Source organism: Schistocerca serialis, chromosome 9 (assembly GCF_023864345.2).
Source record: "Schistocerca serialis cubense isolate TAMUIC-IGC-003099 chromosome 9, iqSchSeri2.2, whole genome shotgun sequence".
NCBI classification, from domain to species: Eukaryota; Metazoa; Arthropoda; class Insecta; order Orthoptera; family Acrididae; genus Schistocerca; species Schistocerca serialis.
In genome coordinates, this window is record NC_064646.1 from 352798439 (window position 1) to 352859386 (window position 60948).

The following is a 60948-nucleotide window of genomic DNA, read 5'->3' on the forward strand; positions in this document are numbered from 1 at the left end:
ACATACACAACCTTTTCAATAACTTTAGCAAACATTTATGGAATAGAAACAGGTCTGTAAGTGTCTACATTATCCCTTTCTCCCTTTTCATAAAGCGACTATACTATTGAGTACTTTAATCCTTCAGGTAACTGACCATTCTCAAAGGAAAAATTACAAATATGGCAAAATACAGTGCTAACATGTCCATCACAGTACTTTAATATTCTGCTAGGCACTCCATCATATCTATGAGAGTCCTTAGTCTTCAGTGATCTAATTATTGACTCAATCACCCACTTGTCAGTATCACAGAGGAGTATTTCAGACAGCAATCTCAGAAAGAAATTTGCCAAGAGAATTTTCTGTTTTTCATTTTAGTTTCTGTGATATGTGTTTTTTGGTGATGTGGGTTATCAGCCCACATCCCCCGAGTGTCTTGGTGGGGCTGCCACCTCATGGCCTGCACACCTAGCGAAGTTTTATTTCAGAAATCTTTATGGAAATATTTGTAAGACAAGAGGGCAGAAGAGCGAAGCGCATACAGAGTACACATAAGCGAACAAAAAAGTGAAAATATGGTTACATCGAGATAAAAGGAAATGAATAGGTGAGCAAGCAAAGTTAGCAGAAGATGCAACAAGACAAGGAAATGTGAAAGAGCTCTACAATATAACCAAACGGTTGTCAATGAAGAACTTCAGACGTGAAGTTAAGAACAAGGATGAGGTGATGCTTACAACTCAACAGACACAGCTACAGAGATGGGAGGAGCACTTCAAGGAACTGTTAAATTGTGAAGACAGCCAAGAGGAACAGGTAAGAGGTGTTTCAGGGGAAGTTGAAGAAGATCAAGATATAAATCTACATTGCCCCACTGTGGACGAAGTTAGAACTGCTTTGAAAATGCTAAAGAATGCAAAGGCTCCAGGCCCAGATAACATAGAACCAGAGCTCATAAAAGCTGATACTGAAAGTACTGTTAAAATGCTCCATCCCTTCCTGAAGCATGGGCTTGAAGAGAAATTTCCAAAGGAGTGAGGAGTGGAAAAATGGTTTGGTGGTAAAGCTCGCAAAAAAGGGATATTTGTCAGACTGTAACAACTGGCGTGATATTACATTGTCGTCAGTGACTATTAAGGTCCTCACCAGTATTATTTTAAACAGAATTAAAAAGTCTCTTGAGAATCTGCCGGTTTTAGGGCACAGCGGGGTTGTGTTTATCTTATTAACACTCTTAAGATCATTTTAGAGCAAAGCAAAGAATTCCAAGCAACCCTGTACCTGACATTCATTGATTTTCAAAAGGCCTTCGATTCTGCGAAACAAAAACTGATCTGGCAGGTGTTGCAGAAGTATGGTAAACCACAGCAAATCTTAAACATCATAAAAGATCTATATGATGACTACAAATGTTGCGTACTCCACAAGGGAAATATGACAGAGCCCATAAAACTAACAACTGAAGTCTGGCAGGGTTGCATTTATCACCAACACTTTTTCTACTTGTTCTACACTCAGTTATGAGAATAGTCACAGTAGGCAGGAGACAAGGAATTCAATGGGGGATCCATGAACGTCTGGAGGATTTAGATTTCGCAGATGACATAGTTTTATTAGCTCAAAAGCTGACTGATATGCAAGCTAAATTAAACTTGTTGAAAGAAGAAGCAGAGACTGTTGGCCTCAAGATAAATATAGGCAAAACAAAGGAAATGAGAGTAAATTCGGGGAACATGGAGGTGCCACTATTACACTATTAATAGGGGAGCAGCAGGTGGAGACTGTCAACTCATTCCTGCATCTGGGTAGTATAGTGACGAAAGATGTTGGAGCTGGAGATGACGTGAAAAACCGCATTAAAAAGGCAAACGCTGTCTTCATACAATTGTATCGAGTATCGTAAAATTGAAATATCAAGTACAAAACAAAAATTCGTATTTTTAATAAAAATGTGAAGGCTGTCCTTCTGTATGTCAGTGAAAGCTGGAAAACGGATAAAAAGATAACATCCCAGTAATAAAGCTTCATAAATAGATGTCATTGATGCATGATGAATATTTTGTGGCCAGAAAAAATATGTAATGAGGAGCTCTGGCAAATAACGAACCAGGTACCTATAGAAGACCAGATACGAGAGAGAAAGTGGCGGTGGTTGGGCACACATTGAGAAACCCAGAGGGAGCCATCGAGAAAAAAAGCATTGTAATGTAATCCCCAGGGAACAAGGAAGAGAGAAGGACCCAGGGGCATATGAAAGAGGACAGTGCAAGGGGAAGCAAAAAGTGTTGGAAAGACCTGGGCAGAATTGAGGCAAATGACCAAAGACAAAGGCGGATGGTGTGTTCTCCTGGATGCCCTATGCCCCCATAGGGGCCAAAGGAATTAAGTGAAGTAAATGATATATGAGATTCTGATTTTCACAGAGGAAGGGAGAAAGATTGGGTTTAACGTCCCGTCGACATCGAGGTAATTAGGGACAAAGCACAATCACGGATTGTGTCAAGGATGGGCAAGGAAATATGCTGTGCCCTTTCAAAGGAACCATCCCAGCATATGTGTAGAATGATACAGGGAAATTATGGAAAAACTAAATCTGGATGGGTGGACATGAATTTGAAACATTGTCTTCCAGAACGCGACGTGCAATGTGCTAATGACTACGCCACCTCACTTGGCACAAATTTTTGAGGGCAACTGCTTATCTGCATCAGTAGGAGACTGGACATAGGGCAGTGACGTTATATATTTACAGACTAAAACTGTAAAAGGAACTCCGCACTATATGGGTATGAAATTTATAAATATAACCTGGAAGGACAAGTGCGATCCAAATCTAAAAAGTACTGAAGAAGACATAGAAAAATGTTTGAAAAATAATTGCCATTATAGTGTAGAAAATTTCTTGAATTGAAGAGTATGTAACATGGCATTATCTTTAAAAAAAGTAGTAGTACTGTAATCATGGATTCTTTTTTAAATGATAACAATGTAAAATAATACCTACTTATCTGAAGAGGCAACAACATATATATTGTGTAGCCTTAGACTGATGACCTCAACTGTTAAGCCCCATAGTGCTCAGAGCCGTTTTTTTTTCTTGTAGCCTTAGATCAAGTTTATTAGTCTGTATTAAGTTTTAGGATTTGCAAGTCGCCTGTTTCATGATCTTTTATTGTAGGAGCCATGTTATGTGATAATAACAGTTTGATTTGATTTGAATCACCTAGTGCTCCGCACAGGCATCAAAACCGCTCCTCTCCTGAAGATATCTTCCGTAGATACGGCTGTAACATTGTGTTACATAGCAGATCGCAAAAGACCATAGCATAATAGCCCGAAGTATTTTCGTAACTTTAACCTTTCCGTCTGTTAAAGTACGCAGTTATTCAAATAGTCTATGATATTTCCTGCTTCTTATGTTAATATGTATCTTAACTGTCACAAACGCTTGAACGTTCACCTTCAAGATATGATCTATAGAAAATTTTAAAAATTTTAGACTGAATGAACGAGGTACGATAAAAAAAATGAAGTTGAATGGCGCCAGCATCAACTACAGGCGTGTCAAATGACAAAAGGGTCTGATAATCGATTATGGAACAAAATATCGATTGTTTGTGCCGGTTTGTTTATATTCGTATGTAGCAGAAGAGCAGTAGCATATGTTGATGTTTACGTTAAATCTAGGGTTCGTCTTCTGAGGAAAAAAATCACAGTTTTCTTCACACTGTGGTTGAATTTACGCTGTGAGTTCTCGCGAGATTGTGTTGTTTCGATTTTATTGGGGTTTTTGATTTTCATGAGCATCTATTCATTGTTTAATCCGTACAATAACGTGCAGCTGGTGGGAAGATTACGATTAAATATCTTTGGAAATCATACACAATTAAAATTTACGAAAAGATTTCAGAGTACAAATACACGTGTAATTCTTCACAATTCTTTTTATTAAGACTGTGTATTCTCAGAATTAATTTGGCAAATTTCTCACAAGTTATTATATTTTGTACATAGTTTCATGTTAATATATTTAAAAAAATTTGTGGCATATATCCAGTGTGCTGTATCGCATATCTAAGTGGTCGTACTTTCATAGTAATGAGCAGTTCACATGCACATTGTATCTGTGCTCTAATTTTCTTTCACTAAAAGTAGAAAGAGTTAATACTTTAACTCATCACCTCTTTGCTTTGAGGCTGACATTGTTCTATGCCGGTGTAGCTTGTATATGTCCAGCTGATTTCTTCTGCTACATAGACAATGTTTGTGCATTGAATGAGTTCACACATAAGATAATTCTTTTTTAGAGTATGCAAGCTGTTGTTTAGCTGCAAAGAATATTACTGATAGAGCAGAGATATAAATGTAGATATTCTATTATGTGTTTGTTGTTCCAGTATTTCCTTATTCATTCATATTTGTCGTATCATCATGGCTTTGATTACCTACCACCATGCCCTGAAAGTAGGGGCAGCCTACCAAGATCCTTCCTGCCCCTACTACAATGTCCTAAACATCCTAGTCCATCCCTATGCCACTCTCAGTCCCGAGCACTTGCCACAGGGATCATATCCCTGTGGAAGATCCAGGTGCTTTGTCAAATCCACCCAACCGACACTTGCTATTCCAGTTCTCTCACAGGTTGGTTCTACCCCAACAGAGGCCAGGCCATCTGTGAAAGCAGCCATGTCATATACTAGATCTGCAGTAGTCATTACACAATTTTCTATATTGGTATGATCACCAACCAGCTGTCCACCAGAATGGACAGCCACTGTCAAATTGTGGACAAGAGCAAAGTAGATCATACTGTGCCACAACACGCAGCTGAACGTAACATGCTTTATTTCAATGGCTGCTTCACTACCCAATCAATCTGGATTATCCCCCTCCACCATCAGCTTTTCTGAACTGCTTCTGAAATTGTCCCAGCCTCAACCTACAGTAACCTACTGTCTGCATGCTGTCTACCCAACAGTTTCCATCTCCTGTGTCCTGTCACCTCCTGCCCATTTTGATTTCCCTCCCTCTTTGTGTACTGTCTTTAGCCAACACACTCACCCATCTCTCTAGCCTTTGTTGCTCCTCTCCTTTCTCACAAAATGTCTCTGTTAACCCACCAGTTATACATGTAAACAATACTCTGGTGGATCACCAGAGCTACTTAGCCTATATTCTATGTAATTAATTCAATGCTTCTCTCATTTAAAGAAATGATTTGGTGAAAAGATAATATATATTGAGTAACAAAACCTTAATGAAATAGTCGCTGCAGTAGCAAGTATGCTTAAAATTTTAGTGTTTGTAGTAGCATTATGTAATTTCCGGCAATCTCAATATGTTGCAGTGTCGGGAGACCCTTTTTTTCATGAAAAGATTGAATTATTTTATTATATCTTCTCAGGAAACTAGAACAACATGATACCTCAAGAATTTCAAGTAGTCTTGCTTGCTGGGGGCAAAGGTTCTCGGATGACTGAGCTCACAGCCAGCAAACCTAAATGCCTTTTACCAATTGGCAATCGACCTATGATATATTACCCACTGCGCATGCTAGAGAAAGCTGGTTTCAAAGGTAATGTATGTTTTCATACTTTCACGTTGCATGCACACTGTCAAATAACCATGAGGTTGAGGAAAAATCAACATCAGTTATCCATATGTTATCATTAATCATTAGTTGCAGCAGACACATTTTACTTTGGTTCACCAAGGTGAAGCTAATCGTCTTTCACGTAATATGTACACCATGCAGACAGTGTTACTTTTTTTAAGCTGCAGACCACAGTTGATTAAAATTAGTAAACATGCAGCAGATGCATTATTTCATGCTCATCAAACAAGTCTTGGAAATTACCTTTGAAAGGCAAAATTAATAGTAAAGAAAAAATTGTTACTGCTTTTGGAACGATTAGTTTTTTTTTTCTCAATGAGGTAACAGGGAAAGGTTGGGGAATGTTAAAAAGGAGGGCCAGGTCACGAAGGCCCCAAGAAAAGAGTCACAACTGTTGTGAACACGAGGCGACATAAGAGTCAAAGATTGTGTATTGGTAAGCACTGTACCAGCTTCAGTCTGGAGATGATAGAAAATTGAAGAATAAAGATGGATAGAGGAAGAGAAATAAATACTGTCACAGGGGGGAAAGTAGATAAGACAGGAATTACAAAAACAACTGATTAAATAAATATAAAATAGTAATAATAACAAAAGGAATGAGAGGACTGCATATTGACGGAGGTTTAACTCCAGGAGTGAAGTAGGCTGTGAGGATATGTTGGAAAGCTCGTTTCCATCATTGGAGTTGAGGGAAACTAGTATTGGGAGGAAGCATCCAAACAGTCCATGCAGTATAGGAGGCATAGAGGTGTTTTGTGTCATACTGCATAGAATTAATTGGGTACTGGGTGTCTATAAAACCAACATATTTCTATGTCCATTCATATGCTTAATCAGTTTGTAGGTGGTCATTCTTGTAAATTACTGTGCAGTGAGCACATTTTAATTGTCAAACAATGTGAGTAGTTTCACAGTTTGCTATACTTTTTATATTGTAGTATTTACCAATGGTCGGACTGAAGTAAGTGTTTGTGGGTGGGTCCATGAGGCGGGTTACGCACTGGAAAAAATTGCAAAATTGAGAACCTAGGGGTAGGGATAATAGACTGGGAATTTCATATGGTTTGAAGAGAATGATATAGAGGATAGGAAGGCAACAGAAGGCTACAGTGAATGGTGTGGGGAGAATATCGAAGAGAGAGGATCTTATTTCAGGGCATTATAATTCATTGTCACAGCAGAGTAATATATTGAGACGTTTAAGGTCTGGGTGGTTCTGTGTGACCAGTGGGGGATGGTGCTTCTGCCTTTTTTGAAAGTGGAACTAGAGAGAATGAGATGAGGTTGCTGCCCTGGAGATCTGGATATAGACAAGATGTGTGGGCCAGCTTTATGAAAAGAAAACATGGCAAATGTAGATGGTGTAGATGCTAAGTGGCTTGGTGGAGGAGCAGTTGTGTTTGCCTTGGTGCATATGCTTAGGAAAGGAAGTGTTTGATGTGAAAGGAGTCATAGCTGTCAGAGTGGAGAGTTGTTTATTGGTCGGCTATATATAAAATGACTGGAAGTGGACATAGAAATGGAGCTGATGATAAGAGGGGTTTTAACAAAAGTCAGATTCCTCATCATTTCTCTCACCTGAAGATTGGTATGAACCGTAAAACAACACCCATCTACATACTTCATATGTATAAAACATTATGAAACACAAATGTTCACTGCACATTTAATGTCCTAATAAGTGGTTATGTAGAGTTTTGGTGAAGTGGTAGGTTCTGCCAATGTTCAATATCATTGTTATTTATTTTTCATTCTTGACTTAACATTGTATTGTAGCTGATCTGTGGGAATTTTTCAGAGGTTATTATTGTGGTACTAGAAACTGTGCGCCAGGAAGTTCAGACAGCAGTAGATCAGTGCGGTTTGAAGATCCACCTTGATTGGGTGGGAATACCAGCTAATGAAGACTGGGGCACTGCTGAATCTTTGCGACATGTTAGTGAGAAGGTGAAGGTAAGCCACATAGCAGTAAAGTAAAAATTAACATTTGCTATAATTCTGTTTCTCCAGTTTCAGTGCCATGAAGCTGGTGGCACAGTGATGAGACATTTGACTTTCCAGGGTAGCACTTCAGATCCCCATCCAACCATACGAATTTTCCGTACTTTCCCAAAATCGCTTAATGCAAATGTCAGCATGATCCCAGCTGATTTCCATCCCCACCATTCCCCAATCTGAACTAGTGCTCCATCTCTAATGATCTCATCATTGGCAGGTTATTAAATTGTAATCATCCTTTTTTTTCCAGCCAGGAACTGCATTATTTTTGCTCATTGCAGTTGTGGCGTATCAAACATATATTGATCAACCAAAATGTTATCATCACTGCCCACCATGAGATTGAATGCCACAGGGTGGTGTTGCAGTCACATGACACATTAAGGTCATATCAAGATACGCCCTCATCCTAGCGAATGGCTGCTCAAAACATGCATTGTGCTTCACATTCAGGCCAGTGGGAGCAGTATTGTGCTGTGGCGGCATCTTCTTGCAGGATAACTGTTCATGCTGCAATACCAGAACCATGCTACAATGATTTGAGGACCATTCTTGTGAACTGAAGTTGATGTCTTTGCTTGCCAAATCTGCATGGTCTAAACCCAGTGGAACACACCAGAATGCCAATTGTGTGACCTGAGTGTTAACATCTGGTATCACATACCGCAGGAAACCTACCAAGGATTGGTTGAAGCCATGCCAGGCAGATTCTCTGCTGTATTGCTTTCCAAAATGTCAATCAACATGCCATTACACAAGTAGTTTTATTTGGCTGATCTGTATATGTAATTATGCCAATGTAATGTTTCTTGAGAAAGAATGACCAGGCATGATCACAAACCTTGTGACAGCAAAAAGGAAAATGCCAACAATGTAGAGATGAAGATGGAAAAGAAAATAAAGCCATTTGTGATAGGAAAGTAGGGAACGCATAAAAGATCCAATTTGAACACTTGTCTTAGTAACCCAGTTACCACCATTACACCAGTCCTGTCATTTGCCATGCTTGTCCAGAGGGAAGGCAACTTGTGAAAAAATGCATCTCATTTATCAACTGCTATGCATCTACATCTACATGGTTACTCTGTAATTCACACTTATGTGCCTGGCAGAGGGTTCATTGAACCATTTCACACTACTTCTCCACCATTCCACTCTTGTATGGCGCGTTGGAAAAAGGAACACCTAAATCTTTCTGTTCGAGCTCTGATTTCTCTCATTTTATTTTGATGATCATTTCTCCCTAAGTAGGTGGGTGTCAACAAAATATTTTCGCATTCGGAAGGGAAAGTTGGTGATTGAAATTTTGTAAACAGATATCACCACAATGAAAATTGCCTTTGTTTCAATGACTGCCAGCCCAACTTGAGTATCATATCAGTGACACTCTCACCCCTATTGCATGATAACATGAAACGAGCTGCTCTTCTTTGCACTTTTTTGATGTACTCCATCAATCCTACATCTACATCTACATGACTACTCTGCAATTCACATTTAAGTGCTTGGCAGAGGGTTCATCGAACCACAATCATACTATCTCTCTACCATTCCACTCCCGAACAGCGCGCAGGAAAAACGAACACCTAAACCTTTCTGTTCGAGCTCTGATTTATCTTATTTTATTTTGATGATCATTCCTACTTATGTAGGTTGGGCTCAACAAAATATTTTTGCATTCGGAAGAGAAAGTTGGTGACTGAAATTTCGTAAATAGATCTCGCCGCGATGAAAAACGTCTTTGCTTTAATGACTTCCATCCCAACTCGTGTATCATATCTGCCACACTCTCTCCCCTATTATGTGATAATACAAAACGAGCTCCCCTTTTTTGCACTCTTTCGATGTCCTCCGTCAATCTCACCTGGTAAGGATCCCACACTGTGGAGCAATATTGTAACAGAGGACGAACGAGTGTAGTGTAAGCTGTCTCTTTAGTGGACTTGTTGCATCTTCTAAGTGTCCTGCCAATGAAACGCAACCTTTGGCTCGCCTTCCCCACAATATTATCTATGTGGTCTTTCCAACTGAAGTTGTTCGTAATTTTAACACCCAGGTACTTAGTTGAATTGACAGCCTTGAGAATTGTACTATTTATCGAGTAATCGAATTCCAACGGATTTCTTTTGGAACTCATGTGGATCACCTCACACTTTTCGTTATTTAGTGTCAACTGCCACCTGCCACACCATACAGCAATCTTTTCTAAATCGCTTTGCAACTGATACTGGTCTTCGGATGACCTTACTAGACGGTAAATTACAGCATCATCTGCGAACAACCTAAGAGAACTGCTCAGATTGTCACCCAGGTCATTTATATAGATCAGGAACAGCAGAGGTCCCAGGACGCTTCCCTGGGGAACACCTGATATCACTTCAGTTTTACTCAATGATTTGCCATCTATTACTACGAAATGCGACCTTCCTGACAGGAAATCACGAATCCAGTCGCACAACTGAGACGATACCCCATAAGCCCTCTGCTTGATTAGAAGTCGCTTGTGAGGAACGGTGTCAAAAGCTTACCGGAAATCTAGAAATACGGAATCAACTTGAGACCCCCTGTCGATAGCGGCCATTGCTTCGTGCAAATAAAGAGCTAGCTGCTTTGCACAAGAACGATGTTTTCTGAAACCATGCTGATTACGTATCAATAGATCGTTCCCTTCGAGGTGATTCATAATGTTTGAATACAGTATATGCTCCAAAACCCTACTGCAAACCGACGTCAATGATATAGGTCTGTAGTTCTATGGATTACTCCTACTACCCTTCTTAAACACTGGTGCGACCTGCGCAGTTTTCCAATCTGTAGGTACAGATCTATCGGTGAGCGAGCGGTTATATATGATTGCTAAGTAGGGAGCTATTGTATCAGCGTAATCTGAAAGGAACCTAATCAGTATACATTCTGGACCTGAAGACTTGCCCGTATCAAGCGATTTGAGTTGCTTCGCAACCCCTAAGGTATCTACTTCTAAGAAACGCATGCTAGCAGCTGTTCGTGTTTCAAATTCTGGAATATTCCATTCGTCTTCCCTGGTGAAGGAATTTTGGAAAACTGCATTCAATAATTCTGCTTTAGTGGCACAGTCGTCGGTAACAGTACTATCGGCACTGCGCAGTGAAGGTATTGGCTGTGTCTTGCTGCTTGTGTACTTTACATATGACCAGAATTTCTTAGGATTCTCTACCGAATTTCCAACAGAAGACAGACAAGTGTAATGTAGGCTGTCTCTTTAGTGGGTTTGTCGCATCTTGTAACTGTTGTGCCAACAAAGCACAGTCTTTGTTTCACCTTCCCCCACAATATTATCTACATGGTCTTTCCAGTTTAAGTTGCTCGTAATTGTAATTCCAAGTTATTTAGTCAAATTGACAGCCTTTGGATTTATGGGATTTATCGTATACCAAAAATTTATCAGATTTCTTTCAGTACCTATGTGGATGACCTCGCGCTTTTCTTTGTTTAGTGCCAATTGCGACTTTTCGCACCATACAGAAATTCTCTCTAGATCATTTTGTAATTGGAATTGATCGTCTGATGATTTTGCTAGATGATAAATTACAGCGTCATCTGTAAACAATCTAAGGGGGCTGCTCATATTATCACCTAGATCATTTACTTAAATCAGAAACAGCAGAGTGCCTATGACACTACCTTGCAGAATGCCAGATATCACTTCTTTTCTACTCGATGATTTGCCATCTATCACTATGAACTGTGACCTCTCTGAGAGGAAATCACGAATCAAATCACACAACTGATACGATACTCCAAATGCACACAATTTGATTAATAGTCGTTTGTGAGAAACGGTATCAAATGTCTTCTGGAAATCTAGTAATATGAAATCGATCTGAGATCCCTTGTCGACAGCACTCATTACTTCATGGGAATAAAGAGCTAGTTGTGTTGCACAACAACGATATTTTCTGAGTCCGTGTTGGGTATTCATAATGTTCGAGTACAGTATGCGCTCCCAAATCCTACTGCAAATTGAGGTCAGTGATATGGGTCTGTAATTCAGTGGGGTACTCCTATTTCCGTTCTTGAATATTGGTGTGACCTGTGCTACCTTCCAGTCTTTAGGACCAGACCTTCCGTCAAGTGAGCGGTTGTATATGATTGCAGCCACTGTGCATCTTTGTAAGTGAGCATGATTAGATTAGATTAATACTAGTTCCATGGATCATGAATACAATATTTCGTAATGATGTGGAACGAGTCGAATTTTCCAATACATGACATAATTAGGTTAATTTAACAACATACTTAAGTTAATATAACAACTTTATTTTTTTGTGTTTTTTTGTTTTTCTTTATTTTTTATTTTATTTTTTTTTGCTTTTTTTTCTTTTTTTTTCTTAATTTATATCTAAAAATTCCTCTATGGAGTAGAAGGAGTTGTCATTCAGAAATTCTTTTAATTTCTTCTTAAATACTTGTTGGTTATCTGTCAGACTTTTGATACTATTTGGTAAGTGACCAAAGACTTTAGTGCCAGTATAATTCACCCCTTTCTGTGCCAAAGTTAGATTTAATCTTGAATAGTGAAGATCGTCCCTTCTCCTAGTATTGTAGTTATGCACACTGCTATTACTTTTGAATTGGGTTTGGTTGTTAATAACAAATTTCATAAGAGAGTATATATACTGAGAAGCTACTGTGAATATCCCTAGATCCTTAAATAAATGTCTGCAGGATGATCTTGGGTGGACTCCAGCTATTATTCTGATTACACGCTTTTGTGCAATAAATACTTTATTCCTCAGTGATGAATTACCCCAAAATATGATGCCATATGAAAGCAGTGAGTGAAAATAGGCGTAGTAAGCTAATTTACTTAGATGTTTATCACCAAAATTTGCAATGACCCTTATTGCATAAGTAGCTGAACTCAAACGTTTCAGCAGATCATCGATGTGTTTCTTCCAATTTAATCTCTCATCAATGGACATACCTAAAAATTTGGAATATTCTACCTTAGCTATATGCTTCTGATTAAGGTCTATATTTATTAATGGCGTCATACCATTCACTGTACGGAACTGTATGTACTGTGTCTTATCAAAATTCAGTGAGAGTCCGTTTACAAGGAACCACTTAGTAATTTTCTGAAAGACAGTATTGACAATTTCATCAGTTAATTCTTGTTTCTCAGGTGTGATTACTATACTTGTATCATCAGCGAAGAGAACTAACTTTGCCTCTTCATGAATATAGAATGGCAAGTCATTAATATACAATAAGAACAACAAAGGACCCAAGACTGACCCTTGTGGAACCCCATTCTTGATAGTTCCCCAGTTTGAGGAATGTGCTGATCTTTGCATGTTACGAGAACTACTTATTTCAACTTTCTGCACTCTTCCAGTTAGGTACGAATTAAACCATTTGTGCACTGTCCCACTCATGCCACAATACTTGAGCTTGTCTAGCAGAATTTCATGATTTACACACAAATGATTATCAAAACTGGTCACATGGTTTAAATGTTGTTATCACACTGTACCAATGACACTGTCCACTGTCTAGCACCCGTTTACAAAGCAGGGTGCACAGCTCAGTGGAACATGCTAAAACTGTTTCAAAGATTGTTTCATCTATGTCGTAGCTTTGCTTCCCTTCACCCCACCCCATTTTCTTGTCCAGTTCACAACAATGGTGCAGGAAGGAACTGACCCATCAACACATCCCAAAGTAATGCTGCACTTATGGCCCTGTTCTCTATTGGACCCTGTCCACATATTAAGTGAGGTAGCACAGTATTTAAGGAATAAGACTTGCATGTGTAATGAGCAGCATTAAAATCCCCATCAAATTTTATGATTTCTGTCGTTCTGTAAATCAAGGAAGGCAGTTGTTGGGATCGTTCCTTTGAAAATGACCCTGTCAATTTCCTTCAGTATCCTTGTCTAACAATCTGAACTTGTTCTCCATCTGTATTGACCTTTTCATTGATGGAGCATTGCACACTGATCTTTTTCCTTCCTATTGTGTCATCTGTGTCTGCCACATTTTCATTCCTCTCGTATTTTATATGACTTTATTTTTGTTCTTGCCTTGCCACGTACTTAAAATTTTGGTAACAAAACTGGGCAGAAGGGGGTGAGAGTACAATTTTGAAAACCCATCTCATCCTGTGAAGAACTGCACATGGAAAGAAGTGCTGATAACAAAGCATTTTGGAAGATATAATGAAAAATGGAAAAATAAATTCTGTGCTCTGCAGTAAATTGCTTGTAGGTATGTCTTTCTACCATGACTTTGAGAGCATCATCTGTAATATTGTCGATATCCATGAATACATAAATTAGTATACATTATTTTTTGTTTGTCAGCTGCTTTGAGAAAAGTTTAATGTGTTTAATTTCTTGGTGTAAAAACCCTGTGAGTGACTATTTGTTCTGGGCACTTTAATTACAGCAGAAATTCAACTACTTAAGTATAATAAAAGAAAATATTCCATGAAAAATAAAAGAATTGTTATTTTTATTCATATCCAGATACAACTAAGCTTCTTCATTTTTAATCTGTTCTCATTTTCTTGTTGCAGTCAGACATCATTGTCATGAGCTCTGATCTGGTCACAGACTTCAACATTGAGAATGTGCTGGACGTTTTTAGAAAACATCAGGCTTCTATTGCCAGTGTGTTTTTCCAGTCACCTCCCGATGTTGGAGCACTACAGACTGGCCCGAAACAGAAATACAGGCCAGGTATATGACACTTGTATATATAACAACAAGGCACTGAAGGAGCCTGTCCACTCTTTTGGAGTCCTTGGAATGAATGTCAGTCATTAAGCAATGTGATGTGGTATAGTAGAGTAATATTAAAGAAAAAAGTGATCTAGTAGCTTGCTTTTATGTATAAAGAGCCATGTAGTTCCCACACTTCTCCTTTGTGCATATTTAAAGATTATGCACCTCACAAGATTGTGATGCATGTACAGGCATCTCAAGCATAGAGAAAAGTTTATAATCAAAAAGCTATATATGTTCTTGTGAAAGAACTGATACTTTTGCTCGTCCTATCTGGTGGCACATGGCCAATTAGAGATATAATTCTTTGAGTGTTATCACAGTGAAGTTAAATCTTTGGACAAAATGGGTAAGGCGGCATGTTCTTCATTTGTTATAATTAATATAAACATTTATTTCCAGCTTCATATAATTGCTGTCCCAGATAAGACCTGATTTGATTATAAAATGTTATTTCTGTAATTATTCTCAATGACCATGAATTTCTTTTAATAATTTACATCTTTGAAGTGAAGGGATTGTAATGAAATGTTTACACATTGCTTTATATTATAACACATTTTTACTTTTAACACTCAGAATTATACACATACCTTTTTCTAAGCTGAGAATACTCTTCGAACAACTAAAAATGAGTGGTATTTTACAATGGTTGCTTTAACAGTGCATCCAAAGAGTTCATTAGATTTTGTAAATAAACATGATGACCTTGCGCACCATTATCTGAAATATCTGCAGTGTTCTTACACCATCAGCTTTACAGCAGTTGATGTCATTAGGCTCACCTGAAAATGTGCTAGGGGAAGGATGTGTTACAATTTTTGTTTCCTACATCTACATAATGCTCTGAAAGCCGCCATACAGTGCATGATAGAGGGTAGCCTGCACCACTGTTAGCCATTCTCTTTCCTGTTCCATTTGCGAATGGAGTGAGGAAAAACATGTCATTATCAGAATGAGATTTTCACTCTGCAGCGGAATGTGCGCTGATATGAAACTTCCTGGCAGATTAAAACTGTGTGCCCGACCGAGACTCAAACTCGGGACCTTTGCCTTTCGCGGGCAAGTGCTCTACCATCTGAGCTACCAAAGCATGACTCACGCCCGGTACTCACAGCTTTACTTCTGCCAGTATCTCGTCTCCTACCTTCCAAACTTTACAGAAGCTCTCCTGCGAACCTTGCAGAACTAGCACTCCTGAAAGAAAGGATACTGCGGAGACATGGCTTAGCCATGTTATTATGCTTCCATACGTGCTCTAATTTCTCTTATCTTGTCTTCAGACACTCTGACACAAGTGCCAGTTCTCTAGATTTACTCAGTAGTGTTTCAAGAAAATAATATCTTCTTCCCTTCAGGGATTCCCACTGGAGTCCACAGATCATTCTGTTAAACTTGCGTGTTCATTGAACCTGTCAGTAACAAATCTAGCAGCATGCTTCTGAAGTGCTTCGATATCTTCCTTTAATTGGACCTGGTGGTGATCCCGAACACTCAAGCAGTGCCCAAGAATGGTTTGTGCAAGTGTTCTGTACAGATTCACTAAATTTTCCTTGAATTCTTCAAAAAGTCCACCATTTGCTTTCTCTGCAACTGACTTTCATGTGGACACTCACTTTAAGCAATATGTCTGTATGTTTAATTGATGTGATTGTGTCAAGAAACACAGCACTAATACTGAATTCGAGCATTACAGGATTGTTTTTCCGACTCATCTTCATTACCTTACATTTTTTTCACATTTAGGGCAAGCTGTCACTCATCACACAAAACAGAAATTCTATCCAAGTCATCCTGTATCCTCCTAAAGTGACTCTAAGACTACACTTCCCTAAACACTACAGCATCAGTGAAAAATACTTGCAGAGGACTGCTCACCCCATCAGTTGGATCAATTATGTTTGTCTGTCCCTGTGGCACTCCTGAAAATACCTTTATCTCCATTTAACATGTGCTCTCCAGGACAATGTACTGAGTTCTATTATTGAAAAATTCTTTGAGGCCTCACATATTTGAGAACCTGTTCCAGATATTTGGACCTTTGTTAACATTCAGCAGAGTGTCACTGTGTTAAATACATTTTGGAAATATAGGAATATGGAATCTGCCTGTTGTCCTCCATTCATGGTTCATAGGATATCGCTTGAGAAAAGAGTAAGCTGTGTTTTGTGGGACCGATGCTTTCTAAGTACTTGTTGATGTGTGGATAGAAGCTTTTCCCTTTCAAGGAAATTTATTATATTCTAATTTATAGTATGCTAAAGGATTCTGCAGAAAATCAAGATTAAGAATTTTAGTCTGTAATTTTTCTGGTCTGGTCTTTTGCCGTGCACTTTTTTCCATCTCTGCTGGCCTTCCCACTGAGCAAGGGGGGAATGGGGGAAACTCTTATAAAATCTACCATTCAGCAATTGCTTCAGTATCTGCTTTTATAGAAAGCAAATGAGACAGTGTATTTTGGCTTCAGTGTGTTATAAATCTTGAGATAGAGACACCATAATAATAGAGTGTGTTCTGCTCAACCTCCCTGATTTCAAAGACCCAGGAAAAAAGCCACAGTGAATATGCCAATGAAAAATGCATCACATCATAGAGCATCTCAAAGAATTTATATTCCCATATCAGAAGTGCCAAGTATCGTCGCCAGAGTGCAGTATGGTCGCATGAAGTGAAAATAGCGACTCCATAGCAGCGTGAGCAAGCAGTAGTGTGGTTTGCAGAAACAAAATTGCCAATTGCTGTTCAAAGAAATTATCATAGTGTGTATGAATGTGATCCAGCTGATGTGAAAACAATTAAGGAATGGTATAGGAAATTTCTGGCAACAGAAAGTGTTCTGAAACATTCTGGTGGCGCACGTTATGGAGTTTCAGAAGAGATGGTGGAGGGCATCAGACAAACATTTCTCAGAAGCCCATGTAAGTCAATTTGTCAAGCATCTAGGCAACTTGATGTTCCTCGATCAACATTGCTTTGTATAGTCCACCAGTGTCTCCATATGTGTGCTTACGAAGTGCAAATTCTGCAACATCTGAAGCTGAACGACAAAACATGCTGACAACAATTTGCTGCGAATATGCTGCAGCGTATTGATATGGATGCCAGATTCCTGGAAAGATGTTTATTCTCAGATGAGGCAACCTTTCATCTATCAGGAAGGGTTAATATGCATAATGTTTGGATTTGGGGTTCGCAAAATCCGCACATTGTTACTGAACATGTTCGTGATAGCCCTAAACTAAACATCTGGTGCGGGCTAATGCACGACAGGATTGTTGAATGTTTCGAATGTTTCAGAACACTTCCTGTTGCCAGAAACTTCCTACACCATTCCTTAATTGTTTTCACTTTCACATCAAGTGGATCACATTCATACACACAACGATAATTTCTTTGCACAGTAATCGGCAATTATGTTTGTGCAAACCACACTACTGCTTGTGTGTGCTGCTGTGGAGTTGCCTTTTTCACGCCATTCGACCATACTGCACTCTGGCGACGATGCTTGGCTCTTCTGACACGGGAATATAAATTCTTTGAGATTCTTTATGATGTGGTGCATTTTTCATTGTCGTATCTACTGTGTGTGTGTGTGTGTGTGTGTGTGGATTTTTTTTTTTTTTTTTTTTTTCCTGTGTCTTTGAAATCAGGGAGGTTTGAGTGGGACACCCTGTATTATCAGGACTGAACATCCTGCCTTTTCTCAAACATTAACAGTGGCATTGTACTGTGGTATTTTGTTTAACAGCACAGAATTTGTATAATGTCATGCATTGTAGAAGTTTACTGATGAAGTTTGTATCCAGAAGGAATTGTTTCAGACTTGATAGGGAAAACTTCTGTTAATCTTTCATTACGTTGCTCTGCAGTGGAGATAATGGACGAGTGCACCTCCATGTTTTTTATTTCTGTACTGGAATAGGCCATGACAAGGAGTGCTGGTGTGTAGGGAAAAAGAGATCCAAAGTCATCGAATAGTGTCATATAAGACAGTTTGCGGTTTGTGTATGTTACTTGCTACAAAACAGACAGTTTTTTCAACATTTCTTTCTGTGGTGGTAGAAAGTAGGAGAGAGAAAGACGGAGGGGGGGGGGGGGGGGGAGAGAGAGAGAGAGAGAGAGAGAGAGAGAGAGAGAGAGAGAGAGAGAAACTTCCCCTTCATAGTTGTGCTAACTACCGTATTTACTCGAATCTAAGCCGCACCTGAAAAATGAGACTCGAAATAAGGAAAAAAAATTTCCCGAATCTAAGCCGCACCAGAAATTTGAGACTCGAAATTCAAGGGGAGAGTAAAGTTTTAGGCTGCACCTTCAAATCGAAACAAAGTTGGTCCATTGTAATATGAGACACAATTTAGGTCGAATGAATGACGATAGAGCTACAGTAGTTTGGTTCGAGTCGTAAGCTTAGCAGTTAAGCTTTACCGGGTAGCCATTGCTATGCGTCAGGCGCTCCGTCCGTTTGAATCGATTGCTTATTTTGCTTTGATCTGATAAGTGCTGTTTTCTTTGTTATAGGTGTTCACGTCACTCAAAGCTGAAAATGCATTACTGTACTGTGTCACGTATTGTTTGTCGCATACTGATAGTGCGTGTTTACGGCCTGTCGCTGCTCGCAGCATGGCTTGCTTTTGTGGGCGCTACCGCCGCTTACAATTCAAAAAAAAGAGAGAGTAATCGTCTCATTAGCGAAACAATGGCAAGAGACTGCTATTTGTTGTTACTTACACTGCTGCTTTCTTTGATAATGATCAACAAGAACCAAATAATAGACTGCCTATGATAGAACATGTTCTGAACGAGAGTTAGGCGAAAATGTTTCTCCGTTTGAAAATCTTTGCGGCCGCTTCTTTAGTACATCAAATTCTGCACAGAAATTAGTCATCTTAGAATTAAAAATCTAGTCAGTTGCCGTGCTTCATTTCTAACTGTATCACTATTAGGAATAAGAATAATGCGAATATAAACATGACACGATACATATATAAACTCTAGTTTCGTAGTTTATTAGGCAGACAGGATTTAAATGAGAGAGCAGCAAACACGAAAGAATACATGGCAAAATGTTGATATTCGTATTATTCTTATGGTGAAGAGAATACTGCATGTGATTCACATTTCATCAGGTTCCTATTAGCAACCATCTCTTCTCACAGGTAGGAAAAAATTCAGAAAGTAGAGTTGGCCATATTGACAAACATCCCAAACAGTCTTGCATGTCGGATTTTCGTAGTACATTGAAATTCTGCTACATTTGAAGATGAACAATACGGAATTTGTATTTACTTCGTTGGATAATGTATGAAAATGCAGTGGTCGAAACTCGGGGCGGAGGAAAAAGCTCGTCTTCCACCTTTTTTTGAAAAATTTATTTACTGACGCGGAGGTTTTGGCGCCAGTATTTGTCTTTGTGCCTACAAAGCATGCCTGTGTAGTGCTACATATATTCGACGGCAGAAGTTAGTTGTGGCGGCACCTACCAACATTTTTCAGAACTTCCACTTGCTTTGCACTCGATTCTAAGCCACAGGCGGCTTTTTGGATTAGAAAAACCGGAAAAAAAGTGCGGCTTAGATTCGAATAAATACGGTAAACATGAAGAAGATGCCAACTAAATTGCTGTGTGTATCGGATACGTACTTTGACACATATCTAAATGAAAGCTGTATATTAGAAACATGTTCATGTCACACCAATGATTGCGTTGGAAACCATAGAAAGCTAAGATAACAACATAACCATGAAGATTTTATCCACCAGATCAATCAAGAAAAATTAGTCGCCCATTTAACATGCAGTAGAATTTCATAATATTTTCTTGGCTAGTAGCTCTCCACTAGATGAAAACTTGCTGTTTCACCCAGGTGCATGCTGGAAAAATTTATTAATGGAATTGACAGAAAACTCGGTACAGATACTTGCTTAAGTAATTATGTATGTGTTATGCTGATAAAAATGCAAAAAATATTAATGAAGTAACAAAGCTTTGAGCCTTTACGGAAAATTTACTCTTATGCAGATCTAAGAAGGAAGAGGTAGGGTAAAGTGTTTGTACTGTTAGGAAAAACAGTCAAAATAAGAAGTGACAAATTACTCAAACCTGCATATAAAAGAGTTGTTTGACCAAAGGAATAAAGAGAGGCAACCACATCCATACAGCTGAGACATTTTGCAGTGGATAAGCACATGAGCCAGAAATTAGATGTGAGCACATACACAGTACTGCATTCTCCTGGCATTGCACCCAGAATGAGATGAAACTTTTACTTAGATGTATGGAGGGGATAAGGACTTAGGATTGGAAAAATATAGGAATACTATGCCAGAGAAAGCTCATCCCAGTTATGAGCTGAGGTAATTGTGTGTGGTTCATGGAGACTGAAAAAAAAGGCATATTTTATTTTTTGTTTCCTTTTTGTATCAAATTCTTTAAACTGGTGTCCACATTTATTTATTTGTCTACCTGCTGTTTTCTTTTAATTTTCTGTCTTGGTTTTAAAATAGGCTGCATGTTACACATAATGTTGTGTATATGAATATAAAGCATCATACATTAACATAAAATTCAAAATGTGTTTATGTATCTCAGCATTATATTGTTTGGTGAGGTAAATGAAATCTGTAAGAAGGAAGAGGAAATGGCAGAGAGGGATTAGCAGTTACATGGTAAGAGGGAATAAAAAGATCTACAGATTACTCTGTGGCCACGTGGCTTGTAAGAACTCTATAAACTCAAAAACAACTGACAAAATTTCTGAAAATGTTGTCCCCTGCAGGTCCGGGGATTAGAATAGGCCTGAGGTATTCCTGCCTGTCGTAACAGGTGACCAAAAGGTGTCTCAAATGTTTCGGCCGTCTGTGATGGTCCCCTGTAGGGTTTGACCTCCATTGTCCAAAATTTTTCCGAAGAGCGAGCCACTTGGGGAAGGGCGTCTTACATGGTGCATCATATACATTGTGCACTGAGATCTTTAGCATACTTTATCGTCTTGGATTTGCAGTTCCACTCATTCTCCAGCTGTTCGGCAAAGAATCCTTCCTGGGTGCAATTTCCTCCATCCACTGTGCAGTGTTTTCTATGATGGTGATGATCATGGACTTCTTTGCACCTCATATCCAGCACAGTAGCCACCTCATATCCAGCACAGTAGCCAGTCCGTTGTGGTGGGGCCGCCATGTACCCTATGATTGTAGCCCCATGACTGCACAGGGATTGCTCTGCTGATGCCTGTGGCATTAACTCCCCATGTATGCTAAGAAGTAGTTGCACATCTACCTGGGGCATCAGGACTCCCAGCAGTGGCCATCCTGCCAGGTGGCCTTTGCTGAGGTTGGATGGCACCCGTAGGGAGAGCCCCTGATCGGAGTGGGTGGCATATCTAGGAGTATGCGTGCGGAACGATTTGAAGTGGAATGATCATATAAAATTAATTGTTGGTAAGGCGGGTACCAGGTTGAGATTCATTGGGAGAGTTCTTAGAAAATGTAGTCCATCAACAAAGGAGGTGGCTTACAAAACACTCGTTCGACCTATACTTGAGTATTGCTCATCAGTGTGGGATCCGTACCAGATCGGTCTGACGGAGGAGATAGAGAAGATCCAAAGAGGAGCGGCGCGTTTCGTCACAGGGTTATTTGGTAACCGTGATAGCGTTACGGAGATGTTTAATAAACTCAAGTGGCAGACTCTGCAAGAGAGGCGCTCTGCATCGCAGTGTAGCTTGCTCGCCAGGTTTCGAGAGGGTGCGTTTCTGGATGAGGTATCGAATATATTGCTTCCCCCTACTTATACCTCCCGAGGAGATCACGAATGTAAAATTAGAGAGATTAGAGCGCGCACGGAGGCTTTCAGACAGTCGTTCTTCCCGCGAACCATACGCGACTGGAACAGGAAAGGGAGGTAATGACAGTGGCACGTAAAGTGCGCTCCGCCACACACCGTTGGGTGGCTTGCGGAGTATAAATGTAGATGTAGATGTAGACATGCCATGAAGCAAACAATGTCATCTCTTGCTGGTGGTCAAACACCAGCAGCCTCTAAGCATTCTGAGGTCTCAATTTAATGCAAAGAAGTATGATCCCAAATTGTTCCCCATCCTGGCTATGCTATGGGAGGAATGCCAGGCTAAAGGTGGAAGCGAACCTTATTCGCCCCAGTACCTCATATGTACAAGACCTGATGGGGAATCCTTTATGTTGATGAAGCCTCAGTTTTTTGTGGAGTATTTAGAGGATAAGTCTGGGGAGATGGAGCGATTGTCCAAAATGCGATCTGGGTCAGTCTTGATAAAAACAGCACCCTCTGCCCAGTCACGGGCATTACTCACTTGTGACAAGCTGGGGGATGTTTCTGTTTCCATCACGGCCCATAAGAGCTTAAATATGGTCCAGGGTATTATATTTCACAGGGACCTTCTTTTGCAGTAAGATGACTAACTGCGCGCCAGCCTAGAGTGAAGACAGCTATTATATTTCAGAGGGACATTCTTTTGCAGTCAGATAACTACCTGTGCGCCAGCTTGGAGCGAAGATATGTTAATTTCATCTGGCGTGTCTATAGAGGTTTGAAGGATAATCATATGCCCACTGGGTGCCTTCATATTGGCCTTTGAGGGTGATACATTACCTGGTGATGGTATACTGCTGTAATGTAAAGCCATATATCCCTCCCCCAATGCTGTGCTTTAAGTGCTAGAAGCTCAGGCATATGTACTTCCAGCATTATATGTTGCAATTGTGGTTGTCCATCACATCCCAGTACTCAATGTGCCCCGTCTCCCATCTGTGTCAGCTGTAGTGAGCAACATTCCCCTTGCTCGCTGGACTACAGGATTCAACAGAAAGAAAGAAAAATAATGGAATACAAGACCCTGGATCAACTGACCTACACTGAGGCTAAGAGGAAATTTTGAAAGGCCACATCTTGTGCGCATGACATCCTCTTGTTCCGCAGCTACAACAATGGTTCCAGCCCCATCAGTTCCACCATTTATAGTTGGCCCACAGGGCTGCAAACCTACACCTACCCCTACCCCCTTAATGGTGGTGGTGGGGGGGGGGGGGGAGGGGAGGGGTGGTGCACTTCTATCCCCATTGCTCCCACACCACCTGCTTCGGGAGCAATGCCTCCCCAACCATCGGGCCATCGGGGATGTCAGTGGGAAAGAGGCCACCCTCCAGTGGCGGAAGCACCCACAGGCAGCTGGTCGCAGGGCTTCAAGGTCCTCCTCAGTCCCTGAGACTGAATCAGCGAAGCCCTCCCAGCTGGAGAAACCCAAGGAGCAGTGAGAGAAATCTAAATAGAAGATCCCAACAACAAATACATTGCAGTGGCACCCGCACCACTGCTACCTACAAGCTCTGCATCTGAGGATGAGGTGGAGATTCTGGTGTTTGCAGAGGATCTAGATCTCACCGGACCCCCAGACACAGTGGATATAGAATGCACAGGTACTCAATCGGTGGCAGCAGGTGACCCTGCTTCCTTGATCGCTTCGTGCCTTCCCAGCCTCACGACGACAACATCCTCCAGTGGAATTGCGACAGTTTCTTCCACCACCTGGCCGAACTAAGACAACTGTTAAGCCTTACACCTGCTTTCTGCATTTACCTCCACGAAGCCTGGTTCCTGACAATGTGGACCCCTGCCCTTCGTGGCTATAGGGGATATTACAAAAAACGTAGCAAATATAATAGAGTGTCAGGTGGTGTTCGCGTCTATGTCCTTCACTTGCTAAGTAGCAAATCTCGAAGCTGTTGCTGTCAGGATTAGAACAACACAGGAAATAATTATCTGCAATGTATATCTTCCTCCAATGGTACCATACCCCTGAACATATTGGCTGCACTGATTCGTCAACACCCTAAACCTTTTTTACTTTTGGGAGATTTTTAATGCCCATAACACCTTGTGGGGTGGCATCAAGCTTACTAGCCGAGGTGGGGGTGGCGAAAATTTACTGTCTCAACTCGACCTGTGCCTTTTAAGTACTGAGGCCCCCACACATTTATGTGTGGCTCATGGTACTTACTCAGCCATTGATGTATCTCTTTGCAGCCCAGGATTTCTCCCATTTATCCACTGGAGAGCCCACGATGACTTGTATGGTAGTGACGACTTCCCCATCTTCCTGTCACTCCCCCAGCATCATTCCTGGACACCTACACAGATGGGCTTTAAACGAGGCAGACTGGGAGGCTTTCACCTCTGCCATCATTGTTGAATCTCCCCCACACAGTAACACTGATGTGGTGGTTGAGTGATTCACCAGAATGATCATTTCTCCAGCAGAAAATGCGATCCTTTGTTCCTTAGGGTGCCCCTGGCCGGCAATAGCTGATGCCGTTAAAGAGCATAGGCGGGCTCTACAGCGACATAAGCGGCACCCTTTCCTGAGGCACCTAATAGCTTTTAAATGGCTCTGTGCCCATGTTCACCAGCTCATAAAAAGACAGAACAGGAGTGTTGGGAGAGTTATGTCTCGACCATTGGGTACCATATATTGCCTTCACATGTCTGGACGAAGATCAAATGTGTTTTTGGTGACCAGACACCGACAGGTGTCCCTGGCATTAACACCAATGGCGTGTTATCTACCAACGCAAACGCATTTGCCAAGCACATTGCTGAGTACTGTGCTCAAGCCTCTGCGTTGGAGAATTACCCCTCCACCCCCAACCCCTCCCAGGCCCAGCCTTTTCACCCCCAAACGGTGGATGGAAGGGAAACCCCTCTCATTCACTGCACACCACAGTGAACTATATAACGCTCTAGTTACTGAGTGGGAGTTCCTCAGTGCCCTTTGCACATTGCCCCAACACAGCTCCTGAGCCAGATTGGATCCACACTCAGATGATTCAACATTTCTCGTCGGACTACCAGCGACATATCCTCGGTATCTTGAACAGCATATGGTGCAATGGTGTATTCCTGTTTCAATGGTGGGAGAGCACCACTGTTCTGGTGCTTAAACCTGGTAAAAACCCACTTGATTTGAATAGCTATCAGTCCATCAGCCTCAACAGCATTCTTTGTAAGCTGCTAAAATGTATGGTGAGTCATCAGTTGTGTTGGCTCCTGGAGTCATGGCGCCTGCTGGCTCCATGCCAGGGCGGTTTCTGCCAGGGACACTTTACTGCTGATAATCTAGTGTCCTTCGAGTTTGCCATCCAAACAGCCTTGTCCAGATGCCAACAGTTGGTTGCCATCTTTTTTGATTTAAGAAAAGCTTATGACACAACCTGATGATATCATATCCTTGCTTCATCATATGAGTGGGGTCTCCGGGTCCCGCTCCCGATTTTTATTCAAAATTTCCTGTCACTCCGTACTTGGCATGTCCAAGTTGGTGCCTCCCAGAATGCCTCTCTATTTTTAGTGGCCATTAATGGTCTAGCAGCAGCTGTGGGGCTGTCCGTATCACCTTCTCTGTATCCAGACGACTTTTGCATTTCGTACTGCTCCTCCAGTACTGATGTTGCTGAGCGGTGCCTACAGGGAGACATCCATGAGGCGCAGTCAGGGGCTGTAGTCCATGGCTTCCAGTTTTCAGCCGCGAAGTCATGTGTCATGCACTTCTGTCAGCATCGTACATTTCATCCGGAACCATAACTTTATCTTGATGGTGATCCACTCAATGTAGTGGCAACATATTGATTCTTAGGACAGGTTTTCGATGCCCAATTGACTGGGCTTCCACACCTTCATCAGCTTAAATGAAAGTGCTGGCAGCACCTCAATGCCATGTGCTTCCTGAGTAACACCAACTGGGGTGCAGATCGCTCTACACTGCTGCAACTCTACAGAGCCCTTGTTCAATGCCGCCTTGACTGTGGGAGTCTGATTTATGGTTCGGCTCTGAAGTAGTTTACACTGACGGCTCGATGGCTGATGGTCACATTGGCTTTGCCTATGCTCACAGAGTACACATCAAACAGCAGTCCTTAAAGATGGCTGCAGTGTTTTCACTGCAGAGCTGGTGGCCATATCTTGTGCATATCCGTTCATGCTCTGGCGAGTCATTTATTGTCTGTAGTGACTCCTTGAGCAGCTTACCCTCGCCAACCTTTCGTAGCAACCATCCAGTAGTTTGTCTATGCCCTGGAACGCTCCAGTCGTTTGGCAGTGTTTGTCTGGACCCCAGCTCATTTCGGAATCTCAGGCAAGGGACTTGCTGACAGACTGGCCAAGCAGGCTACATGGAAACTGCTTCTGGAGATCGTCATCTCTGAAACTGACCTGTGTTCAGTTTTACGCCGCAAGGTTTTTCAGCTTTGGCAGACGTAATGGCATAACCTTGGTATGCACAACAAACTGCATGCCATAAAGGAGGCTACAAATGTGTGGAAGTCCTCCATGTGGGCCTCTCGCAGGGACTCTGTGGTTCTCTGCTGACATCACATAAGCCATGCTTGGGTGACCCATGGCTATCTCCTGGGCCATGAAGACCCACCTCGGTGTCTGTGCGGTGGGCATTTGACAGTGGCCCACATTGTGTTGCGCTGTTCTACTTTGGCTGCCCTGCAATGTAATCTTTATTTACCAGACTCATTACCATTAATTTTAGCTGACAACGTCTCATGACTGATTTAGTTTTACGTTTTGTATGTGAGGAGGAGTTTTATCATTCTATCCAAGTTTTAGTGCATTTCTTTTGTCAGTCTGCATCTACCCTAGTGCTTTTAGGTTGGAGGTATTAATGTGTAGCAGAGTAGCTGGTTTATCCTTTTTATTCTTGTGATCAGCCAGCGACAGTCATCTGATTCCATGTTGTAATCCTTTCTACCTTTTTCTTGCGTCTCTCTGCGGCTTTCTTGTCCTATTTTTTTTCATTATAGTGTTTGTTGCCCTTCTGTCGTTATTTTGGTTTTTCTTTTCTCCTGGTTCTCTGGCCATAAGTCTCATTTGTTTTATTCTTTCCCTTGTGGAGTTGTCTTGTAGGAACAAGGGACCAATGATCAAGCAGTTTGGGCCCTCCCCCCCGCCCCCTCCCCCTTTATACCAACCAAGCAACCACTCTGAAAATGTTAAAGGATATTTTGATATTTGGACCAGTGGTCTGTGGTGGCTTATTATAGAGTAATAACGTAATTATGGTTTATTTGATTTGTTGCCCAATTACCTTTATTTCCGTGCAGAGACCTTCACTGCAGGCAAAAAGCTTATAATAGGCAATCATCAAAAGCACTGAGTAATGTGAAAGTATTGTGATGTAATTCCCATCATTGTGAGAGGAATTAAGCATAGCTTTATATTGACATTCTTCGATTGCTTTTAGTGAACCCATACATGTGGTAAATAACAGGCAGTTCATCAGTAAGCTTACCCATACTGCTGAGTATAACTGTCAACATAAATAAATTCTGCCTACAACCTAACCTGAGACAAAACCAAGCAGTACTGGATGCAAGATTAAGGTCAAAGACCAAAATTGGTGTTACTGCTATCAACAGCAAGTATTGTGAGTGAATGGAAAAGATTCATTTCCCAAACATGACACACAGCCCATACCATTGACAGTTGCACTGTTACACAGATATATTTAGTGCACTACAGATATCAAGATAAATGGGATAAGAAATCAAGTGAAATACAACTGACCTGTAACGAGTCACTGGAGATGATGCGTTCCCTTGTATCAAAATACTCGTGAAGTATTCGTGAGCAACCTCCCACATTTTTTCAGTTAGGCTCAGGTTCACACTGTGTGCTCATATAGAATCCAGAACAGATCCCAATGCTACATCACAGATTTTGCAATTTATAAATCTACACTACACAGCACTACACTACACTGCAGTACCCTACACCGCAGTACCCTACACCATGGTACTTTGAGTCAGAAGTGAAAACTGCTTTTCTCAATTTTTGGGGATTGTTAGCTCTGGTGCACTGATATATAGTTTAGGATTCACAGGGACTGTGTTGCAATTCAATGTTTGTGTGTCTTCCCCCTTATGAGGTGTTTGGGAAAGAGATGACTGTCATGATCTCAGAATATTCTTCATGGTCCTCCTCAAGGTTCATGTCCTCACTGCCTGCAGAAGGCTGTTCTGGTTGGATGTTCTGCCGTGTTGCATCTGATTGTCATGTCACATAGCTTCTTCTAGCCTCTCTCTTGGCTGGATTCCACAGCCTACATAAGGTTGTTGAGTTAAATCATTGTTTCTGTATTTGGCAGTACCAGTAAGTAGAAGGCTACACATCTTATGCAATCAGCTGATTTAATGTAAAGTGGCCATTTTCATATGACCTTTAATTACAGACTCATTTCACTCCTTCCAGTCTTTTCAAATATTTGTGAGAAAATGAGATGCTATACAATACTTACTCATTTATCAGAGCACAACTAGCCAGTGCCTCTCAGTTGAGATTCAGAATTTGTCCAAACAAGAAAATCTATACTCTTGGTGTGTTCTTTGACCATGCCAAAGCCTTTTATTGTATGGAGCATAAAATTCAACTGTGGAAACAAAAAATAATGCCATTCCTCTTGCATGATGGAAGTGTTAACAGATATATGAGGACCATATCGACCTTCTTCACCCCTTGCTTGAAACTGTACACTAAAGGTGTATAAGTAAAATGTGGATTTCTACACATCTTGCAGCTTTGGGTCTGCTTCTGTTGTTAATAAAACTGAATGACTTTCCTATTACATCAGTGGGCTGTTCAAAAACTGTAGTGTTGACTGATGACAGAAGCATACTAATCTAGGGTACAAACTCAGTCATACAAGATGTAGCCCAGATAATAATTGCACAGGTTAGCAACTGATTGACAGCAGAGGTTCATATTATGCAGTGTGGCAGAGAAAATAGCCTGTTAGCACTATTATTGACATTAATTACCATATATTAAATGAATCAATGTTTAAAATTTTGTGGGGTCCTTTAGATAACAAGTTAAATGAAGTTAACATATTACACTAATCAAGAAGAGCATTTCATAATGTTTTGCACTTAGAAGTTTGGCTAATTTGGATGACTTTAGAGCCAAAGCACTGGTCTATTTTACCTATTTTTCACACAATGTTGTCTTGTAAGGCATTATTTTTCAAGACAATGGAGCTGATACAAAAAAAACATTCATCCTATGAAAGTAGGCAGTAATAATTTTGTATAGATAACTGCACAATTTTCAGAGGCTCCTTAAAAGTTCTTGGCGGTCTCACACTCACATCTACTGGAACATTCACTTGTTTATAAGTGAAACAAGTCAGTGTCAGGTGAAATGTGATTTACACAGTTGCAATGTGAGAAACAGAAGTATTGTCCAAGGAGGCTTTCTCTCCCAGTGTAGGGATTCTGCATACTTGTACGAAGGTTCTCGATGAGCTCCCTTGTGACGTAACACAAAAAATTGAAAAGTTTCAATAAATACAAAAGAAAATTTTAAAAAGAATGGTTCAGCAGCCACTCTGTCTACATATTATTTGATTATTTAGACTTCAGTAGCAAATTAATTTTAGCTGCACCACATGTAGTGATGATCATTGACATTTAGGCCCCATTCTTATAGCACATGGATACCTGTTATAATCTTTTATGTATCTTCTACATGTGTATTTCACAGAAAGATGCTCTCTCTCTCTCTCTCTCTCTCTCTCTCTCTCTCTCTCTCTCTCTCTCTCTCTCTCCCTTGGGGGAAGGGGTTGACTGGATGGTATGGGTTGTAGGATAAGGGCTATTGGGGTTTAGTCTCTTTCCTAACCCATCTGTCCAGTCGATTCAGTATATGTCCTGATTTTTATCACCAACTTGTCACTTGTCATAATTCACTCTGCATTCCAAATTTAATTATAATGTTTGTGCTCTGAAGATGATTGAGGGTTTGTAAGACAATCTACATTTTTTCAAGCTCTTGGTTATGTGTGTATGTGCATATCTACATTTCAACTATTCTGTTACAAAGTGACTCATGTCTTTTTCTTATGTTATTTGTGTCCTACCCAAGTTTTTTGAGTATTGTATTAATTTCAAGGACATTTTTAATATGTTGTCATAAGCACAGTCATTGACACAAAATAGGTTCTACATATTTTAACTTAACTTCTGTCTCTCTTTTTTCAGAGCGTGATTTAGTTGGAATTGAAACAAAGACATCACGATTGCTTTTCTTAGCTTCTGCTTCAGATTTTGAGGACAGCGTAACTCTTCCTCGTGCACTGCTGAGAAAACATCCCCGGTTTTCAGTGTATAGTCATTTAATTGATTCCCATATTTATGTGCTGAAGAAGTGGATTTGCGATTTTCTCAAGGCAGAAAAGTAAGTTGTCTGGAAGGAAAAAAAGTTATATTCAGTAGAGTGCTTGTGGCTCTGTGCATGCCATGTGATGCTGAATTATGTAAAGTTTTCATACTATGACAGAAACAATAAAACAAAATATTAATTTTAAATTATTTGAAGCTTAAGTAACTACTAATGATGTAACATATAAGTGTTGAAATATAACTGTTAGGTAGCTTTATTACCGTCTACATGGCAAGGTTAATAAATGCAAATACTCGAATGCTGTAGGCTTAAATAATACGTTGCGTATTTTCTTTCCCTTCACAATATAAAGGTACTTTTGACATGTGAATTCACAAATGGCAGTTAATTACAACCACAACCATACATGATACAAAAGGTTTTTTTATGTCCTGTTTTCTTCATACAAATGAATTGTCTATGGTGAATTTATTTTGTGCTATATAGTACTTTTTAATCATCAGCAAGAAGTTAAAACTCTGCTCCAGGCTGAAACTAAAACCTGGATACGACCTGTGCCCTGTGTGCAAGCCCTTGAACACACTTCACAGATTGTTTCAAAGCTTTTACATTCCAGTCACTTGTTCTTTGTTTCACCTCATTCTCACAATAGGGGGTCACTCTTATCCTGGACTCTTGAGTGACCTGCTGCTCCTTGCTGACCTTCCCCTTGAGGAACATACTAACAATCTCATACGCATTTATCAAATGTGTTTATTGGTAGCACTGAAATTTCACCTTCTAAAAGTAAGTACTGGCCAGCCATTCTGTTTCTTTGTAGTTTTATAGTCCTCTCAATTGAATTTTCCTTTTTATGCAACTCACTGTATATTCCTATTCCTCAGAAACATTATCAATGCAGTATTCATAGCAGCTTAATAAAATGCAGTGCAGTTCATTAGACTTATACAACAGCTAACTCCCAATTTTCACTTTTGTTAATGAGTCTGTGTCAGGACCAGAACAGAAATGAGCAACCTAATAATTATTGAAGTCTGACAGTTAAGGAAAGGAAACTTGTGTCGGGTATGTTAATATTTCACACAACCATGTGGAAAGGATCTAGAAAAGGAAACTTGTATGAGATGTGTTGAAATTTCACACAATCATATGGAAAGAAACAAGAATGGGAAGCTGGTGTGGATGTATCAAAATTTTACACAATCATAGGAAAAGAAATAATTGTTGATGTGAGTGGAAAAGAAAAAAAAAATAATTGGTGCCTAGTCTGGCACTGTAGGTTAAGTTTCAGATGCTGTCAAAACTGATCAACTAACTAATATGATGGAGCACTTCCAGACAGTCTATAAAGGAGACCACTTACAAATAACTTTTGTGACCCATTCTGGAATATTGCTCAAGTGTGTGGGACCCACACCAAATAGGACTAACTGGAGATATTGAATGCATACAGAGAAGGGCAGCGCAAATGGTCAGTGGTTTGTTTGACATGTAGGAGAGTGTCATAGAGATACTGAATGACACACTCATGAAAATAGATATAAACTGTCCTGACAAAGCCTGCTTACAGAGTTCCAAGAAATGGTTTTAAATGGTGACTAAGAATGTATGAGGGCCGTTCAGAAAGTAACCTCCGGTTGATTTAAAAAAATACACCAAGTTAAATAAAAATATTTTAATATATACATCTTACAACTACATCTTTGCACTATTTTTCTACATAGTCTCCATAGCGATTGAGGCACTTATCGTATCTCTTCACAAGCTTTGAAATTCCTTCTGCATAAAAATCACCCGCTTGTGCCTGGAGCCAGCCTGTGACCGCATCTTTGAGCTCTTCGTCGTCATCAAACCGCTGTGACCCGAGCCATTTCTTCAAATGCATGAAGAGGTGATAATCACTTGGCGCCAGGTCTGGGCTGTAAGGTGGATGGTTGATAATGTCCCACTTGAAGTACTCAAGAAGGGCCGTTGTTCTGCGAGCAGAGTGAGGACGGGCGTTATCGTGCAAAAAAACGATACCGGAAGTCAGCATACCACGGCGTTTGTTCTGTATAGCCCGTCGTAACTTTTTTATTGTTTCACAGTACACGTCTTGATTAATGGTCGTACCACGTTCCATGAATTCAACCAACAACACCCCTTTGGCATCCCAAAACACCGTTGCCATCAGTTTTCTGGCAGAAAAATCTTGCGAGGCTTTTTTTGGTTTGGTAGGCGAATTTGAATGTGCCCACATCTTTGGTTGTTCTTTTGTCTCAGGGTTCTTGTACTTAATCCAGGTTTCATCACCGGTCACGATTCTGTTTAACAATGGTTCTCCTTCGTCCTCATAACGTGACAGAAAGTCTAATGCAGAGGCCATTCTTTGAGTTTTGTGGTGGTCGGTAAGAATTTTGGGCACCCATCGTGCACAGAACTTACGGTAACCCAATCTTGCTGTCACTATCTCATACAAGAGAGTCTTAGAAATCTGTGGAAAAGCAGTAGACAACTCCGACATTGAGAAACGTCGATTTTCACGAACTTTTGCATCAACTGTCTGAACGAGTTCGTCAGTCACCAATGATGGTCTACCACTCCTCTCTTCATCATGAACGTTTTCTCGTCCACTTTTAAATAAACATACCCATTCACGGACAACTCCTTCACTCATAACTCTTGGTCCATACACGGCACAAAGCTCATGATGAATAGCTGCTGCAGAATATCCTTTGGCTGTAAAAAACCTTATGACAGCACGCACTTCACATTTGGCGGGGTTTTCTATTGCAGCACACATTTCAAACTGCCACAAAAACTAAACTAGCGCAGGTACAACGTTCACTCGACCACGGCTTGATGCCGACTGACCTGTTGAGTGCGTGAACGCACAGATGGCGTCGCTACTCCCCCCACAACCCGCACTGTGACCAATCGGAGGTTACTTTCTGAACCGCCCTCATACAACCACCCCCTATTTGTCGCTCGGATGGGGATCTCAAAAAAAAAGACCAAATTAATTTCAGCATACAAAGAGGTACTTATCATTCTTCCTACACTCAATACGTGCATCGAATGGGAAGGACGTCTAATAACTGGTAAAATGGAACATACCTTCTGTGATGAACTTCACAGTGGTTTGCAGAGTATAGATGTAGCTGTAGAATACAATCATTGCCTTTGTAATATTTATCACAGTTTTGTCTTTATTTCATCATACTGTAATATTAGAAGTATAATGCCTAGTGAATTTAGCTAAGCAGTAATATATGGTAGGCCATGAAAACTAATTCACAGTCACTAAGTCAGGCTGTTCCAGCTTGTGGGCTCCGTTGTGAGCCGCGGAGCGCTCCCTGCTCCAGGGAGCCATGTCGCTCGCTGTGACCAGTCAAGTGGGCCGGCACGTGGCATGGCTGGCTGAGGCAGGCGGCAAGGCAAGCGTTTTGATGTGCCAGCTGCGTCTTACAAGATCGACAACCTCACACTCTTAGCTGCTAAGACGTGGTGATGTGCTACACCAGGAAATACGATCTTCAGGAAATAAAAAAGAAACAAATGTTTTACAAGAAATTGCATACTAAATTTATTGGGCCTCTGTAGTTTGAAATTTTCTTTTCATTGCAAGATCGGAAATATCAGGCGTCAAAGTGTTCGCAGCGTTAATGTGGAGGATGGCCTTCATTGTTGCATCCTGAAGAAGCGGTCGTTCCTTACTTTATAACTGTTTTCATTGCTCAAAAAAGCTGCTCACATCAAAACGTAGATCCGAACAGGCACATGATCTGAGCGGCATTGTTGTGAAGTTTGGGAAATGTTTTTTCTGTAATGATCACTACCATCGTGACAAATACAACGTGTTGTAGTACCTCTCGTTCAACAAAGTTGAATTTTGTAAATCAATAATCTCCAATTGAAGTGACGATGAAAAGTCATCGGTGGAAACTGAAAAAGGAGTGCTGAACACCTTAAGTTCCATTTCCAAACTAGTGAGGTCTCGGAATCATGTTTCAAACGACGTGATGAGCTGCTTTAAGTTTGCTTGGTAATCGCCGAAAGTAGTACCTTCATGTAGTTTTAAAGAAGCAAGATGATTGAAGAACGTTAGATGTCCATTACTCATCTGCCTCTCAAATAAACGTAACTTTTCCATGAACACTTTGATCTGGTCGTGCATGTCAACGATTAGCAGCCCTTTGCCCTGCAATGACAGATTTAAATTATTCAGATGCATAGTTATGTCAGCTAGGAACGCCAGGTCTGATATCCGTTTTATATCTTTCAGACAACGCATTTCTTCCCCTTTCATTTCTAGAAAAGGGGTATTTCCTCACTAATGGCAAAGAAAACATCAAGAACTTTTCCACGACTCAGCCAACAAACTGTACTGTGGTAAGATATATCCCCATACTCCGCTTCCACATCTTTCAGGAATCCTTTGACGACGCACAAAATTCACACACTTCACGACATCTTTCATTACGCCACCTAGCTCTACTGTTTCAGCACACAGTGCCTCTTGGTGCATTACAGAACACGAACTATGTTGCATGTTTTGATACCCTCCGTATTACGAATCCGTTTTTAAACATACGTCTACTGGTATGTCGTTCTTAAGCCTGGCTACCAGTTCTCTGCGTGTAACGCCTTCTACCTGACTGTATTTAATTCTGTATATTGTACCTCTTCGCAGAATTAAATACTTTATGACATACAAAACACTGCGGTCGACCATGCCTCTCAATGAATAGAAAGGTATCCTCCAACAGAGGTACAGGGCTCCCGCGGCTAGTCATAGCTGTCATTGAGCACGGATTATTACGGCTGCATGCGGCCAGGGGGCAGTGAGTTCGCTTTCCCCCTCCACGCAGGCTCCGAGCTGCCGCAGTGAGCACTCCGGAGCGCTCCGGCTCCCTGGAGCTCGGTTGGAACAGCCTGCACTAAGTGATTAGTACACAGCATGCTTATTGAACAGGAGTGGGGTTCTAATCTCTCCCCAGCATATCTTGATTCAAATTTTGTCTAAATCACTTCATGCAAATCACAGAATGGTTTCATCAACATTGCTAGAGCTGATTTCTTCCCCAGTTATCTGCTTTAAGGTTGTACCTTGCCCTTGATGCCAGTAGGGCATTAAACTCTAAATTTTCTATCTCTTGCACTGCCTTCAAAAGTGTGGCTTCTACTGAGGTTGCAGCCTTCTTCTGCCTTGCTTTTCTTATGAAGGGTTGGGGGAAAGGGTGGTGGGGGGGAGGGGGGGGGGGTGAATGTTGCTTCTACTCCTGATTTATTCCATTTCTTTATAGATTACAAAGGTAAACCTAGATTTTTGCAGTCATGGCTGGTGTGATGAGAAACTGCCCTTCTTGTTGTACTGGAACTTCCTTAAGAGAAAACATGAACAGTCATGTAACAAAACTTTCCGGAAATCCTGCTGTTGAAATAGGTCACTATGTTAAAAATTTCCAAAGGAGCCTCTGTTTTGCAATATCTACTATCCTGTTCTTTTTATCACAGTACTAATTGAGTTAATGCAATGATAAGACACTGAATATGTGATTGCCGGAAAATATTTAAGGTAAATGCTGGGATGGTTTCTTCAAAAGTACGAGCTTGTGCAGTTTCTAATGACATCATTGTTGGTGGGACAATAAATTTTAATCTTTCATCCTCCTGTTTTTTAGGACGGTGATATTCACTGTGGAGAATGCACCTCTTACATCTTAAGTAGTGTATGCACATGGTTTTGTCATTCTCTCTTAAATATGATATCATGGGCTACAGTTATATCCACATCCCATAAGTTGCATCAGTTTCACATTGAGTTGATTTATTGCCTTGAATTGACAGGAATGTTCTTCAGTATTACCGGTTACCACACATTCTGCCTTTCAAACATGAAATTAAAGAAAGTAGTAATCAGCCATTGAAGTAGAGATTATGGTGGCCAAACAGGGTATATTTATGGGAGAGGATCATATTTAATTCTTTTGAGAGTGATTGTAGGAATCTCTTGATACTTAAGAAAAGAAACAAAACATTGTTTTCTGTGAAGAAGTAAGTTTATATCTACGTGCTTTTTGGGTTTTACAAAACAGACAAAAATTAACAAGAGCTATGCGGATTGTTCCATTACATTCGCGATACACATGAATACAGCTACAGATAATGTGAAAAACAATGTTTACAAAGAATAAAGAGTATAATATTACTACAAAAAGATATTGAACATTGGGTGCACATGCATTCAGCATCTTGCAAGAGGATATTAAATAATGAGTGGTATACTGGACTTAAAAACTTTCTGCAGAGCAGCTCATACTACTACATTGAAGGATAGCTTTGCAAGACTGATAAAATTATCACATTTTAATGTAATTAGTATTGGAACTGTAATATTATAATATCTTATAAAATTAACCGATTCTACTACTTGCAAGTAAATAAAATGTATATCTTTGATTTATTCTGACATTCCAGACTCTTCCCTCTGTGGAACAGAATATGACCCACGTAATGTGATCTATAGAATTATTCCTTATTTTGGTTTGTCATTTCTTTACTTATATCTGTTGTATTTTTTAAAACTTATATTGTTTGTGCTCTTTTGGGAATTGAGAATTACTTCAAATACAGCTCTTTATTTCAGGTCATTCAGCACACTGAAGGGTGAAGTTATACCTTATATTGTGAAAAAGCAACTAGTAAAGCCGTTATCGCAGACTGCTCCCGATCCAAATGTTTCACTAATTGGAATGGATGTTAAAAAAGGTAGTGTAATGTTTCCTACTATGGCAGGAAATCAATGTGCTTGAAAGTATTCCCTTTTACATATAAGAACTGGCATGACATGTAGGCCTGTCAGTATTGCAGCAAAACTTATACTACAAGTCAGGTAGCTAAATTTCTCAGAGGTAAAGAACATGTACAAATATCAAAATTACTGCAAAATTATGCAACACATTGAATTGTAATAATGTTGCTGTGGTTTGCAGAGATTTAAAAACCGGAGTACTAAAGGAATACAAAATAAATTCCAAGAAGTTGTCACAGAAGCATAGAATATTATGATAAACAATGCCAAACTCTGAAAGACATCTCATTTTGTTTCTACAGTCAACTCACACTTATTGTCTGAACATGGTAAAAAACACACACACACACACACACACACACACACACACACACACACACAAACACAAACACACACGCAAGGCAGTAGAGAGCACCCTATTGCTGCACTCAGAGCAAAAGAAAATTAAATCTGTAGAGAAGTCTAAAATGTAAGTGATTGAAACCAAATAGACAGTTTCAGATACATTACAGTCTTGTAACCTCTGATTATGTCTACAAATCTGTTCTGATGAAGGAACCACCCTATCCCACTTTTTCTCTGTTGGCAAGACTAGAGCTCCAACCAGAGCAGAATGAGAAGGAGAGGAAATGAAAAACCTCAATAGATTGTCCCATTACTACAGTGGAACATAAACGACTTCGGTATTCATGTGGAGGAACTTATGTCCTTAGTGTAGAGAAGCTTTTCATGTAAATGTTTTTCGGAGACCAATTTCAACCCTCCAGTGAGACCAATTTCAACCCTCCAGTTAGAGGTACTCTGCAAGACAGTCTCCTTTTGTTCTGATTTGAATCAAGATTGCAGACCCTTTAAACAAAGAGTGTATTTTCTGAACATTCCTAAGCCAGAGCTTATTTTTCCAGTCCTGTAGTTACCTTACTTGGAAGTATTTCTCCAGAGAGAAATGAATGACAAATGATGCTGCATAATAATTTCTCTGTATATATTTTATTGGATGTAAATTTTGTCATTTTTTGTACATGGGAAATATTAATGAACAATTTGCCTTTTCAGCATTCACATTAAGTTTCTGAATTTTATGACTGTAAAAATCCCTTAAAGCCACAATATAAAAAAGTTCTTAGATGTTAAGTAATGAAAGCTTGTAATAAAGACAAGTAATGAAAGCCGTATTCACACCTAAATGTGGGGTGCAGTCAGAGAGAATTCAAAAGGAACCACAGAATTGTCAGCTTCAGATCTTCGTAAATCACAGGACAGAATGAGAAAGGGAAAATACTAGTCAACATAGAAGACTAGAAATTACTTGGAATTAAGGATGGTAAATTATATGCAAGGCATAATGTGGGAAATTTTAACAATTTTTACTCTTGAAACTGACAACCAGTAACACAATGTGCTCAACACTTTTTACTTGTGGAATTTGCCGTATACCTTGCGTGTAATACAAATAATAGAGCTGTGGCTGTACTGGGCTCTTTTGGTAAAATTGATTATACTGTAAATTATAATAGTATAAACCATATTGATTATAAATGTAGCACCATTAAAATTAAACCAGATCAATACAGTAACCATATTTTCATAAATTTTCGTATCACTCTTTTTTTTATTCCACAATGGTTGTGATGTATATCCTGCTGCAAGTGGTCATGTGTTCTGTGTACTGGACTGTGAAACTCAGAAATGTGAATTCATTGGTTAATTCATCATTGTTGCCCTCTGTGTTCAGGTTAATTATAATTTATTCTTTTTAATTCAAGTTTGATAAGAAAAAGAGAAAATAAATCATATTTATCAAAGTTTTCTACATATAAAATATATTCTACATTCCTAGATCTCTTCTCTTCCCAGATATCCACCAGTTCTCAGCAGAGGATCAGTTAGTGAATGAAATTCGCAGCATGTCAACTTTCACAGATCATTGCGGAGACATGCAGCCACCATATCACGCAGACACCATTAGGTGTTATGGTGTTGTAATGTCCAAAGAAACCTTTGGCATGCGAGCCAATACGTTAGCAGGATATAGCTTCCTGAATCATAAGGTATAATTTTGTATTCATTTTTTTCAAGTTTTCTTTTTTTGTGTTGAAATGGAATGTCACAATCCTTTCAGTCCTGTTCATTCCACCTAAAACATTCTTCAGTTTTAAGCTGATTGACCTATAATGTAACATTAATTGTAATTTTCCATATTTTCAGCTAAATACTGTTTGGAATTCATTGAATGGAAACTTAAAGATGTTAAGTCCTACCAGCACCATCAAATCAAATCATATTGGGTCAGAGTGTATAGTTGGAGATGCGACGGAGATAGCGGAGAAAACAACACTAACAAATTGCATTATTGGTTCAAATTGTATTGTTCAAACAAAAACAAAGCTGTTAAACTGTATTATAATGAACAATGTCACAATTGAAGAAGGGTAAGTTTTCTTAGTTGTTGTTCTATGAGGCTTGCTTAAAAGTAATGCCACTGAATATTTTATTCTGTTCTCAACATTGGCTAATGTATGACATGTCATGTATATTACTCAGTCAAATTTCCCGTATCACTGACCCAAGTTGCAACCTTCTGCTGCTAGAGGGCTCCAAATTGTAGCATGTAACATGGCATTGTTGAACATAAATATGTTGTGCGAGAGAAATAGCATGCTGTAACTGAGTTTTGATTTCAAAGAGTTCATTCACAGATGGAGCACTCACCCCTTTCAGCATAACAATACAAAACCACACATGAGCACTGCAACATCTGCAACAATCCAGCGCCTCAGTTTCACTGCCACTTACAACCCAATGTGGCGCCATCCAGTTTTCACCTATTTGCAAAACTTAGAGAACACCTTTGATGACTTCACTTTGATAGTGATGAAGTGTTGCAACCAGAGGTGAGACTGAGTCCTCTGACAACAAAGTCAAAAATTCTGCAATGAAGGTGTCAACAAACCGGTCTCTCATCAGGAGAAATGTATTTGCCACCAGGGTGACTATATTGTTGAGAAATAAAAATGCATAGACATGAAGAATAAAGATATAGAGACAGACTTCCTGACACTAAAATCTATGCTCGATGTTAACAAATTTCTTTTCTCCAGAAACGCTTCCCTTGCCGTAGCCAGTCTACATTTTATATGCTCTCTACTTCAACCATCATCAGTTATTTTGCTCCCATAATAGCAAAATTCATGTACTACTTTAAGTGTGTATTTCCTAATCTAATTCTCTCAGCATCATCTGATTTAATTCGACTACAGTCAATTATCCTTGTTTTACTTTTGTTGATGTTCATCTTATGTCCTCCTTTCAAGACACTGTACATTCCGTTCAACTGCTCTCCAGATCCTTTGTTATCTCTGACAGAATTACAGTGTCGTTGGCAAACCTCAAAGTTTTTATTTCTTCTCTCTGGATTTTAATTCCTACTCCAAATTTTTATTTTGTTTCCTTTACTGCTTGCTCAATATACAGATTGAATAACATTGGGGATAGGCTACAACCCTGTCTCACTCCCTTCTCAGCAACTGCTTCCCTTTCATGCCCCTCAACTCCTATAACTGCTATCTGGCTTCTGTGCAAATTGTAAATAGCCTTTCGCTCCCAGTATTTTACCCCTGTCATTATCAGAATTTGAAAGAGAGTATTCCAGTCAACATTGTCAAAAGCGTTCTCCAGGTCTACAAATGCTAGAAATGTAGGTTTGCCATTCCTTAATCTATCTTCTAAGACTGATCTTCCCCCAGGTTAGCTTCTAGTAGTTTTTGCATTTGTTTGTAAAGAGTTTGTGTTAGTATTTTGCAGCCATGTCTTATTAAACTGATAGTTCAGTAATTTTCATAGCTGGTGACACCTGTTTTCTTTGGGATTGGAATTATTATATTCTTCTTGAAGTCTGAGGGTACTTCCCCTGTCTCGTATATTTTGCTCACCAGATGGTAGAGTTTTGTCATGGATGACTCTCCCAAGGTTATCAATAGTCCTAATGGAATGTTGTTTACTCCCGGGGCCTTTTTTTTTGCTTAGGTCTGTTGGTGCTTTGTCAAATTCTTCATGCATTATCATATCTCCCATTTCAACTTCATCTACATCCTATTCCATTTCCATAATATTGCTTTCAATTAAATCGCCCTTTTATAGATCCTCTATATACTCATTCCACCTTCCTGCTTTTCCTTCTTTGCTTAGGAATGGTTTTCCATCTGAGCTCTTGATATTCATACAGGTGGTTTTCTTTTCTCCAAAAGTCTCTTTAAGTTTCCTGTAGGCAGTATTCATCTTACCCGTAGTGATATATGCCTCTACATCCTTACATTTGTCATCTAGCCATTCTTGCTCAAACATTTTGCACTTCCTGTCAGTCTCATTTTTGAGATGTTTGTATTCCTTTTTGCCTGCTTCATTTACTGCATTTTTATATTTTCTCCTTTCATCCATTAAATTCAACATATCTTCTGTTACCTAAGGATTTCTTTGAGCCGTCATCTTTTTAACTACTTGATCCTCTGCTGCCTCCACTATTTCATCTCTCAAAGCTACCCATTCTTCTTCTAATATATTTCTTCCCAATGTACTTGTCAATCCTTCCCTAATGCTTTCTCTCAAATTCTCTACAACTTCTGGTTCTTTCAGTTTTTCCAGGTCTCATCTCCTTGAATTCCTACATTTTAGAAGCTTTTTCAGCTTTAATCTGCAGTTCATAACCAATAAATTGTGGTCAGAGTCCACATCTGCCACTGGATACGTCTTACAATTTAAAACCTGGTTCCTAAATCTATGTCTTATCATTATATAATCTATCTGAAACCTTCCAGTGTCTCCAGGTCTCTTCCACATATACAACCTTCTTTACTGAGCGAGGTGGCGCAGTGGTTAGCACACTGGACTCACATTCGGGAGGACTACGGTTCAAACCCGTGTCCGGCCATCCTGATTTAGGTTTTCCGTGATTTCCCTCTATCACTCCAGGCAAATGTTTGGATGGTTCCTTTGAAAGAGCACGGCCGACTTCCTTCCCCGTCCTTCCCTGATCCAATGAGACCGATAATCTCGCTGTTTGGTCTCTTCCGCCAAACAACCCAACCCAACCCAACCTTCATTCACGATTCTTAAACCAAGTGTTAGCTATGATTAAGCTATGCTCTGTGCAAAATTCTACCAGGCGGCTTCCGCTTTCATTCCTTACCCCAGTCCATATTCACCTACTTCTTTTCCTTTTCTACCTTTTCCTACTACTGCAGGAAACATCCCAAACAGTCTCGCAGTCGGATTTTCGTAGTACATTGAAATGTTGCTACATTCGAAGATGAACAATACAGAATTTGTATTTACTTTGTTGGATAATGTACGAAAATGCAGTGGTCGAAACTCGGTGCGGAGAAAAAAATTCATCTTCTACCTTGTTTTTAAATTTATTTCTTGATGCAGAGGTTTTTGCGCCAGTATTTATCTTTGTGCCTGCAAAGCATGCCCGTGTAGCGCTACATATATTCAATGGCAGAAGTTAGTTGTGGCGGCACCTACCAACATTTTTTCAGAACTTCCACTTACTTTGCACTCGATTCTAAGCCGCAGGCGGTTTTTTGGATTACAAAAACCAGAAAAAAAGTGCGGCTTAGATTCGAGTAAATACGGTACCTACTGTGAGTTGATGTGAAGAGCATAATAACAGAAAACAGCATTCACACTAGCTTTTGAGCACTAGTGGCCAGAGGAGTGCACATTTGGGTGTCTTTGAGGTAGTGTGTGTGTGTGTGTGTGTGTGATGGCGTGTGCGGTTGCTGGAGAAAGCTAGTTCAAATGCTGTTTTCTGTTAGTGTGTTATTGTGCTTCACATACTGATCTGCTGTAGATGAGTTGTTGCTTTTTCCTTATTTTATGTATTGCTCCATTCAGGAATTTCCAATATTGTTAGATCCTAACATGAGACTGTATGGTGGGTCTACTTTACATTGAGCCCTGCCCACACTTTGGTACGTGATTTTCATTAACGATGTTCACCTTGAAAATCATCATGCCATTGTAAAAGCATGCTGTCAAGGTTCCAAGTGCAAATGGTGCCCCACTCTGTATTTTAGGCTTAAACATTTCATAATTGAGCTGCTAAAAGCAGATATCGGAATAACGACTGACTTTGTATCATATTTTGTGCCAGATGGATATGAAAAAATTAAATAAATAAATCTAGGAAAAAGCTAGTACATTTAATGGCCAACATGACACTCAGAAATGTGTAACAGATGATCAGTAATTCATCTCAGTAACACACTACAGTCATCTAATGGTAAATATTTTGTTCAAAACCAATTATGGCAAACAACCACAGATGACTTAAATATGTCACCTATTTAGTGGTTGCTTACTCTTTCACATATTTTTTTACCATACAGGCATAGTACCTTCATACACCAAATTTTTACAATATCTTTGGTATATTTAAATGCATTCTGCATTTTCCTTGAGGTGGTGCACCACTTATGAACTGTACTGATCTTCAGAAGCAGCTCTGCATGAATAATTTTGAGAAAGCCATGTTCATGTGCCACAAGGACCAGACACAGGGACAGGGATAGTGTTGTTTAACAGTGTATTCCAGCCATTATAGTTTAATAGTACTAATTAAACTATGTAGATAGGTGCTCTGAATAACACATTCTTAGGGGGACTCAAATGATTAAAGTTGTTCTGTCATCCACCCAACCCACATAATGTCGTGGTCCACATATACATGCAAACTCATGCCACATGTGTTGCACCCTTGTGGAAGACACATGTCCGCAACCTGCCTCATGCACTCATCTAACTCATCTTATTCCATTCCCATCACATGCCTGTCGTACTCTATCAAAAGAAGGGTCACCTATGAAAGCAGTTATGTTGTATACTCTCTCTGTTAGAAATTTTGCACATCTTTTATGTGAGCATGACCATTGTCCAAATGTCCATCCAAATGAACGGCCACATGAAAACTGTGGTTAATATCAGAATTGACTACCCAGTGGTAGAACACACTGTTGCACACAATATGCTTGACTTCATTGGCTACCCCACAACCAAAACCATGGACTCAGGAACCTACCCCTCCCCAGGCCACAACTTCTACAAATTGTGAAGATGTAAATTGTTTTTACAATGCATCCTTGCACACAGTCATCTTGATTTCAATATCTGCTATCCCATGTTTCACAAAAACTCCACCTCTGTGGGCATGCCTCACTTCAATGACTCTACACTCTCACTTTACTCTCTGCAGTCTCCTTTTTCATCTATTACATCTACACTTCCCAGACCGCCCAGTCATTTTGCTGTGTACCTCATGATATTCACTCTGCCTGTGCCACAGCAAACTTACATTTGTATCCCATGCACTTGCTGTACCTTTCCCTCCTGGCTCTTAGGCATCCTCTGCTACACCAGGCCTTCACTTGCATTCCTGGTTCTCTCTCTCTCTCTGTGTGTGTGTGTGTTTTCTACATTAACAATTAGTTCTGAAAATTATTCAAAAGCTTAGCAATGTTTTTGGTCTTTTATATGTGCCTATCATCCACTCAAAGACTTAACTATATGGTGAGGTGTTTACCTTTACTCCAGAATCAGAATTTTATTATCTCATTAAGTTCATACATAAATTATTGATTTAATGTTCAAGAGGCTCATCAATATCAATAATGTAACTGAGATACAGACAATGTGTTAAAAGAAACCTAAAATTCATCTTAATTTACAAACATCAACACAAGTTTATTACAGTACTTTACATAGAAATCTTTATCATCATTTAAAAATTCCAACACTGAATAATTATTCTTAAAAATTTATTTACTGGCCATGAATTCCTTGACATTGGCTTAGATAGATCTACTGTCCAATAGTCAATCTGGAAATCTGTGCCAGACTGGGTCTCAAACCCAGATTTCCCACATATTGTGAGTGGTTGCCTTAACCACTTCGTGAGCGTGCACGGATAGCTGCAGTGGTTAGGGCGACTCCTCGCAATAAGCAGGAAATCTGGGTTTGAGTCCCCATCCAGCACAAATTTTCATGTGTCACTATTGGTTAGTAGATCTACACTAATACAGCTGATTTATAGGACTTTGCAGTCAGGAAATAAATTTTGAAGTATTTCATACAGCTGTGGATAATCAAAAATGCCCTGTTGGGGATCCATATTCTGAATAACAACATTTTTGCACTAGGATGGCATAAGATTTTATCTTCAGTAAACCTAGTAGTATATTGTGAAAGTTTTTGACTTTTAATTTGTTATAAATTTTCATAGCCATGTCCTATTGTGTGCTACGTACGTTGAAATTGGATTCCTATAAATAATTCTGGATTGGTATGTATAAAGACAAACAATTAATAAATGTAAATACATGGAATAGTTAAAATTCCTATCTCCATGAATAGAGGTTGGCATGTATCTGTAGACATAATATTACACATATTTCTAAAAATAGTTTTTTGAAGCAGTAATAGCCTATTTACAGTACTTGCATTCCTCCAGATCTTAAAATTCCATCTCATAAAATAGATTCAAAATAGCTTTGGTAAACAACTTTCCTAGTGTTCGTGTCACTTGCATTGGGCAATATTGTCGTTGTGAATGTGAGACTGGCTTGTTTGCCAGGTAGCTTATACAAGAAGACCAGGAGACATTTTTTTTCTAGAAATATCCCCAGGAATTTGACAGAATCTGCTTCCCTAAGTTCCTGATTTTTATGGGTAATTTGGAAGTTACATAATTTTGATTGTTTGGTTTTCATCTGTGTTAGTTGGTTCTCTGTCATGTTTTATTGTGATCAGTTTGCATCAAACCAATGTTTTAAACTATTTATAATGTCAATGACACTTTGGGAAATTTGTTATGTGTCTCACTTTCAGTGACTACATGTGTGTCATCTGTAAATAAAATTGAATAGGGTGTTATATTTAGAGGTAAATCATTTATATAAGATAAAAACAGAATTAGGCCTAAAATGGAATCTTGTGGTACTTTTTGTGAAATAATTATCATTCTGAGAAATAGTTTCCTGTACCTGATGTTACAACTACTACTTGCTTTCTATCTGTTATATATGATTAGCTTAGCACCCGTTGCTTTGCTCACTTAGCCTATATGGCCTGCAGGGCTTTTCTTTTTATTTTTTTGTTCGTATTTAATTGAATTTTTATATTGTTCACAAATTGCAACTCCTTCTAAACTTTTCATGCTAATTAAGGCCATATAAGCATGATCTTTTCTGAATGTACTCCTGACTAAAAAGTGATTCTGGTAGCTGGAGTCCTAGGTTTTTCTTAATCATGCTGTTTGCATTCTTGTGGGGATATTTTCATAGCAACTTCATTCCATAACAGATATTTCCTCATTTCTAATCGAGAAGTGAAATACCACTTTTCATAAATTTAACTTTATATTTTTTAATGTAACAAAATATTTTATTAGACATTTTCATAGTCTGTTGCACTCCCTTAGAGGTTGAACTTCCAGAAACACTGAAACACATATATTTGCACTTCTAACTGAGAAGTCAAGTACCAGTTGTTATAAGTGTAGCCTTAAAAATCCTTTAGTAGTTCTATTGCAATTTTTTATTTTCAAAAAAAGTTTTCACCCACTATTTTACCCCTTAGTGGCTGAATTTCCAAAAATGCTGAAACACATATTTTTTTATTTTCTGACTGAGAACCCAAATACCAGTTTTCGTAATTCTAACTTCAGAATTCCCTGAATAGTGAAATACTTTTAAAAAGCCTTGCATCCCCTATTTCATCCCATTAGAAGTGGAATTTTGGACAATCCATTCTTAAATGATGCCTACAGTGTAAGATTCGCACCCTCTCTGAATTTCAAGTTTCTATACTTAAGTGGTTTGGGCTGGATGATAATTGATTCAGTGGATCAGTCTATCCCTGTTTCACTCCATTAGGGGTTGAATCTCCATAAACAGTGATACGTGTGTGTTTAATTTCTAACAGAGAAGACAAAAACAAATTTTCGTAGATTTAGATTCAGTAATCAGGGTGTATACGACCCGGGACAACAGGGAGATCTGGGAAAAACTCGGGATTTTTTTTGTCCAGGAGATAAACCAGGGAAATTTTTTAAAATTCTGGGAATTTTTCACATTTTTAGTTTTCAGTTAAATTTTTGTAATTTGACTGGTAAGAATCAATACTCTAACAAAGGATGTTATTGTATCTCGCTGTTGCAGAATAACACTGCACCGATAAAACATGAATGAGAGAAGAAAAAAAAAAGAAAATTAAACCTAAGTTGCAAAGGAAATGCGGTATATACAACAAGACACAGTGCTCATACTAGCATCTGCCAACAGAAAAATTTGTTAAAGGAAGACTATGCAATACTTCATAACAACAAATTGCCTCCAATGAGCTTTCTATCTGTTATATATGATTAGCTTAGCACCCGTTGCTTTGCTCACTTAGCCTATATGGCCTGCAGGGCTTTTCTTTTTATTTTTTTGTTCGTATTTAATTGAATTTTTATATTGTTCACAAATTGCAACTCCTTCTAAACTTTTCATGCTAATTAAGGCCATATAAGCATGATCTTTTCTGAATGTACTCCTGACTAAAAAGTGATTCTGGTAGCTGGAGTCCTAGGTTTTTCTTAATCATGCTGTTTGCATTCTTGTGGGGATATTTTCATAGCAACTTCATTCCATAACAGATATTTCCTCATTTCTAATCGAGAAGTGAAATACCACTTTTCATTAGATTCATTTGAGCAGTTGAGTTGCATATGAGTAATACTTTCTTCCGCTTTTGGTTACAGAAGTGTGGCTGTTAGCCATACAAGCAACAGCAGCAAGCAGCCAGCATCCTGTATTTCAACCCCTTAGGGATGGAATTTTGAAAAATTGCTTCATAAATAATATTTCAGTGTAAGATCCATGCCTTCTCCAAATTTCAAGTTTCTATCCTTAGCAGTTTGGGCTTGGGTGATGATGTGCGAATGAGTGAGTTGGTCAGTCAGTCAGTCAGTCAGGCCATTACCTTTTACATATAGAGATTTGAACCAGTTCAAAGCACTACTGTTTATTCCATATCTTTCTACTTGCCTTATATTGGAGATGCTGAGTTGCAGATAGACACAACAAAAAGGCTGTCACAAAATGAGCTTTCGGCTGACATGGCCTCTGTCAAGAATAGACAAAAAACACAATTCACACATACCTGACCATAGTCTCTGGCAGCTGAAGCCAGACCATGAGCAGTGGTGAATGATGGGAGAGGCAACCAGGTGGGGGTAAGGAGGAGGCTGAGGTGGGGAGGAGGAGGGATAGAAGGGTAGGGGTAGGGGACAGTAAAGTGCTGCTAATGGGAGTGTGCAGGGACAACGTTCAGAGAGGGTAGGGCAGATAGGCACAGTCGAGAGGTTAACGGATGCTAGGCAGAGAGGGGAGGGGGGATAGAGAAGTAAACAGACTGGTTGCATTGGTGGAGTAGAGGATTGTGTAATGCTGGAATGGGAACAGGGAAGGGGCTAAATGGGTAAGGACAGTGTTTAAAGAAAGTTGAGACCACGAAGGTAAGGGGGATGTAGGATATATGGCAGCAAGAGTTCCCACCAGCACAATTCAGAAAATCTGGTGTTGGTGAGAAGGTTCCAGATGGTGCAGGCTGTGAAGCAGTCATTGAAATAAACGTCGTGTTTGGCGGCATGCTCAGCAACAGGATGGTCAAGTCGTTTCTCGGCCACAGTTTGTTAGTGGCCATTTATGAGTTAAGGCAGCTTGTTTGTTGCCATGCCCCACTTACAGTGCAGCACAGTGGTTGCAGTTTAGCTTGTACAGGGTGTATACCACCCGGGACAACCGGGTGATCTAGGAAAAACCCGGGAATTTTTTCATCTGGGAGAAAAGCGGGAAAAACTCAGGAATTTTTTTAGAATTCCGGGAATTTTTCGTTGTTTTAGTTTTCAGTTAAATTTTTGTAACTAACTGGTAAGAACTAGTACTCTAACAAAGAATATTACTGTATCTCACTACTGCAGAATAATACTGCAGCAATAAAACAAGAACGAGAGAGGAAAAAAAAAAAACCTTAAGTTTCAAAGGAAATGAACCATATACAACAACAAAACACAGTGCTCATACAAGCATCTGCCAACAGCAAAATGTGTCAAAGGTGTTAGGAAGACTATGCAATGCTTCATAACAACAAATTGCCTCCGATGAGCGTCACGTCACAACTGTTTATATTAGATTCATTTGAGTGGTTGCAAGCGAGCATATGCGCATGTGTAGTTTAGTCGCATATGAGTAGTACCACAGTCTAACATAGACTGTGGTAGTACCTTATCCCGCTTCTGTCTACAGAAGTGTGGCAGTTAGCTGTATAAGCAAAAGCAGCAAGCAGCCAGAAGCTATCCAGAAAAATTTCACTGGTGCGTCTAAGCCATCAGATTCATGTATGTGCAACAGGCCCGGAACTAGGGGGTGGGGGCAAACAGGGGTATCTGCCCTGGGCGTTTCGGGAGGGGGGCAGGGGGGGCGGGGGGCGGGGGGCACCAAATTCATATTATCGAGAAAAAAGATCTTGTTCCACATTCACAAAGCGCCTGGCATCCAACGTATGTTGGTCTATCGATTACTCATATAATTTTGAACGCATCCCTGTTGGTTTTTGAACAAATTGTAAGTTGATTTCTGAATGAATCATAAGTTGATTTTTGAATGCTTGCATAGTGTACTTGATGTCTCTGGCAGGGGAATCCCCGCCCGTGTAGAAGTAAACTTACCTGCAGACAAAAGCGGACGGGTCTATACAAGCTGAGCAGAATAAAGCCGGACGGGTGAATGCCAATCGCTGTTTATATAGTTGACTGGGTTTGCAAATGATCAGCGTTGTTATAATTACTAGCAAAATCCATAGATTCAGACTACCAGAGTGGAAATAAATGACTAACAGGAATACGTATTGTCTTCTCCGTGTATCCAAGAGAATGAAATTTTGACAGAAAATTTTTGGCCAGACTACTACACTACTAAGGGCCAGTTATACAGTCCCCAGCTAGCAGCCGCTAAAGTTCTATTGTGGGAGTAGCGCGGAAAACGTGTTGTACGAACAGGTAATAACGCCTAACCGGAGAATAAATGCGGGATACTAAACCGGTGATTGTGGTAGGGTTAGTGAAGTTAACCAGAGAATAAGTTTTGACACTGGCAGGAATAGTTACAGAATTAGTGATGACAAGATTGTTTGTTAGACAGAGGAAGGAGAAGAAATGGGGACTCACACAAATTACGGAAGAATATGACGATTCCAAATTTATATAAAAATTTCGTACTACTACTCTTCGATCTCATGCGTCAGAAGCTAGAGACTATCAATGAAACGTGAAACTATTTCCTAACATAAAATTTTTTGCTTTTAGAAGGCCTAGTAGACATATGATATTGGTACTTCGCGAATTATATTCTGTCATGTTATAAAAATGACTATTTGTGGCAAAACAATCTTGTTTATTTGGTGTGTGTAACAATTGTTGCAATATTAGGTGGGCTTATTTCGTTTTATCTAGCAGACAGTGACAAAATACACGTAATCAGATCGGAAAACCACACCAGTCTTGGGTACTATTTGTATTAACAGCTTTTCTAGTATTAGACAACGACATTTCATTTTTTCATGTAGCAAAACGTTCACGAACTTTGATGAGGTAATAGATTCTTTCCCAGAAAGGAAAGTACGCCACATAAAGCTGTGGCAAGATAGAGAGAAAAAAAAGCTAGGACTTAAAGATTGAAGAAATGTATACTGTTTTGCTTGTCTCTTGTCTTTACTTGTTTTGTGTGTCCTATATTTGATTTTATGTCACACAAAACAGCAAGTTATTAGATAATAGGCAGTACAAAGTGCAAATTTTCTGATCAGTTCTTGTTCTCCCGATTACAAATAATCCCATTCGCTATTAATTGCAAGATATTTTTTATTTGTTTATTTATTTATTTTTTAAAGAGGGGCAGGCTGTCACACCGGCCGACTGGGAGCAGGATAAGCACCACAGATTTTAATTTCCACTGGCCTAAGTATAGTTTGATGCCACCCTTTACAAAATATTACATGTTTGAATTCCACAGAGCAAAATACAGAGGCGTGTGATGGAAGAATGCTGTGTGAAGAGGCGTGACACTGCACTTCAGCACACTTACGACCAAATAACGTGTCTTACGTTCCCTCGAACATATATGTTTTGTGTATCAGACTCTTCAGAAAGATGTGAGCTACAAAATGAAGATTTTTTGAAAAGTCGATTTTTTAAATTTTTGGTGTCCTACCTCAAATGCTTGAGGGAGGGGGAGCGCCACTATCTAATATTGCCGCAGTTCGGAAATAATGTAGATCCGGAGCTGATGCACAGAGCAGTCTGAGCTGTAGTGGGGAGGTGGTAGTCTCCCGTGTTTATGTTAAGTGGTTTTGCTGTTTCCTCTTCGTTTGTTGCTCTCACATCAAATGAAAACAAAACGGATTTCTGCGGCTGGGAGCTATCAAGTGAATTAAAATACATTCACTTAATTATTGAAGGGTCTCCTGAATCGTCCCCTACGCTCCTCGGAGTATGGGACCTCATCATCATCATCAAAATATGTTATTTGTTTCAGATTTTATTTTGTTTCTACCTTTCTGACAGTCAAGTGTTAATCACCTTGCAGAACAATGAAGTTATTTTTTGTCGGTTTTTTAAAGAAATTTGACTTTTATTAATCTTTTCTGCTAAAGCAATCAATTTATTTGAAGTGTTGAATTCCACACTATTGGCTAGTTTCAACTGTTCGCTATATTTCAAGTTCAAGTTTTCATCTTCTAGCACGTATGGCATTGTTGTTGTTGTTGTATTCAGTCCAGAGACTGGTTTGATGCAGCTCTCCATGCTACTCTATCCTGTGCGAGATTCTTCATCTCCCAGTACCTAGTGCAATCTACATCCTTCTGAATCTGCTTAGTGTATTCATCTCTTGGTCTCCCTCTACGATTTTTACCCTCCATGCTGCCCTCCAATACTAAATTGGTGATCCCATGATGCCTCAGAACATGTCCTACCAACCGATCCCTTCTTCTAGACAAGTTGTGCCACAAATTTCTCTTCTCCCCAATTCTATTCAATACCTCTTCATTAGTTATGTGATCTACCCAACTTATCTTCAGCATTCTTCTGTAGCACCACATTTCGAAACCTTCTATTCTCTTCTTGTCTAAACTATTTTTTGTCCACGTTTCACTTCCATGCATGGCTACACTCCACACAAATACTTTCAGAAACTACTTCCTCACACTTAAATCTATACTCGATGTTAACAAATTTCACGTCTTCAGAAATGCTTTCCTTGCCATTGCCAGCCTACATTTTATATCCTCTCTACTTTGACCATCATCAGTTATTTTGCTCCCCAAATAGCAAAACTCCTTTACTACTTTAAGTGTCTCATTTCCTAATCTAATTCCCTCAGCATCACCCGACTTAATTCGACTACATTCCATTATCTTCGTTTTGCTTTTGTTGATGTTCATTTTATACCCTCCTTTCAAGACACTGTCCATTCCATTCAACTGCTCTTCCAAGTCCTTTGCTGTCTCTGACAGAATTACAATGTCATCGGCGAACCTCAAAGTTTTTATTTCTTCTCCATGGATTTTAATTCCTACTCCAAATTATGCCATAATATATAAAGAACCAAACATGAGATAATACAGCACTGGTACTCGAAGAAAATTTACATCTGAATCTGGACATACGAATGTGCACTTTAAACCGAATTATGCATTTTAGTATGTGTCCACAAAATTCCCGTGCTCTTGGAGTATCCTCTAATGTCTTGTTTCTTTTATGACATAATTTAAGATGTTTTAATGTTTTAGACGTACGAACATATGGGCTTCCTACGCCATCGTAGCTGTGCAAGTGCGGCAACGCTCTGGCAACTGCTGATGCAAATCTGTTTCTAACAGGTCGCGGGAAAATATTCTGAATGGTTGAAAAGACTTACTTTCAAAGTGAATTTCCTTTTATGCAAGATGAACGCTGTGCACGAATTTCTGATGAATTACTTAAATCATAGAGCGTTTGACTCCCATTCAAAAATCAAATCTTTGAGGATGACCATTTAGAATATTTTCTAGCCCAGAAGATCAGACGTTTATGTCGTCGTTAAAAATTTTAGTAGCACATCTGTGTGATGTATCTTAAAGCGTAACACGTGCAAAAAATATCAACATTATGTGTGAAAGCTTAGCTTCCCTTGCAGCTTAATAATCTTACAGACCAATATTATATATCTACATCTACATGGTTACTCTGCAAGTCACACTTAAGTGCCAGGCAGAGGCAACATTATGTATATTAAGTTAAACAATTACCTTTTCCTATTTGTGTGTTCACGCTACTTAACAGTGATGTTGCTATTGGCTGACTACATCACGTGTCCTATGCTCTGAATATTCTCTGTCATCGGCTGGTGAGATGGCTTGACACGAGCTGCGACTGGCTTAAAACAGCGCATCGCAATCTCGATTTTGAATTCGAATTTATACTTTAGTAATACGAAAATATGCAGTGTACATGGTGCTGCACATCAGACAACTTTTCAAAACGTGTTTTTTTCCCTGAGTTTTCTAAAGTGCAGGGAAATTCTACGCCGGTATATAAAGCCACAACCATTGAAAGAATTGATAAGTTTTACAGTTCCGAGGAAGAGTATTGTTACTTAACATGAAAAAAGTGTATTTTCATCCAGGAGAAAGTGTATTTTTAACCGGGAAATCCTCGTCCACGTATACACCCTGTTGTAGATCACATGACTGGTTTCACGTGCAGCCCTGCCTTTGATGGGATAGGTGATGTTTGTGACTAGACTGGAGTGGGTGGTGGTGGTGGTGGAAGGATGTATGGGACAGGTCTTGTATCTAGATCTATTACAGGGATAAATGTCATGAAGCAAGGTGTTGGGTGCAGGGGTTGTGTAGGCATGGATGAGGATGTTGTGTAGCTTCAGTGAGCAGCAGAATGCCACCGGGAGAGGCAGGAAGGATAGTGATTAGGACATTTCTCATTTCAGGTCACGGCGAGTGGTGTCAAAACCATTGTGGAGAATGTAATTCAGTTACTACAGTCCTGGATGGTACTGAGTGTAATTCTCCTCTATGGATGTGTCATGAGACTTTGGGAAGTAGTGGGTGACTGGAAAGATAAGGCGTGGGCGATCTGTTTTTGTACAAGGTTCGAGGGATAATTATGGTCTGTAAAGGCCTCAGTAAGACCCTTGGTATATTTCGAGAGGAACCCCTCATCATTGCAGATGCAATGGCCATGGGTGGCTAGGCTGAGTGGATGGGACTTCTTGGTATGCAATAGGTGGCAACTGTCGAAGTGGAGGTACTGCTGGTGGTTGGTAGGTTTGATATGGGCGGAGGTACTGATGTAGCCATCTGTGAGTTGGAGTTCAACTTTGAGGAAAGTGGCTTGTCGGATTGAGTAGAACCAGGTGAGCCTAATGGGGTAGGTGTTGAGGTTCTTCAGGAATGTGGATATGGTGTCCTCACTCACAATCCAGGTCATGAAGATGTCATCAATGAATGTGAACCAGGTGAGGGGTTTAGGGTTTTGGGTGTTTTGGAATGATTCCTCTAGATGGCCCATGAAATTGGTTGGCATAGGATGGTGCCATGCAGGTGTTCATATCCTTACAGTGGATTTGTTTGTAGGTAATGCCTTCAAAGCAGAAGTAATTGTGGGTGAGGATGATAGTTGGTCATGGCGACTAGGAAGGAGGTTGTTGGTTTGGAATCCATTGGATGTTGGGAAAGGTACTGTCCAATAGTGGAAAGGCCATGGCATTACGGATGTTAGTGCAAAAGGAGGTGGCATGAGTAGTGACAAGCAGGGCACCATGTGGTAAAGGAACAGGAACTGTTGAGATTCGGTGGAGGAAATGGTTGGTATCTTTATATAAGAGGGTAGGTTGTGGGTAATAGGCCAAAGGTATTGGTCTATAAGAGCAGAGGTTCTCTCAATGGGGGCACAGTAACTGGCTAGGTGGTTGGGTTTATGGACTTTAGGAAGCACCCAACTGTGATCCACCTCCACTGCCCCCAGATCACCCTCTGTTAACTTTCTAGAATTTTTTTTACATCTAACCGTGCCTCACCATCATCCCCAAATCCCTCAACATGAAAACTAACTTTACATCCACAGAAAAAAGCACAATTCACCACCTAAAAACTGATTCCACTCTTATAATCCTACCTGCTGACAAAGGCTGCACCACTGTTGTATTGAATCAAAGGATTACATGGCACAAGGACTCTGCCAGCTGTCAGATTGACCCACCCACAAACACTGCCACAGTGATCCCATTCTAGAAATCCAGCAGGACCCTCAGTGTCTCCTAAAATCCTTAGGTCTGTCCCAGAACCTTTCCACAGAGTCCATCTCTGTCCTCACCCCTACCACTCGCTGCACTCCTACCTTTTAAATGCTTCCTGGTCCATAAACCCAACAACCCTGGATGCCCCATTGTGGCCAGTTACTGTGTCCGCGCTGAGAGCATCTCTGCTCTCGTAGACCAACCCCTTTAGCCTATTACCCACAACCTATCCTCCTATGTGAAAGATACCAACCATTTACTCCACCAACTCTCCATAGTTCCTGTTCCTTTAACATACAGTGCCATACTTGTCACTATTGATGCCACCTCTGTTTATACTAACAGCCCTAATGCCTATGGGGTTACTGGTGTTGAACACTACCATTCCTGATGCCCAATGGATACCAAGCCAACAACATCCTTCATAGTCACTATGACAAACTACATCCTCACTCAAAATTACTTCTCCTCTGAAGCCATTACCAACAAACAAATCAGGCACAGCTAGGGGCACCTGCATGGCACCATCCTATGCCAACTTATTCACGGGGCATCCGAAGGACTCCTTCCCAAACACCCAGAATCCTAACCCCTCACCTGGTTCAGATTCACCGATGACATCTTCATGATGTAGATCAAGGGTGAGGACATCCTGTCCACATTCCTCCAGAACCTCAACACCTACCACCCCATTTGCTTCTCCTGGTCCTGCTCAACCTAACAAGTCACCTTCCTCGTGTTGGCCTCCACCTCAAACATGGCTAAATCAGTACCTCTGTCCATATCAAACCTACCAACCACCAGCAATACCTCTACTTCGACAGCTGCCACCCATTCCATACCAAGAAGTCTCTTCCACACAGCCTAGCCACCCATGGCCATTGCATCCGCAGTGATGAGCAGTTCCTCTTTAAATATATCAAGGGTCTTACTGAGGCCTTTACAGACTATATAATTATGGTCCTTGAAGGCCTCAGTAAAGCCTTGTACAAAAACAGATCTCCCACACCTTATCTTTCCAGTTATTCACCACCTCCCAAAGTTCCACTATACGGCCACTGAGGAGCATTCCCCTTGTGACTCAGTACCACCTAGTACTGGAGCAACTGAAATACATTCTGTACTGGATTTTTGACTACCTCTCGTCATGCCCTGAAATGAGAAATGTCCTACCCTCTATCCTTCCCACCCCTCCCACAGTGGCATTCTGCCACCCACCCGAGCCTACACAACCCCTGCTCCCAATGGCTTGGCTCATGGCTCTTATCCCTGTAATACATGCAGATACAAGAACTGCCCTGTGCATTCTCCCACCACCACCCACTCCTGTCTGGTCACAAACATCACCTACCCCATCAAAGGCAGGGCTGCCCATGAAACCAGTCATGTGATTTATAAGCTAAGCTGTAACCACTGTGCTGCATTGTACGTGGACCTGGCAACAAACAAGCTGTATGACAGCATGAATGGCCACCGATAAACTGTGGACAAGAAACGAATGGACCACCCTGTTGCTGAGCATGCCACTCAACACGACACTCATGTCAATGACTGCTTCACACCAATTGCTCTGTTGGGAACTCTCCCTGCAATATATCCTACATTCCCCTAACCCTCCTGCTCTCAATTTTTGTTAATCACTGTCCTTACCCATCTAGCCCCTTCCCTGTCCCCATTCCAGCACTGCACAGCCCTCTATTTCACCAATGCACCCAGTCTTTTTACATTTCTCCTTTTCTGATACCCCCCCCCCCCCTCCCTCTCTCCTCTGCCCTCCACCTAACCTCCCGACTGCATCTATCTGCCCTACCATCTCTCCACCTTGTCCCTGCATGCTCCCACTAGCAGCACTTTAATATTTTCCACCTCTCTCTTCCTCCCCATCCCAGCCTCCTCCTCCTTACCCCCACCTGGTTGCCTCTCCCATCATGCGCTGCTGCTCCTAGTCTGGCTTCAACTGCCAGAGACTGCGGTCATGTGTCTGTGAGATGCATTTGTGTGTGTGTGTGTGTGTGTGTGTGTGTGTGTGTGTGTGTGTGTGTGTGTGTGTGTGTGTGATCTATTTTTGACAAAGGCCTTGTTGGCTTAAAGCTCATTTTGTGATAGTCTTATTGTTGTGCCTATCTGTGACTTAGTATCTTCACTATATTGTGAGTAGCAACTATCATTTTCATAATATTGTTACATTCTATTCTGGATTTTCCATTGTATAATTTGTGGAACAGTAGAGAGTTGTTTATACAATCGAAAGCCTTCAGAATCTCACATAAAATTCTTGTGACTCTTCAGGATTTGCCCAGAGATAAGCAAATCTTCTCAACAAGTCTGTTGATGGCACATATTGTACTTGTCCCTTTCTGGAAGCTGAAGTTGATTTAATGTGATCTTATTGGATTTCACTGTGAAATTTTGTCTTTGGATTGCAACACTTTTTTGAATACTTTTGATAAAATTGGGATTAGAAGTACTGGTCAGTATACATCTTTCTTTCTGCCTTTACTGAACAATGGCGTTACTAGTGCATACTTTAAAACATGTGGGAAGCATTCTTCTTCAAATTACTAGTACAGTATTTCATATAGGGCTCCTGATATAACACTAGGAACTGTTTTAATTACTCTAATAGGTGTTTCATACAATCCAGTTGAATTTTTTATTTTTAAGGGATGATACTACTTTTTCTACATCATTAACTGTAATTTGCTCAAATTTGGTTCTAACTTTGCTGTTATCCTGATTCAAACTAAAGTGTTTGACATTGCCTAGGTAAAGTACATCAACAGCTGATTTTGATGCATTTGTAAGAAACTCATTGAAATATTGTGATACTTCTGAAGAATTTCCAATGGACTTGTCACCTGTCTTAATTTTGGAGATTTGTGGAATGCTGACTATGACACCAAGTGCAGATTTCACAACTGATTATTCTACCTTTGATTTACTTGTATGGTTCAGAGAGAATTTTTGTGTCATTTCTTTTACTTCATTTGGCATCCTTCTAAACATAGTTTTACACGTGTTTACATAGTTTGTAAGATGAAAATGTGTACTACTTTTCAGGTCATTATACAACTGTTTTTTTTCCAGTACTTTACACTTTTATAACAGCAGTTAATCATTTCAGTTTGCTTGTCATTTTTATGACTTTGTCTGCCAGAATTGCAAGGAGATGAATATAGTAATTGAGACTAGTGGTATTTTGTATTTAAGAGTTGGCCAACTTTGAGAGAAGTTAGTCAAGAGCTTGAGTTATCACTCAGACGTGATTATGCATCTAGACAACTAAGAAAATTTTGTACAAGATTATTATTATTAAAAACTATAGTTACATATACATGTTTCTGTGTGGTTTCTGCAGGTCCAGCCTATCAAACTGTATATTGTGTGATGGAGTAAAGATTGGTAAGCAGTCTGAGCTTAAAGACTGTTTACTGGGAAGTAGTCAAGTCATTCAAGCAGAAGGTAGGTTCTCATTCTCAGATATAATTATTGTTGTACATGTTGTATACACAGTTTTGTGTTTATTTTCAATGTTGTCTTTTTTCTTTTTAGCAAAACACTCAAATGAAGTACTGACAGATACAAAGAGGCTGATGGAAATATGAAGATCGTATACTTGTAACATGAGATAAAGTTGAGACAGTTTCTTTGCGACTTGGAGATTTTATGAATGCCAATGTTTTGGGGCCATGAAATCGACTTGAATAATTACATATGTGACTTGTGAAAGGTTGGGATCAGTATGTAAACAGCAATGAACATTTCATGTTTTCAAATTAATGTCATATGAAATTATATACGTATTTATGGAAGTAAGCAGATTTTTATCAGAACAGGATTGAGAACGGGATGATCATAACTACCCCGCAGACAGCAACAATGTTCTGTGTCCGACTATCAGGATTGTCGCTTTTCAAATGCATGTGTGTTGCATGAGAAACAGTGAATAGAGAAGTCAACACCATATTATTTTTTAAAATAATATAAAACTGATGTTTGGTATGTTCATTTCTCTTATTCAGTCCAGTAATGTGGCTACATTATATTATGGCACTTCGCCAAGATATTAATTTTTGTATTATTTTATTGTTTCTTGTAATTAAAATAAATCATTGTTGATCCTTTTTAAACAGCTGGTGTTACTTTTTCCACTCTGTATGACACTTTTCATAATTTATAATAGTTGCTTTAAGTCTATGAATATAAGAACAATAGCTGACTTATTGTGTAACTTCTGTACTATGGCGTGGTGGCTCTAAAGTTTTTTTTTTTTTTTTTAATTTTAGGCTTAAGATGCTTTCAGTTTATAATGATCATTTTAACTTTAATATCTATTTTAACTTTACCCTGTCAAGCAACTCAGGCCATAGTCCATAATCGAGTGCCAGATAAGAAACACCTGAACTAATATTCAAGCCAAAGGACAACATCTTAAATTGATAGCTTCTACCTGCATAGATAATTTTGTTAATAGCTTTGGTATGTAAAACGAATTTAAGATTTACTTCCAGTTTCCCCACTGGAAATGGCAGTCTAAAGGGATCCTGGATGATTTGATTATGTTAATCCAGCATTTTGGAATTTCTTTGGTGACCACAGGTATTTTTACCCAGGGAATGGAGTGAGAATTGTAACAGTAAGTCTTGTGTGGTATGACAAGACAATACCAAGTCTTTATTCAAGAACACCTGAATTTTGTAAAAAGTCCTTGTTAGATCAGACTGCTGATTATTGTTCAAATATTTAGACATGGTTATTTTATTCATAATGTGCTTTGTAATATAAGGAACAACAATTAAGTCACGTTGGTGCTTATTTTTATATACTCTCACCCTGATGATAATGTCTACTTTGATGGCTTGGCAAAATGTACTGTAGTAAATGTCAGTTTTTATGAGCTCCAGAGATACTTCAATACCACGATGTAGAATGTGGATTTTTCCGCAATAAATGTCATCTGTTTATCTCTTTCCTATAGGATTCCATGTCTAATATATAGTCCACCATTAAACAATCAACAAATGTGAATGTGAATTCCATTCTTTCATTTCCCAGTTCAATAGACAGGCAGGCCTATAACTTTATATTACAGGATATGGTGCCTATGGCTCTCAGAATCTTGGAGGTGCTGATGGGAAAACTTGGTACATTTACATTTTCTCATACTCTCTTGAATAGATCAGTGG

At 39.8% G+C, this 60948-nt stretch overlaps 1 protein-coding gene across 3 annotated transcripts; it reads left to right on the forward strand.

Annotated features, from left to right (window-relative positions):
• Nucleotides 1–3237: 3237 nt before the first annotated feature.
• Nucleotides 3238–59892, forward strand: LOC126418466 (translation initiation factor eIF-2B subunit gamma). 3 transcript variants are annotated; one of them, XM_050085236.1, is made up of 10 exons: nt 3238–3256; nt 5387–5557; nt 7398–7552; nt 14160–14322; nt 30439–30634; nt 37209–37330; nt 39231–39424; nt 39582–39805; nt 59121–59224; nt 59315–59892. In XM_050085236.1, the coding sequence occupies exons 2-10, from the start codon at nt 5401–5403 to the stop codon at nt 59365–59367; spliced, it is 1368 nt and encodes a 455-aa protein (XP_049941193.1). In that variant the 5' UTR covers nt 3238–3256; nt 5387–5400; the 3' UTR covers nt 59368–59892. The 3 variants fall into 3 exon arrangements, with proteins under 3 accessions (XP_049941193.1, XP_049941191.1, XP_049941192.1); XM_050085234.1 differs by lacking the exon at nt 3238–3256 and adding an exon at nt 3574–3728; XM_050085235.1 differs by lacking the exon at nt 3238–3256 and adding an exon at nt 3676–3826.
• The last annotated feature ends 1056 nt before the right edge of the window (nt 59893–60948 follow it).

Excerpts from the sequence above, each read along its gene's own strand:
- LOC126418466 (XM_050085236.1), top strand. The coding sequence starts at position 5,401 with ATGATACCTCAAGAATTTCAAGTAGTCTTGCTTGCTGGGGGCAAAGGT. Across the intron at positions 39,425-39,581 it reads ATAGCTTCCTGAATCATAAG|CTAAATACTGTTTGGAATTC; the intron begins GTATAATTTTGT and ends CCATATTTTCAG. Across the intron at positions 39,806-59,120 it reads AATGTCACAATTGAAGAAGG|GTCCAGCCTATCAAACTGTA; the intron begins GTAAGTTTTCTT and ends TGGTTTCTGCAG.